Source organism: Pieris brassicae, chromosome 2, assembly GCF_905147105.1.
Source record: "Pieris brassicae chromosome 2, ilPieBrab1.1, whole genome shotgun sequence".
NCBI classification, from domain to species: Eukaryota; Metazoa; Arthropoda; class Insecta; order Lepidoptera; family Pieridae; genus Pieris; species Pieris brassicae.
The window spans coordinates 6,344,678-6,410,513 of record NC_059666.1 but is presented as its reverse complement, the minus strand read 5'-3'; the positions used below and the strand labels follow the sequence as shown (position 1 = coordinate 6,410,513).

General features: G+C 31.8%; 5 protein-coding genes across 7 annotated transcripts; 2 read left to right on the top strand and 3 right to left on the bottom strand.

Moving 5' to 3' along the window:
- The first annotated feature begins 22,953 nt into the window (after window positions 1-22,953).
- Window positions 22,954-26,003, top strand: LOC123720763 (BTB/POZ domain-containing protein KCTD9). The gene is made up of 6 exons (XM_045677520.1): window positions 22,954-23,682; window positions 24,167-24,363; window positions 24,652-24,787; window positions 25,161-25,235; window positions 25,419-25,537; window positions 25,817-26,003. The coding sequence occupies exons 1-6, from the start codon at window positions 23,130-23,132 to the stop codon at window positions 25,931-25,933; spliced, it is 1,197 nt and encodes a 398-aa protein (XP_045533476.1). The 5' UTR covers window positions 22,954-23,129; the 3' UTR covers window positions 25,934-26,003.
- A 1,858-nt stretch (window positions 26,004-27,861) lies between these two features.
- Window positions 27,862-40,705, top strand: LOC123720182 (methenyltetrahydrofolate synthase domain-containing protein). Its single transcript, XM_045676711.1, has 13 exons — window positions 27,862-28,071; window positions 29,999-30,212; window positions 33,022-33,182; window positions 33,719-33,805; window positions 33,956-34,044; window positions 34,362-34,436; window positions 35,115-35,230; window positions 35,997-36,114; window positions 36,504-36,671; window positions 37,514-37,603; window positions 38,043-38,090; window positions 38,581-38,763; window positions 39,237-40,705. The coding sequence occupies exons 1-13, from the start codon at window positions 28,032-28,034 to the stop codon at window positions 39,243-39,245; spliced, it is 1,398 nt and encodes a 465-aa protein (XP_045532667.1). The 5' UTR covers window positions 27,862-28,031; the 3' UTR covers window positions 39,246-40,705.
- A 1,394-nt stretch (window positions 40,706-42,099) lies between these two features.
- LOC123720646 lies at window positions 42,100-49,095 on the bottom strand. 2 transcript variants are annotated; one of them, XM_045677346.1, is made up of 12 exons: window positions 49,004-49,095; window positions 48,423-48,607; window positions 47,066-47,300; window positions 46,446-46,657; window positions 45,280-45,462; window positions 44,712-44,864; window positions 43,988-44,160; window positions 43,387-43,461; window positions 43,275-43,298; window positions 42,917-42,943; window positions 42,668-42,703; window positions 42,100-42,356 (listed from the first exon to the last, which is right to left on the bottom strand). In XM_045677346.1, exons 1-12 carry the CDS (start codon window positions 49,044-49,046, stop codon window positions 42,116-42,118), a joined length of 1,587 nt encoding a protein of 528 aa, XP_045533302.1. In that variant the 5' UTR covers window positions 49,047-49,095; the 3' UTR covers window positions 42,100-42,115. The 2 variants fall into 2 exon arrangements, with proteins under 2 accessions (XP_045533302.1, XP_045533303.1); XM_045677347.1 differs by lacking the exon at window positions 42,668-42,703.
- A 941-nt stretch (window positions 49,096-50,036) lies between these two features.
- On the bottom strand, window positions 50,037-56,631 carry LOC123720740. Of its 2 annotated transcripts, none has more exons than XM_045677474.1 (10): window positions 56,474-56,631; window positions 55,957-56,075; window positions 55,430-55,581; window positions 54,477-54,559; window positions 53,445-53,662; window positions 52,358-52,525; window positions 51,916-52,092; window positions 51,562-51,734; window positions 51,071-51,148; window positions 50,037-50,196 (listed from the first exon to the last, which is right to left on the bottom strand). In XM_045677474.1, the coding sequence occupies exons 1-10, from the start codon at window positions 56,514-56,516 to the stop codon at window positions 50,064-50,066; spliced, it is 1,344 nt and encodes a 447-aa protein (XP_045533430.1). In that variant the 5' UTR covers window positions 56,517-56,631; the 3' UTR covers window positions 50,037-50,063. The 2 variants fall into 2 exon arrangements, with proteins under 2 accessions (XP_045533430.1, XP_045533431.1); XM_045677475.1 differs by lacking the exon at window positions 56,474-56,631 and adding an exon at window positions 56,355-56,409.
- Window positions 56,632-57,195: 564 nt separating this feature from the next.
- On the bottom strand, window positions 57,196-63,129 carry LOC123720058. The gene is made up of 10 exons (XM_045676505.1): window positions 62,973-63,129; window positions 62,550-62,695; window positions 61,900-62,051; window positions 61,222-61,304; window positions 60,421-60,638; window positions 59,630-59,797; window positions 58,861-59,010; window positions 58,311-58,483; window positions 57,739-57,816; window positions 57,196-57,366 (listed from the first exon to the last, which is right to left on the bottom strand). The coding sequence occupies exons 1-10, from the start codon at window positions 63,010-63,012 to the stop codon at window positions 57,207-57,209; spliced, it is 1,368 nt and encodes a 455-aa protein (XP_045532461.1). The 5' UTR covers window positions 63,013-63,129; the 3' UTR covers window positions 57,196-57,206.
- Between the last annotated feature and the right edge of the window lie 2,707 nt (window positions 63,130-65,836).

The window sequence follows — 65,836 nt, the reverse complement described above, 5'->3', positions numbered from 1 at the left end:
TACTCTTTGATGACATGAAACAAATCAGTACTATTATGAATAGTACTAATATACTTCCCTATTACAATTAATTTTATTTACCTATAGTAGTATAAATTGTGCCAGCGTAGAACATAGAGTTCCAAAATGTCCAGGCCTTGTTGTTACCGTTTACATGCTTGAGGTACTCTTTAAAGTTTTCTTCATAAACCGCTAAGCTCTGCTCAACAATCGATAGAAGGTCATTGCTGTCCTGGAATACGATGAACATTTTAAAATTATATTAAATAAAAACAATTAGAATCTTTTAATTTATTCATCATATTTATACACTGAATATATTATATAATATATTCTCAATTTACAGACAGTATAATAAATATATAAAAAACACCTCGAACGCTGAGGAAAAAAACAATGTATCACAAACACAATGTACCCTTATGAACGTCAATAGAGAATACTAAGTGCAATTTTACATTTACTGCCAGTTCTCAAATCAACAGCGTAGAATAGACGAAAAGAACTAGCAATAAACTCTTCGCCTCTCTGCACTCACGGACCATTGCTTGAATGCCTTATATTTTGACATAAGAATGACGAGACGGTCTAATTAAAGTAGCCATTAGTCGATTAAAAATAATGATAAAGACTAGCCATTTTTGTTTTGATAGTGAAGGCCCATAAGTGTGGCATTGGACACATACAAAACATTGTTTAAAATGTTGAGAGTCGTAGGCATTGAAAAGATAAATAACTACGTTAAAAAATCTTAACTAAAATACCTGTAATAATGTTTGATTTTCCACTATTGTTTTCTGTATACTGAGAGCCAAATCCTTTCTTACTAATGTTATATTTTTGTTAAACTTCTCCTCTGAAGGACCTGCAAAGAAAAAATAAATTAAGCCAAAATAATCATTACACCTAAATTTCATTTTACTTAAAACGGTTAACGCTTTGTAGTTAAGCATGTGTGTCTTTCCTAAAATCGGGTTTTCAAACCCTAATTTAATACCAATGCAGTATTTCTTACAAAGTGAGTGTCTATAATATATAAAAAGAAATAAATAGGACTTGGAGCCAAAAATCTAGCTAGTAATCTAGTAGCGTGCAAAGAATAATGATGAATAATGAATTAACTGCAGAAATGTCAAACCAAGACCCAAATGTGGTGTTGAGCTAAATATCATAAGCCATATAAGTTATATGGTCATAATACTCGCATTATTATTTAAATGTACAATACTTATTAGATATATAGATGTGGTTTAGACGATGTGCTGCCTCTCCTTGTAGCAATGCAACTGAAGAGACGGTGTTCCATGTCCTGACTGTCTAATGTATGGAAACGACAGATATAACCCTAACAAGATATCAGAATAAAAGTAACATAGACGAACTTAAAATAAATAATGTTCAACGATAGGTAAGAGGTATATTTCCGGAATTGGCGGTATATGTTATACAAAAAGTTTTTAAAGAAATAGGTAGTAGTGTTTAATCATCCAGGTTACCAATACCACTTACGTAAGTCAAACATATACGTATGTTATAATAACTCTGACGACAACATAGTCGGGGAACTAGGTGGATAAAATTTAATAAAGATGTCGTTTTCGATTAGAGTTTAAATTTCAGTTGAAGGAAATAAAATTTAAAGTTTCTAAGTGTATAAGTACGAATGTGAAAATATTTCATTATAAATAGGTCTCATGTTAAAAGATCCAATCTTCACACACATGTTTGATCCATTAATAACGCGTAAAAAGTGAGCTAAAAGCTTCGAGAATGATTTAGATAACTCTAAGCGAGATTGAACGAACATGACTTCTCCATTTACGATATCCTCGCTACGCACTTAAAATCTGTATTTTATAATACATAAATAGAATATAAACTTTTTGAAAAGTAATTTTCAAGTTAATAATCGTTAAGTTTATTAGCAAATTATGGCGTAACTATATTTACTAATAAGTACTATAAATTAACAATCAAATGTGTAAAAAATCCAAGACAAAACGCAAACACCAGATCATGAGCATATGTAGGAACTTACTATAATGTTTGTGTAATCTTTTGTGTAAAAATATTATTATTATCATTACTTTCAGCTTTATTTTAGTTAAATGTTTTTGTATAGTTTACCTTTTTAAGCTGATAATATAAAATAAACTTAAACCTTGCAATAATAGTCACCTACGACGTGGTCGACGCTGGGCTATAGAACATACTTATTCTTAAATAAATAAACGTTTCCACGTTTAAAAGCGTCAGTAAATAACTATTTATAGAAGTATACTGAATGGAACTGGATCTAAATATAATATAGATCTAATAATAATAATATTTTAATAAAAGCTGAAATGGGCAACAACACGTACACTAATTGTGAAACTACGTATAAAACATCAGTAATAAAATCTTTTCCTTTACTAAACAAATAATATATAGATTTGTAAGTAGTTTTAAAACTAGAGACAAATTAAAAGTTATCAAGACAGAATCCTTCCGTAGCAGGAGCTACGTCGTAGCAAGTTGTGTCGTAGTCTGTTTAAAAGTTTTTTCTAAATATAGCAAAAATGGTCTGATGAAGTAAAAGTTATATAGTTATATAAACCCAAGTAGTTTAAGTAGTACTCTTCGTATATTATTTGTAACCCAGATGAAGGGCGTTCGATTCCTTGTAAAACAAAAGTAGTCTTGATTTGTTACACGACTTAAATTTACAGCCGCATAAATTAATCAGCCGCAAAATTTCCATAGGAATAGTAGGGGTTACAAAACTTAAACATTAAACATAAATAATTATATAAGATTGATGTCTTCGACACATAATAAATACAATGTATTTCTTAAATCTAATAATAATAATTTATTTACTTTGGTAAAGTTTCTAGTTAAAGTGCTTGTTTATTAATAAATAAAAACCAAAATTAAATGACGTAAAGTTAATAGAAAACATATCTTGCAATTATGTTCATTGTCATTAATTCTAAAGTTATATTTACTAGAACAAAATTTACATAATTATTTATATCCACCCAGCCCTAACAATTTTGTCATTTAGTAAACTGGAAATAATATTCTCAAAGGAAAAGAATTTAAACCGATCTTGCAAATATTCCCAGCAAAGCATGTCTGAATGATGAATTACTTTAAAGGCTGTAACTTTTCACTATGTCAGCTTTACACGGTTCGCATTTTGCCCATATTTTATCCCTTAAAAGCCTTCCGAAGCTGAGTATGCTATCAATTCCACATACGCTCGTGTTAACAGACGCATAAATAAATTATAATTAATTTATTGAGAGTAAAATTGGAGTGAAAAATATTTTTTTTCTAGAACACATTATTTCGAGATTATATTTGGATTACCCATATAATGAACGGCTAATTATTCTCTTTAATTATGTATTTTATCTAAAATTAAGTTAGAAGTACATTTTACTTTCAGATCTAATAAAAGGTACGTTTGTACTATTTTGAAAACATTTGGTAATAGAAACTATTCCCTTAATGTATTTGCTGAGTTTATTGTTCTACTGTACGTACAGTTTTAACCAAAAAGAGTTGTAACAGTAAGTATAAATAATATCTATGATTAATTTAACGCCTTCGTACTGTTAAGAAACAGTAAAAAGACATGGCTGATAATCTTGATTCCCGATGAAAAAATAGTTTTATTTGTAAACCAAGCAATTAAAAATATAATTAATATAGTCACTCAATTACCTACGTGGAATTTTAAATTAAATTGGATTGCGTCCAACGGGCTAAAAAAATAGGATACATTTTCGTAACGATTAAACAGGGCTTTCCTTAAGTTAACGTCAAAGGGTATGTTTGAATTATATTTTCAATTATGAGTTCCATAAACAACTTTACAACAAATTTATGTAATAAGTTCAAAACAACGGAAACAAAATATAAATCTAAATGTGAGCAATGGTGCCATAAATCCACGAATGTTAATTTTTTTTAAATATAAGGTTTGTATTATTGGCGATAATGTTTATTGTGATTTAGACTAAACTAGAGTATACATTTTTTGAGTCCTGGGAGCCGATCGTGGACTTAGTCAATGGTCAGTCTCAGTCTTAGTTAGAAGACCAGTCTTGAGATAAATGTAACATGATAGGAAGTGGTGGAAGATTCCCGTTAACGTAGGTCAAGACAGATTTTAGGTCTGAATTCCACACAGGACATCTCGACTTGACAAATAAGTCTCATTGTACTCATTTTTTTAGTTGAAGGAGTGCAATAAGGTGTTTAATCTTCAAACCAAACAGTACAAGTTTTGCTTATGTTGTACTTGGTTGTGTAAATCTGTCTAAGTGAATTTCTAAGTTTAAATTTAATACCACTATGTTGTTCTTTTAAAAAAATTTGTTCTGGTTAATATTTCTATAAAAATGAGTATTCTCCATATGAATTGTTTTTATGTATTTTTATTTAATGTATATTATTACAACTGCTGTTAAGAAATGAGAATGGCTATTTCCAAAGTCAAGGAAACAATGATATTTTTATTTTTAATTAACACATTTTTTCTATACATGATTGTGAAAAAAATACAGGTATGAGCCAATTTAATCCGTCTGTGTCTTTTTTATATTGATCAGTATCAACCTTATTTCTGTCTCAAATGATACTGGTTGTTTATGGCTTTTCGTATTTTAGTTAGCTTTTTTATGATTCCATCTGTCAGACCCTCAAAAACACACACAACATGACCAAATAAATAGAAAATTATATATTTTTTTATTAAAACAAACGATAACTAGACCCCGGAACATGATGAAGTACACTCAGATTTCTTAATCCAGTTTTAAAGATTATATTAATTTGACCAAAATGCCAAGTAAGTGAAATTATTTGACTTGAATTTTCAGAGGCTTTGAGAGGGATTTACAAAGGTTCTTTAAAAGTTGTCAGGGAATGAGGACTCAATTTGCTCCTAATCTTATTAATTTAAGTAAAAAAGTTTTAATTAAACTAAAGTGTGAAAATATATAATTATTGCTTTAAATACCATGTTAAATTTAAGTATCAAAGTCGCCTTCAAGTTGCCTTTGATCACAATTATTAATATTATAATGTTGGACGTGCTTGTGCTTGAACATTCCAATAAATTTCTATTCCTATTCGACTCAGACGTGACACTTATCTTCTTCAACTTCTATACTCAATTCTATTCAATCCCAAAACCCTTTCTTATCTAAAAAATCACTTAAAATTCTTAGGTCCTTATAAATATATGTTACGTTCTTCCAATAGATGTTTATTGGAAATTCGATCCCACAGCTCATCCTTCATTGGCAATTCATTTAGGATCTCCGCCATTAAGTTGTGGGATAGGCTGCCTGACTCCATACGATTGGCTACCTCTCTATCATTTTTTTAAACTCTTATATATATATACACTCTTAACCTTATCGTATCCTGATCAATCGTGACTTGTGTAATTCTTGTGTTTCCTTTTCTTTTGTATTGCATCGCTATTCGTTGTTCACGAATCTGTAACATTAGCTTTTAGTTTGTTAATAATATTTTCTTTTGTATAACTTTAGCCTTAATCTATTTAGGAAGAATAACATTTGGTTCTGCACTTCTTGCACTCATCATTTTTTCTTTTTTGAATTTTTATCTTACTACACCCTAGTAAGATGAGCCTGGATGAGATCGCTTATTAGCGAAAAAGCCGCCCGTTGCATCCCTTGTAATTTTTATGTATTGTGTTATTTTTGTTTCTTATATTTTTGCAACGAAGTATGAATAAATAAATAAAATATATTTATATTTAAAAGGTGGGTCACAATGGGTGATGATGGGTGTGTCACATGTTAATTCATTTTGTTAAATGACTTGTTTCAGCTTATAAAGAATATGACATTTGTTCCGGACGTAGAGCCCAAAAAAGCTACTCAATCAAGGAGATACTTGGCGTCATATTTACGTACATTATATTCATAGTGGTTAGAGCAATACCATTACTCTGTTATCTATGCCTGGGCATCTCATATATCATTTGCCAGAGTCTCTGTTGTTTCGTGTTTTGCTCCTGACTAATTTTCAAACTTTAAACTGCGTTCTACTGAAAATTGTAAAATAGTTATGTTTAAGTCGGAACAATATAATTTTAATACAAATGGCTTTTAATTTGTGACATTAAAAAGAAAACATGTATGAAAAAAATTATAATGCACCATGCGGTACTAACAGGCAATCTTATTTCACACCTTCGTGGGCAAATCACGACATTTTTATATTTTTTCAAGTATCTGTTTAGGTATAAAGAAATATTTTTTCATAGTAATGTATTATTATACATCTTAAAAGACGACTCATTTAAGATTGGACCAGTACTGTGATTTTATAGAATCAAATAATAAACACAGAACGGGTGTTAACCTAAAAATACGTCGCATTAGCCAAGTCATGTAACATAGCTTATTTTATTTAACTCGAAATATCGAGTTTATTTAGTTACTAAAAATATTTATTCAGACCGCATATTTGTTTTCGAATTAATTCATATGAAAGGCTGAATATTTTTTTTATTATTAGCTTGATGTGATATAAAATGTGTGTCGAAATATTGTGTAAATGTATTTGGGTAGTAAGTTGTTGTAGTTTGTTGTGGTGAAGTATAGTGAAGGTGACTTAATGGTGATACATACAAAACACAGACAGCACATTTCCCAGTTTCTGTTACGCTGTTATGTTTTCATCCCGAAAAAATAGTTTTCTCTTCACACTATAATACTCTATACATAATAAAATAAATATTACCTACGTATATGTAAATAATTTTTAATTAATTTAGTTCCTTTCGGTTTATTCGTTGCCGTTTTTATGTTTTCGAACGTTAATTATATATACCGTAAAATAATCTATAAAACTGAAGAGTTTGTTTTTGTATGGAACGTGGAGCAAACTGGTAAACAGCCACCTCCGCCTAGACACTCTCAATGCCTCGGAGACCGCGAGTGCGTTGCGAATTGTTGTCGTGTAATTAAATGCGCGTTAATCTCTGGAATTACTGGTTGGAATTACTTTTGTGGTGCAGTCCGTTCATTGTGGTATATAACATCACTCTAGGAATGAACTAGGCCAGGTATAATAGCAGGACACAGTTAATTAATAATAAAGCTGTTTTGTCCTGGATGTATGATACATTTTATAATTCTTTTTCGCAATTTCGAGGTGTTTAAAACGTGGTCTGTTAAGCAGAAAGTTTTAATAACTAGTTGAATTTCGAGTCACAGTACTGATGTTAAGAGGACGCAACATTGAAATAGCAATTTTAACTTTACTGAAATATTCTTGAAATGAATATGAACATGATTTATTAAAATACAATATTTTTGATAAATATTTTACGAGCACATGAAATTAATAGTAGAGAAATGGCTGGATACTCCTGAAGGCGCCTGTATACATAAATCACATTTAAATTTTGATTGAAATTGATGAAATCAATACAACGTAAATTGTACGAAATAACTTTTTTTTAAATCTATTTTATAATAACGTCTTATATTTGTTCACGTGGAAAGGCTATGGCTGTCTTCCTATTTGATAAAAGATTTGCCATGCAGTTAAAAATAAAAATAATAATGTGTTTATTCATTATAAACAATGCAAAGTAAGTTTGTGAAACCCTTTTAGGAAAAAAATACATATGTCAGAGTTCCCAGCTCTTCCATAAAAAACTTAATACTAAATTCCATAACATTTTTTATCAATTACAATTTTTTTATTCAACTGTTTACAACACGCATTTCCAATATTATTTTTTATCTTTTAGTGTGCATAATAATACTTTAAACATATTCTTCTGCTGGTTTGTGTTATTGTAGATTTTTAGATTATTTACTAGCATTTTTTTAAATAATGAAATAAAAGATTTGATTGACGCAAATAATAGCATTATTTGCGTTAGTAGGTCTATATTATAATTCGTACCTGGGTCGCTAGAACCCTTCGGATCCTTGAATTAGGTGGTCTCGGTGTATAATAATTTGTGTTAGAATAATAGCGCAAGTTGTATTCACAGCGAATTTTAACCATTGAAATAGAAACAATGTCATTGTCATAGTTTCGAGACACACAATACATATATACAATACGTGTTTTTCATTTTTTATATCACATTGGATTCTCTTTAACTCGAATGTCAAGGAAAATAAAAAATCTAGTTAGTAGTTTTCGACATAAAAATAACTTCGAGATACATATGATGTAACTGCTGAAATTTCGACTTCAGAGGCGCGAATTCTAAGTGTAATTTTCGAAGAGTCGAATTTGAATAACAATTCAACTTAATTTTTGTAATATAAATTTTTATGGATGTATTCATTCATTGCACTTGTACAAGACAAAAACAATAGACTTAACAACTACGACTTACAGTTTTCGTTTTTATGTTCGAGTTATAGAGTATAAATATGTATTATCAATACTACGTATGGAAATAACATTTTGTTCGTGTTTCAAAGTCTAAATAATTCAAGATTTTAGTGGTAGGTATTTAGGGGTTCAGCCGGAAGGCAATGGCTTTTTTCCTTCGACTTACTAAGGATGTCGACTTAACGAGGTTCGAGTAATCGAGATTCCACTCAAAATTATTATTAGGTATTCAACTTTTTCATAATGGGGAAATGCGTTACACATACCATCCCGCGGCACGACTGTTTTGTAATTAAATGTTATGAGGAACGTGCATACCCACTAAAACCCCACGGCACCATCAGCAATCGCACGAGGTAGGTCACAGTGACAGCCTAGCCTTGTCTTGATCAGCCGTTCAATCCACGCCCCTCAACGAAATTTATGTCTCATCGGATGAATCAGTTGCCGATTATTTTTCTTTTTACGATGCTTTTTATCATAGATTAGACATTAAAAATGATTTCATTACTCCCTGCTCAGGATTCGAAGATTGATGCACGTAATAATTAATGGGCATAATTTTTATGTATCATTTCCGTTGTCGTCTAATCAATATATTTTACGTTTACAAGATATTTGAGCCTTTATGATGGTTACATAATACGTTATTAACTGCTATTTTATGGGCCGCTTGTCACTTTATAGCTCATTACGTGAACCAATAGTAAGCCCCGTTAGTCTTGCAAACAAGGTTTAATAAAACTAACTATTAGAATATATTACAAGTCGTAATTCATCAACATTTTCAACAAAGGACAAGATAATAATAACATAAATAAATTATATATTTTTCAACCTAATATCAATTATCTTTATACATAAAAATTAAATTAAAAATTAATCACAAAATATGTCGCTATGCGCAAAACTCGAAAAATTGTCGCTAGTAATTTTGTGAAAAACATGAAAAAATAAATATAGTTTTATTAATTAGGTTTTTATTCCGTAGCTACTAAAAAGGAAGGTCTTAATAGTAAATAATATATTAAGGCGAAAAGAACATAGCAGCTAGTTTAGTGTATAATTATATGGCAATATGACATAAAGTTATAAGCACCCAGGGAAGGGAAATTTATAGGCGCGTACAGCAATGAGCAAACTGACAAGAATATGGCAAAATTATATCTAGCCATGCCATGTTATGTGTCGAATACTATCAAAAGCTGACTCGTCAGAACTTTAGCATTTTCCATATTTTTATACGGACTAATTCTGGACAATTCGTGCAGCGTACCGAAAAAAGAGAACAATTGGTCTGCAAAAAGAACAAGACTGACAACTGTCATTCACAAACGAGTGCTTGGCTACCTTGACAATATTGCAAGGAGAGAGCCGGATAGTCTCGACAAACTTGTAATGGTAGGGAGGAGTGATGGCAGAAGAAGTGGGGGTCGGGGAGACAAGCTCCAAAATAGAATAGTATGGAGGCATCGGTTAAGGCTTTTTAAGACAATCTCACCCTTCAGTAATATCAAGATTAAATGAAATTTTGTATGCAAAAACTTTAATGTGTTAAATTATATCACATAAAAAATAATATAAAATAAATGAAAGACAAAAATTGCTATTTTATGGACAATACTAATAATAGCTAACTTATATTTTACATACGGCATATTTTTCATTCCAGTGTCGCGACACAGTTTAAAAACAATCTTACAGTCACTGACTAAAATAGCTGAAATACGTAATCAGTTAGTCAAAGAATTATTTTAATTTCATAACATCATTAAAATAACACAATCTAATGTTTTTCTGTACAGCATTAGGATTATGACCACCAGCTATGTTCTACAATACAATTTAAAAAAAAAACAGTTATAATCTTTATGTCTAGGCGGAGAGGCCAACACTGCTCCGTACAATACTTTAATTTGAAATATTTTATCCGTTAACTGGAAAAAATTAATCAGTCTAGTCGGACGGATGCACTGAAACATATCTACTACTAGACATATATATCGTTATATATAGATTATTACATGTTATTTAAATACACTCCCGTAACCTTCCAATGGGCAGTGGAACAGAGGTATTTCTAAGTATTTTATTTATAATTAATTTGTTTATATTTTGATAATGTATCTATATAGTTAATGAGATTAACTATCTAAGTCACTCGTTAGTTTTCGGATCAAAAATTTATTAATACTATTTTCCTCTCGATGTTATTTAGCGTACGAGCCAATAATTGCGGGTCTCTACAATGTTCTCAATCAACGATTAACCAATCAGCTGATACTACCCTAGAGAATATAAAGTTGAGGCTGATAACATCGCAATCAACATCGTATTCCACACAAATCAATTGTTTTTCATATGTTACGACAATGATGGAATTCTTCCAAACGTTAATAAGAATTTTCAATTAATCTAATTATAGATTTAATTCGATACCTTTTCTCAATACGTCTAACAAGACTAAGACGGAGCACTTAGCTGCATACGTCTGAGCCATTGTCTGTCTTAATTAATTTCTATTGATTTATCTCTTGAACTCACTTGGATTTTATTTTTATACTTCAAATTGATGGCAGCATAAATTTTATATGAATCTAGAATCTGTTACGTTTAATATGAATAAGCTTTTAGTTTTAAACGTGAAAACATTTTCGTAAAAAATCCAATTGAAATTATTTTGAAAAGACTAAACAAGTAGTTGTATTTATTTCATAATAATATTTGGAAATAAAGAGCTGAGGACTAAATGGAATATTTTAACGTTTTATAACGTACATAAATACGTGTGGTTTCAGTACCTTCAAAGTAATTGCGATTCGTAGTTCCTGCCGTAATTCCTATACGAAACAATAATATATTTCGCTTTCACAATTTTTGAAGTTGGTTACGTAATAGTTACGTAACGCAATTGTCGTTGCAATTATAAAAATAACATATTTACTTCTATTAAAACTGTAAATATAATAGCAACCCAGAATCGCACGGCAATATTACTTATTTAAGGCTTTACAAATACTAAGTCTGAATAATATACCTTTTACAAAATCTAAAATCTATCTAAAGGTACTTATATCTTGTTGATAAGTATTATTATAAATTAAAATAAATGTATATAACTTATAATTAAGTAAACTGTTAAAATGTATTTTATTACTAACCCATAATAATGCAATTCATATTCGGGTTTTCATTCTGACACACATTCACACATCGCGCAATTTTGTAATCTTTGAACCTCAAATAAATTATTTAAACGTTTAAAGCAATAAAATTCGATTACAGATATTAATACAAGACATACAAGCACCTAAGGAGACCTTTTAAAAATAATCCTCTTTACACATTTTTTTAAAGAAGAATTAGTTTCTTTTTGTTGTAGTTAGTCTTTATTTAATATTAACATTTCACAAAATAGCGGATGTAGGGTAAAATGCGTAATATTCAGTTCATCTAAAAATAAGGATAGACAGATGTGACAAGTTTATAAATAAGTTTTTCGTACACGTTGCTTGTAATATTTCGTGAAATTGAAGAAAACTTTAGTTTGTACATAATAATATTGTACTAAGAGCAATGACTTAAGACCTTTTTAGACTTTTATTTTAAAAAAATAGGTTATGAAACAAAAATTTCAAACATTGGAGAACACATGTTAATCGTATTTTTTTTTTCTTGTTTATGGCTTAAGCCAACTGGGCACAAGGTACTTCGCCAGTGTCGTGTAGATGGAGAAGACACGAAGGAGATTGATCGGTAAAAATAATAATTAAGTTAATTTTGAATATGCACAAAAAAAAATAGTTGAAATTCGATTGTTATTTTTGAGACAGCACAGACAACACAAATATGAGTAAATTAATCGTCTTTATAAGAATTTAAAAAATAGATATATTATTACTTTTTTGTAGACAAGTGCCAATTACTTTGTTCATTTACATAATTCAATTAGACGATTCATATGCTGTTGAGTTTTAACGTAGGTTATATAAAAAAAGCCATCAGTGGATAAGTGTCACAAAAAAAATAAGATGTTGAGTTATTTTTACGGCACACAAGTATTTAGTTTGTATTTTAGTTATCAAATTTTGTCAACTTTTAATAGTCGTTTAAACAATAGGCGTAACATTATTTAACATTAGTAGTAGTTACTAGTACTAAAATTAATATGGTCATTTTTAATAAGAATACTAGATTTAAGAATAAACTTAAAGATTTAATATATTTTATAAACAGATTATCGGCTTTCGATAAAATCTTCAAAGAATGTGACTTTTCAGGTATGCGACTTGTGATTTACGCGTCCAGCAATTTCTCTCACAGAAATAAACTGAATTTAGGCGCCCGTTAAATTTAGAACTTGACCAAATGTCGGATATAAAGGTTATATTATACTGATGTCAATCGAGTAACAATTAACCTGGTGAAACAATATTCTAATCGAAACTGTTATTAGGAGTGTATTTATGTTTTTATAACGTTATAATTCTAGTTCACTATTTCTCATGTTTCGCCTGATCAAGCAGTATTAACGGCTAATATAATTTCAGAATAACTTTCCGGCATAAGACTAGTATATATACTTTCTTCAAGGCGAATATTTTAACTATTTGCATCTGAGGACATTTTTCAAAACCGAGTACAAATCTATTAATATAGTCAGGGACATGTGACTCAAAGCTCATAAACATTTCAATGCCATGACTCACTATTAAAATATTATAAACTATTGGGCTTTTAGCTGAATTACATAAATAACAAATCTTACTAATAAACCTTAGTTTTATATTTTGAAGAAGTCGGTTTTATTTAAACGTGAACTAATATTTTCGAAACACCTTTTGCCTGAACAACAAAGGTAAATATTTTAACATTAATATTATCTTTTGAGCACAGTTTAAACCCATATGATGTTTGAAATCAAGAAGTGATTCGTTATAGTTGAAATAGTTTTAGGCTTGTTGAATACCTCAAAATTATAAAGAAATGTGGTCACAATATCTTGGATCACTCTTACTACACGATTACTTAGCTTCCTTCAACCATAACTTTATTTAAAGAGAAGGGTTGGCGAAACCAAAATTAATTTTTAATCTTTTAATTTTATTGATCGTACCTTCAACTATTTTAGAAAAAGGTTCTATATATAACGGAATTAAGATTTTGTTTTAGTTATTACTGGGTTAAATGATATAAATCATATTTAGTCGAATGTTATAGTGCTCACAAAACGTTGTTTTCAAGATCAGATAACATTAGAGGCATGAAATTGATCCAACTTATTATGTTTGTATAATGGAATATAAAAAATACATACACAGTTTCCGAGTATCATGAGGCGTTGGATGTTTTCAAGGAAAAGTATTTGTAGAAGATAAGGTCAACGTCACGACATTATTACGTTATGTTTATTATTGAGTGTTGCTGTTTTATTTTTAATATTTTATTAGTGAATTAAAAATGTTCAATTACGATACAAAATTTAGTTGCAATTCGCTGAAGATCCTTGTATTTCTCGTATAATTTAACATAAATAAAATTTATTATATTATTATTTAATAAGATTTAAAATTTTATTTTAGTTTTTATTAATTAGATAATTAAATAAATTATTTATTTGAAAGTGATACATATGATGGATGATTTAAACAACGGCGTAATTAGCCATATTAAACTAGCATGCAAATACGACCATAAACCACAGAACATAAAAACACAGAAATGTTGGCATCTGACTTAAAGAATTGAAAATGACACCTACATTAACGGCGTATATTTAAAAAGTCGCTATCACATATTTTCAAGAAGAAATTTTCAACCCTTCCTGGGTCATTAGAAATAAGATTAGGTTTTTGCTCTATTGGGTGACAGTAAAATTCGCTCAACTATAATTAGCCAGACATCTTATATAATTAGTGGAGGTGAAACTAAAGTCCACGTCTCTCATTGTCACTTGACTTTGATGTTAAAATATGAAGGACAAGGGCTTTCCTTTAGTTTAAATTTACGAAGTTATGCTTTACTATCAATGCTTATTGAGAATGTCCAGTATATTTTCGTATAAATAATTTGTACTTTATCATAATAAATTTAATGGATACACTTTTATCCACTTTGAGACCTATGGCACATATGCAATTACATAATGTTGATGTTAATTGTTTTTTTGTTTATAGGAAAACATGAAAAATATGTATTTCCATTATTTCAAAACTTAGCTTAACTTCAGCTTAATTAGCCATGAGCTTATAAATAATATAAGATGGGCACCTTTCTATCTTTTATTATTTTAATTTTCTTTATAGGCAAAAAGTATACAGCACAAAGTTTTGTATACACGATTATAATTCCAAGATTTGCATATTTCCTGACTGATTCATTCTCCGTACAACTAAGTCTTGTCAGCGCACAAGGATCTATGATAGTCATTGAACTGCACAAAAATAATTTTCCATTAATTTGACAAATCAGACAGTGACAGTTATATAATTATTATACTTTATGACTTTAGCAATGTGAATCAAATTTGCATATCACATTTTATGTTGACCAAAACCAAAATAATAAAACACTTTATTACTTTCTGAAGAAGCAGTCTATTGAATGTCCTCCTATATCCGTTTATTTATTTTTAAAATATCATATGGCAACATTGTAATAGACTCTATAACATTTATTATCTGAAAAATTTTAGCACACTCTGACCACAATTTCCTAAAAGCACGTAACGTCGAATTATGTGATTAAATTTACATTCATATCAGTTGATGAGCTATTTTTAAAAATAAATTATATATTTTGATGCAATAAAAGGTAATAGGCATAACAATACTTACAAAAATAGCTCAACATTTCGCCCTTGTGAAAATCCCGGGTCCATCATTCATTTGAAATAAAAATGCAATAAACGCGGCCATTTTAGGCAGTGGATGTTTGATGTTGTCGGTTTTCGTCCCACAAAATTAGCTTTTACTCACAAATGACCGTAGACCGCAAAATATTGATTATATAATTATATTTTATTTTTAATATCTATACATAATACACTACATATAATAGTGATTGCAAAGTAGTAGCTTCATAAGTTTAATGAATTTAAGTTAAAACAATATTTTTTAGCACGTTTGATTCGTAATTTTTTTAGTTATTATGTGATATGCTGACTAGAAGCGCTCTTTTGTACATTTTTTTTTATAAAGTAATGTTTATTAGATATGTTTCGTGTAAAATACACCACCATAACTTCGATATTTCGCGATTCACTATATAAAAACACTTTATTACTACAATATAAGTGCTAAATGAAAGTTCGTAAAGTTTTGACAGGTTTTTTCTTTAAAAGGTACCTGTTCTAATTCTATTAAAGCAAAACAATGCGAAAAGTATTTGTGTATAATAGTTTAATATTTATGATGAAATGTTTATTGAATCATTGGAACAGTAAAATATTTGTTTCTTGGCTCCAAAAAGTTGATCGACTTCTAATATGAAACCTTATTCGATGTTTTTTTAATAATCCGTTATTAAACGCAAACATTATTGGTCGGACATATCAACAAAAATAAGTGTCCCTTAACCAAACAAGAGTTGGAACGTATAAATACTGAAATTTTCATTGTATAAATTCATTAATATTCAGTGCATTAATCAACGCGGTATCAGATAAAACATTTATTACTTCCAATTTCCTACGAGCATAACTGTTTTTTACGACTTTGTGGGTTTGTTCATCTGTGAATTACGTTAGGTGAATAATATTGGGGTTTTATTATATAAACTTCAATAGTTTTATTGACATATAACAATGCATATGCTAATGCGTTATATATAATATCAAAGATGAAAAGAACGAATGAATGTATGGCTTACCCAGAGACTTTCAGGGGAACCCGTTTCTAACTAACTTGTACCGATAACAAATGTAATAAAATTAATTTCGTTACGAATAAATGCCATTTTAAGCAAATTATTATTTTCTCAACAGCTCTTTAATAATATGTAGACCAGTGATTTGTCCCAACTTTAATCGGCTCGACATTTATTTTTGTACAAAATTTTGGACATTGGTAGATTGGAAACTAATATTTTTTTAAATCAGTCAAGTTCTTTTTGACTTTATTTTATACAACTATACAAAAATCTTTCCTGTTTACAGTAATAGTAAGGTGTATAGATAACAACAAAATTATTATAATGAACATGTCATATTGCAATATTGTAAAAAAATTTGGGTACTTAACGATACGATCCAAATAATTATAAAACTAAAATAGAGAACAATGTTGTGAAATTATAATTCTGTCACAAGTGCAGTTTGTCATTGTCCACTTATGTTGGGATTAACCTAATTTCCATAATTAATCTAAAAGATTAAACTGCACCGCTGGTAATTTACACCAATTTAATTGCTTGCGTTAACAATTAATTTTAATTAAACATATAGATATATTATAATTGTAATCATTGATTAATATTATTGATTATTTACTTTTTCTGGTTCCTTTGAGTTAAATTAGTTTCTGCATATGGATAATGCATAGTCCTTGAGTTATTATGATATTATGTTATTAATTATAGCTGATTTAATAGATATAGGTCCAGCATAACTACTCTAGGAGGCTTATATGTGTCGTGTAATAACGAAAATGAATAATATAACTAGAGAAGGGTAAATACATAAACAGTTGTTTCAAGTCTAAATTAGCTAATTTTTACGTTCATTTTGTTGTGTTGTGTTTCATTTACGAATCGAAAGACAATTAATTCTGAATTATAAACAAACAAATATATATACTGGTAATAAAAAGCAAACGTGAAGTGCGAATTAGCAATGGTTGTGAGTTGACATTCACTTCATGTTTGTCGTATTTGTCGTAACTAGCTAGTTAATAACTAAATAACTTTCTAGTTATTGTTAATTTCAGTTTTTGTTTACATCGTTTTAAAGTATTATTACCAATAAATAACATAATATATTAGTTATTTATTGGTATTTTATATAAACACACATTTAAGCTAGTTCAGTATTTAAAATATTAAATTAAATTGTATCAACTACTATCAATGTCCAATTTATTTATTTTTTTGGTACAAAAACTACATTAATTTTTTTCTTGTTTCTTACGCTTATCTCATAACGAACTTAATAAAATTTTCATATATTTATTTTTATGACATCTTTATATATATATATATAGTATGGTAGATCTATGTTTACATATATATAAACATAGATCGTTTGTCACGCTAAAACTCGGGAATGAAACGTGAGAGACTGGACTGATTTCACTAATTATGTTTCTTGACATATGTATTTGTGAAATATCAGCGAAGGTTTACCCGGGAAACATAAATAATAAGTATAGAAAATTACAAAAACTACAACTGAATTTTACAATAAAAAATATGATCTCTTTTGTCATTTTAGAAAAAAAATCACTTTTTTTGTTGTTATATATTTTTAGATGTCTTCAGAAATTTATGTTTCTTAGTTGTAGTATAGGGTCTGATTGGTTTGTTTTAAAAATTTTGTATTAAGTTTGACACAAATATATGTAAGTGATACGAAGTTCTCTTGTTTATCTTAACAAGATTAATTAAAGTAGCATCTATTGATCATAAAAATAAGCACTAAGTAAATCGTTTGAATTAATTAAAGCATTTTTAAAACCGCTTATGTTTTCATCTCATAAAATAATTTTCTCTACGCAAAGTTTAAACGTGTGACACCCAGGGATAAAGTAGGACAAATTAGCCGTTGGAAGACACTGAATTTCTCGTAACAGCTTCACTTAAGTATCAAACTTTTCTTCCAAGTTGGCAGTTCCAAAATGGTACAGGAATAAAACATAATAAATTATTTCATAAATAACAAGCTTCACAAAATGATTTTTGTTTTATTAAAGCTTGTAGTGTGGTTTCCTCTTATAGAGCAAAAGATCATAGACTTATGGAACATGATATCTTACGTACGTCAGCTTAAAGTGAGACAAGATAAAATAAACAAATGAAAAACTAAGTTTCATATCTGAAGTAAATACATATGTAAACTTTCTTCATCTATCGAAATTCTAGACAAATTTATATTTATTATATACTAAATAAAATAATTAATTAACTGAAAAATGTATTATCTAAATTATAACAGGTAATATACTCACTTTCCAATGCCTGAAACATCAAGGCACCAAGAATACTATAGACCAATAGACACAATGTCAAAAAAAAATGCGTAAACCACTTTTTCGACCACAACTTCAACTTATTGTAAAACCAAAACGCCGTCTTCTCACCAGCACTTAAACCACTTTTCGCGGAGTTCATCGTAAAGTCTTTGAACCCTTCGAACTGTTTGAACATGAACTCTGACGCTTTATTATGATACATATGGACAAAAGGATTAAAGTAAGGATTGGCTTCAGACATGTGGGATGTTGGGGATTGGGGCATCTTACCGTAATACTGCGTTTGACCCCAGTGGATTGAAGATGGGGTATTAGGAACTCTTGAGGTAGGGGTTGGCATGGTGAGGGTTATCTTTGGACGGGAAGGCTTAGGTGGAGGAGGAGGTGGATTATTTGGTGGGACATCGAGGGAATCCATTTAGATAACGCTATTATACACGCGTGTCCGACTTGGATGGACACTGTTGTATAAATAAACGGGAGCGCTTCCCGTCGATAAGGTTGAAAATTTTGGGAATGCCTACGCGCGGGAATACATTGGCACAGTATCATTGAGAATTCGAAGTAGGCATAATTACGCAGTTTTTTAAAGTTTCCAAATTATTTGTTATAAAACTTGAAAGTAAGTTTTGTTCTTTTATCTTTGAACGTCTACTGTCGTCTTATTTTAATAAAAACATTTAACGCTTACATGAGAATGTTATTAGAACATTTATATAATCTAACTAAACTGCTTACGATAAGCTACTATTTCCGATCACGCAAAGCATTTCCTTATATACAATGGATGTTAATCGTACCCTAAATACTTAATTAAACATTTATTTAAAAATAGAACATTGAAATCATTTTTTTGAATATATTATTAATTCAATTGCGTTATTTTTATCATATTGCGTTAGTTTAGAAATTCGCCTTTTTTTCACTTATAGACTGTATTTATCGTGAAAATGTTGATAACTTAAGCCAATTCAACTCCCTTTAATTGTACAATAAGTCTCTATTTTAATAGTTGAGATCAGTCATGTCTGATACTCCCACTCCATCAATTTATCTTCTAAAATGATGTCGCTTCCAAAGAAAATCTCGGTGATGTGGAGTTTTAGTGATAATCCATGCGTCATGTGGCGCTTGCGCTGAATCAACATCTTAATTTAAAAATATTAAAATCACTTCAGACGTTAAGATTTCATACATTAGGCATGTATGTAGGTATGACAACTTCTGGGGAAAGCGAAACTTAGTTATTGTATGAAATAAAAAATATGTATATGTATCGCGTGCACAGTAATGTATAAAATATAAATAAAAAAGAAAAGAGCGTAGAACTATCTTTTCAGAGATAGAAGAACGTAGTTCTTTGATTCGACTCTAATAAAAAGCAACATAATCGATAAAAGTGGCAGGAGAGAGGAAAAGTTCACTTTCGCGCTTAAAAATTATACTTTATTAAATAATTGACATATATCGAATTGATATGTTGAATAACAAAACATATCTAAAAAAATTGGAATCGCTAAAAATCTTATTTTATTTTTATTTACCACATTTATATAACTTTCCTTACGTTTAATATTTAAATAAGTTGGAGTATACATTAAGCGTTCTAAGAAAATACTTTTCTTAAGTTTACCTGTCGTTAACATCCCAGGTGTATGTATTAAACTAACACGTAAACTATTCTATTTTAGCACTTACTGGATTTATGAAGTGAATAAAAATAGAGTTTAAGTAGGTGTCTGGTATTTATTTTGCAACTAGAGGAGTAGACTTACGACCTTTCAATTTTACTTAAGACTGTGTTTATAAATATATTACTGATTTATAGAACGCAAGTATCAAATAGCTGATGGCATCCGTGATAGTTTCAGTGCTCCTTCAAGGACAGGACACAGTAAACGGATGTAACGGGATCAGTCGATGTTTTTAAGACTAACGAAAATAAATTACCCTACCCGTCTTCTAACGACAGCCCCATCTGATAACAATTGCGCAACCACACAATATCGATAGAAGTAAATGTCACGTATGATAAAACATGTCAAAACGCTTTAATGCTTGTAAAAGCTCTTAGCTAGACCCTGTTTGCTAAACTACTAGTGAAACAATGTGAATATTTTAATTTTTTAAGCTGTTGAAATCTGTGTTATCTTTATATATATATATCTGTATAATTATCTTACTGACACTTCTGGAAATTTCCGTCAAAAAGCTACGGCCAACCTCCATTACCTGACCCTCCTTTTATGGTAATAAAAATAACTTAAATCATTATTTAAAACAGTCTATTATTTAAAGAATTAGTAACAATAATTTCTTAAAAGCCAAAGTTAGTAGTAAGTAGGTCTTCGCCTATAGGGAGTCGATGAATCCTGGGCTGAAACGAAAACAATAATTAATTCCCCACTAAGTAGCACACAAACTTCTAGTTAAACACATTAAACAAATCGACTGCATGACCAGCTGAATTACAGAGACAGGTTAACATTTAACATACTTCTTGTGCTCATTAAATAGTGTGAAGTGTCAGACACGTATAAAGTTTACGCTAAGATCAGAAGATTCTTTTATGACGGCCATCTGTGATTGATGCGATTTATCGATGCAATTTACACCTCGCTTATATACGAAAGATTTTGAGCATCTAATAAATAAATTTGACATACTTTACTTTAAGTACTTTCTATTGGTCTTTGAAGTCGATTTTTTTGTGGTTTGAGTAGTGTAATTATTGTTAATATATACTGGCGTAATAACCTGTGAGAACCTCTCTTACCAACGCAATTAGCTTCCCTTCTTAGTCGGAGTGCCATGTTGTGGCTTTCTGGCATTAGGCAAATAACCTGCCCACAACCGAGACAATACCACTATAGGCAGAAAACCCGCATGAAGTGATGCAAAAGGTTTACCTTATACTCGCGTTTCGTGCGGTGACAGAGATTCCCGGAGCCTTTCAAAAATGTTAGGGAGCTTATTTGAAGACTAAGAAGCCTGCCTTGGTCTTTCTTACTGAGTTCAGATATCCTTCCTGGCTGATACTTCCTGGGGTACCAATTGAGTCGGGCGACACTGCGTCGAACGCAAACGCCGAACACCTGTCGTTGCCTCGCTTTGCGGGCTGTCGACGCGTGTACCACTACAGATGAGCAGATTGGAAAAGTATAAGGACCTTGAGAATATTTTAAAGCCTAGGCAGCGACGTCAGCGATGCGAATACTAGCGAAGCATATAACTCAGCCTCCAGAGAAGGGGATCTTTTTAGACTAACTCTTCGCGTCCAACTCGAGTTATCAGTTACCATGTTATACTTGGATGCCGTATTGTGTGCCGCAAAGTTTTATCTTACATGATATGAGATTGATGACGAGATTTTTTATCTTCCTGAGTTGGCTCCGATCCTAACGCGCATTTTCCGTTAGGTACACTCTTGGCACTCTCGGACAGTGATCCTTAAATGAGGCGCCATTTTTGCTTTGCTCCTTGTTCTCTAAAATAATCGAAACCATTTACATTAACGGCCAGCACCTAGGGTATGTAGAGGGCCACTAGCTGACGACGACAATACGACGGTGGCTGCTTAGTGTGATCTTCTCGTTTACATAGGCAGAGGCAATTGAGTCCAAGGGAGGAAGAGGAGATCATTACCAGGAAAAACTTACGTCTTAAGACTAAGAAGTGCTAAGCATAGCAAGACGATAATTCACCGTATATCGTTTTCTATAGCAGTTTTTGCCGCGCGCCACCACTATGTGGAACTAGCTGCCCACTGAATTATTTCCGAACAAATTCAATTTAGGGTCCTACAAGAAAAGAGCGCACCAAACTTTAAAAGGCCGGCTATGCACTCGCGAGCCCTTTGGCATTGAGAGTGTCCATGGGTGGCAGGATCCCCGTTTGCCCTATTTTGTTTGCTTCCGTTCCCGTTTGTTCTATAAAAAATTAGCATAAATCAATAACAAAATTTGACACTGAATTTTGGACTACCAGGTTCTTTCCAGAAAGAAAATTAGACATTTTCCTGTTTGGTGATCTTCCCATTAATTATGAAATAACTCTGGCAAGTGTATATTTACGCCATCTACTCAGGTTCTACAAAACTAAGTTAAAAAATTATTTAATATTAGCTATCGTGCTACCTATTGACAAAACATATTATTAAAAATACAATTATTGGCAGGTGTTCAGCAAGAATAAATTATAAAACTATTTCAATGTTAATTTCTTCTTCCGGAATACTTAAGCCTGTCTGCTTAAATTCTAGAGTAGAGCCCCCTAGTCCAATCTGAGCTGTAAAGGCCCTTAAGGCCAATAGCGAAATTCCTTTTTAAAAAAAAAACTAAAGCTGTCAGCTGTCTGTGTCTTTTGTGAAGGATTAAGGAATACTTACTATACAGTATTACAGTCATTAAAAAGAAATAATTACTTTTTAAATACCTTTGATATTATAAATATGATTTGATTTTCTAATTTCTATAGATTGAATTGAAAATGCCAACTGGTCATATTTCCCTTTAATATCAAGTCTATAAAGTATTCATTCAGTGCGTGAAAATGACAAACCGTATTTTTGTGTACAAAAAATTCTCAGAAAATGGATTTGTTATGGCCTTAGAAAACTCTATGGATGTCTTCAAAAATAAAATTTCATGTCAGTTTCAAATACCGGTGGAAAACCTAAAGTTATACTTATCTAATGGCTGTGAAATTGTTGACCTACATGTTCTTAAAGACGAGGAAAAGATTTATTTAGAATACGACGAGAATTATCATAAAGCTATGCATTCCTTACCTGAAACCGAAACCGATCTACACGAAAACCGATCTGTGTCTGACTGGATTCGACTGAATGTCGGTGGAAAACATTTCATGACTTCAAGATCTACACTGTTAGCAAAAGAACCTTTATCTATGTTAGCAAGAATGTTTGCTGATGTTAATAATGTGTATTTAATGAATCCCAGTGCTAAAGATAATACTGGTGCCTACCTTATTGACCGAAGTCCAGAATATTTTGAACCCATTCTAAATTATCTTCGTCACGGCCAAGTTATTCTTGACACAAATGTAAATCCCAAAGGTGTTCTTGAAGAGGCAATTTTCTATGGTGATTATTTTTCTTGAGGTATAATTTTTGCGTATAGTTTTTTGTTTGCATGTTTTATTCTTATATTTATAGTTTGTTGTAGTAGTTTTAAATAAAACTATGATGGCATACTTACAGAGGCTTTGTTGCTAATTCAATATTGCAATTGGTTAAAAATTATATTACTATATTATATATTATATTACTATTTTATTTATTGTAATATAACATTCAACAATGAAGTATAAAAAATTTTATTTCTCAAAATTGTTGATTTTTTATAAAACATAATGTTAATTTTATTTAACCTTTACAGAGAAGCAGTAAAGTAAGTTATGGTATTTTTTACACTGGTTTTCTTAAAAAGAATATTGTTTATTATTTATTATTTTATGTTTGTTATTGTTTATTATTTCAAGATATCTCATGTATATTTATACATTCACATAAAAAAATTATAACACAATAAATTAAATGATTTTATGTAAAATCATAATTATTTCAGGCTTGGATTCCATGATTCCACACTTAAATAAATTAATGGAGGAAATGAAGAGTCGCCATGACAACCATTCACTCACCAGAATGGATGTGGTCCGACTGATCATTACTACACCTACAACATCAGAACTTAGATTCCAAGGTGTCAATCTTGCTGGTGCTGATCTAAGTAGACTGGATTTGAGATACATTAACTTTAAGGTATTTTTTATATTTATAAATAATATGGATTAGTAGAATAATGTTAATTTAAAATTACCCTATTAATATACTTTAGAAATTAATATTTTATTTATCCATTATTATTATTTAAATCAATTCACAATATTTGTTTTACTTTGATCAAAGAAATTTGTATATAACTTAACTTATATTTCAACTTTAAAATTTTCCTTTAAAATAAATTAATTAAAATGTATGTATGTACTTTTATAATAAGCAATACATAAAATACTGCCCGGCGAAATGGAATGAATTGTTCTGTTTTAGTATGCCTGCTTATCTAAATGCAATTTAAGTGGAGCTAACTTATCCAACTGCTGTTTAGAGAGAGCAGATTTATCACATGCGAATTTGGAGGGTGCTCATTTATTAGGAGTAAAAGCACTTTGTGCTAATATGGAAGGTGTGTGTGTAATCTTACTATTTTTTCCATGAAATTTTATACACTGGCATGACTTAAGTTGTCCTGTCCTATTAAATATTTTTACTACTTAAAACTAATAGATAAATGTTGCTACTTCAAATTTAAATTAATGAAAGTTTAAATCCAATATCCCTGTGGTGCCCTGCTAATTTGCTATTGAGTATTGTTCATGCTTAAGGTTCCAGGTAACATGGATGATGGATGAGTTACAGAAATCCATTGCCCTCATATAAAATTTGATAATTATGAATGAAATAATTATGAGATTTATTGGGGTATTATCTGATCATACTATGACGCTTCCCTCTAGGCAATTTTCATGGAACTCTTAACAATCTTTATTATATTTTAGGAGCAATTTTAAGAGGTTGCAATATGGAAGATCCCGCTGGCTCTAGGGCTGTCATGGAAGGGGTCAATTTGAAAGGTACATCTTCAACAATATTGTATGTGGAAAATATATATTGCGTACATTTTAATTTAAAAGTAAAATTATTTACATTATCATTACAATACGAAACTAAAAGTTACATACACATTATGTAATGATAATCATGTATAATATAAAAATAATATTTGCTATATTAGATAATTTATTTATTTATTTTAGGTGCAAACTTGGAAGGTAGCAACATGGCGGGTGTTAATTTACGTGTGGCAACTCTGAAAAATGCCAACCTCCAGAATTGTGATCTAAGGACTGCAGTTTTGGCGGGAGCTGATTTAGAGGTATTACTTCAACTATCTTGTTGGTGATAATTTTAATGATTTTTTATAAATATTATAATAATATCATTATAATAACTGCGTCTCGTTTTGTTTATATTGTTAGGCATATGTATATTTTTTTAGAAATTTAAAAAAATAGTTTTAAAGGCTAGTTGTGTATCGAAGCCAGATTTGAGTTTCATTTTATACTACAAAGTATTAAACAGCAAATATAAACGTAAATATACTCTTAAAGATTCGAGAAATTTTTATTTAAAATTATAATTTCATATTTTTCAGTCTTGCGATCTCTCTGGCAGTGACTTACACGAAGCTAACCTGCGCGGTGCCAACCTGAAAGACGCAGCGTTTGAACTAATGCTGACACCTTTACACATGTCACAAACTATACGATAATAGATTATATTTAACATAAACATTTTCACATTCATTGAAATTTTTATAGTGTTAAAAAAGCTTATTTCTACATGTGTTTCATTGTTATCTAATTTATTTATTAAATTAGATCCCAGCCTGAATAAAACTTAACATAACAGTATTTATCTTATGAAATAAACATAAGAAAAATTATGTTTTTTTCATTGATTCTAAAATTTGCAATATTATTGTGAAGTAATATTATAGTGTTGTGGTTTTAAAGAAGTTAAAGATATAACGTAACTTCTAAATATTAAAGTTTTATATAGATGGGCAAATTTATTTAAAATATTAATAAATATTTATTTATTGTATATATTGCATTTGTTAGTTACTATAGTAATGGGCTTTTGCTTCAGGAAGATTTAAATACCTAGAACAATTAGCGAATATTTAAGTAGACCATATTATGTTTACTTAATTATTCACATATAGTTAAATATTCATCATATGAATGACTATTGGTAATAAAATCTTAGAATTTGTGATATATTATACAGTGTTATTTAAAATAAAGATAAAATACATATATGACATTTTCATTTGTTGTCGATTACAACTTTAATATTCCAATGGATTTGGGTATTGTATTTTTAGAGTGCGTAAGTTTTTATAAGAGTCAGTTTAGCCTGACACTTAAGTTCGTTTCATTATATATATAGTTTAGTTTAGCTAAGATTATGCAAGTTCCACATTTCGGATCAATGAAATCCTTGGGTTTTCGTGATAGCATTAAAACAAACAGTCATAGTCGGGCGTACCCAAAGTAACGTGGCGGCTACCATATTATTAGTTAACTGTACGTCTTTTTTGTACATCCCAACTCTCAACCCAAGTAGTCGCGATGTTAAATGATTTATTTCAATATATTATTTTGTCCTGACATTATTAATATTTAATGGACAAAAAACAAATACCTATTAAACTGGTTAGTGTGTTATAAATGGTTCATGAATCAATTATAATAAACCCTATTGATACAGATACATATTAAATATGAAACTACGTTTCCAAAATTCATCCCCCGCGACAGCGTTAGTCACGTTTAATGGGATAAGATAAGAAAATATAATCATTTGAACATAACATCTTCCTGTAGTAAGGAAAGAAGAAAGTTAGCTTTATTCAATTAATAGATATTTGATAATGTCTAAAATGATTAACACTTTTATGATATAGACTAAGGAGTCTTTATTACGTCTCTACCTATCATGAAACAATAATGATCAATATTAAGTATGTATATGAAAATTTATGATTTTTTGAAGTGTAAGCATTTCCTCTTTCACTGTTGCCGTACCCCCGCACGTGGATACATACATTTGTGACGTTGCTGGCTGCTGCGGTTAAGTATTACTGTCGCTATTTAAAACACCGCTATTGGCAACCTCGCCCAGGCGTTGTTGCATAGTAAGCGTTTTTAGAGCGTCATCTCGCGGCGATTTTCGTATGGAACATTTGGAATTTATAAATTTAAATTTAATTTAATTTGAATTTAAATTTTATGTATGTTGCAATTATACATATTATGTCAATTTACTTTAATTATTTTTACTTCGACTGACTGATGGCTTCAACTACGTCTTCTACCACGAGCATCCACTTTATGATTACCATCTAACTCTCTATATATTTATACAGAATTAAGTTCTTTGTCCAGTAATAAAGCGATATTATTGATGAAAATATGCTTTTTTACCTTATCCCACCACTACTTATATTTTTTTTAAATTAAAACAAAAATAATCCGAACCACAGATACATATCATGCATTATTTAACCATCTACTTGATCTGTGAGACCATGTTAAAATGAATTTAAAAAAAAACATATATATTTAAGAATTGTCTATGATTGCGATTACTGATTTCTATTCGTTTTAATATTTTCTTCCGATTTCTCTTTCTGTTGACAGCTGTCAAGTCAATTGCATTTGTTTTTTATTCGCATTCTATTTTCGTGTGTGACGGTTCTGCAGTCAGTCCGGCAAATAAAATATTTATTTCATTAAAACTTTTCGTTTTACGAAATTGTTAGGTTTTATTCCTTCGCAATTGATCCAGTATTTATATAAAACATGCAGAACGGTGAAGAAACAGTGGCAGCTACGGAAACAGGTAATTTTTGCAATTTCCTTTTTAACCATTTAAATCGGTACAAAATAATGCGTTTGTCTTTTCTATTTTTGCTAGTTTACTTATATCCCCTGCTTAAAATTATTGGTTGTTTCACTTTGTCTTATTTGGAAAGAAGCATGTTTTTTTAAGTACCCCCTTCTATTTCTAAATATTAATTGCATCGTAATCACGGCTCAGTTTTTATAAATTATATTTATTGCGGTAGTAACTAGTAATTTCACTTGCTTTTATTTCGTTTCGTGCATTGATTTAGTGCGATTTGGGTGGTTTCCTCGCAATTACAGTAGCTTAATTAGAGTGTGAACATGACTCAGATATTTCTGTCTATACTTCTAGAGGGTATACATACAAAGTGATAAAAACCTGCCTTTTTTCTATTCCTTATTAATTTTAAATGTTAGAGATATATATAAAAATTATACCAGTGATCATGAAATAAAACCATGTGTTTTTTATACTACCCTATACTAAAATTTTAATACCTATACTAAATTAAAGTTAACTTTACATAGCTTACTATTAATTGAAATTATACATTTAATTAATATTCTAATAGATTTCTTACTAGTTGAGATTGAATTTGAAGTATACCTTACCCTAATGACTTAGACAATCCACTTGCAATCAAACAATCATATATTAATTATCTAAAATGAAAATTTTATCATAATAATTAAGAGTTACATAAATATGAACTTTGAATATCCCTAAGTTTATTATGAATATGGGTACAAATATTTTCATAAAAAAAATGTTCACTTACAAATTATTCACAACAGAAAATTAGAAATGGTAAACAGTGTGTATCTTAGTATGTTAAGGTTAAAAATCAGACAATGACATCACTGATGCTTTAAATAGTTAGATTATGTCATACCTTAGTAAGAGTAGCAATTTGAAAGCTTTATTATAAAAAGTGTTTTAAAGTAAACTGCAACTTAAGAACATTTAAAAGAATGTTTTAATTCCCTAGTATAATTAAGCTTTAATTAATATTTAATTCAAAGTGAAATAATCGAGTTTGAAATACATGTTGTTTACTCAATATTTTGTAGTAACAGGTGTTCAGTTACATTGTTGTGTCCTTGTGAGTAAAACTGGGTTCAGTGTCACTAGTCTTCATGTAATAATGTTAGTTTGAATACTTGTAGATTTGGAATCTTCTAGAAGATTTCATTCTATCCTCATTTATCTATAAACAATATCTACCATATTTTTTTACCTCAACCTTAGCGTAATAAGTTGATAACTGAATAATTAATGTGATTATGAAATTTTTAAAAAGTTCTTTAGCCTTATTAACTGTTCCATCATGTATTGGATGAGTTATTCATGATTTTGATTTAGCTCTTGTATTAAAATTAAAAAAAAAACAAATTTTTTACAATCAAAAAGAAACTAACTGCTTTTTATATTAATGTAGTACATAACAGTATGTATTAAATAACAACTTTTGTTACATTCAATTATAGATTCTCTATCTATGAATTTTATGTCTAGAATACTTTGTAAGGTTATGGTTATGCTTGACTAAGTTTCAGAAGGTTGAACATTTTATAGTGAAAGTACATAATTGTGTGTTTTCACCGTTTCAAATTGGTGCAGTATTATCAAGTGTGTAACATGCAAAAGTGTTATAATTGCCTTAAGTTTGTAGTTAAGAAAATAATAACATGTTTTATACATCTTTAATTTTGTTTTTTTAACTACCCCCCTTTTAAATTTTATTTCTTAATATGAAATCACATTTTTCATAGATAGTTCCATAATAATATACTGGTTATCTTGCTTCGAAAATCTAAATTATTTTATCTAAGAATCAAATAAGTAGGTTTAGAATTTGACTATGCTAAAACCTTTACTCAAAGTCAGTCTTATATCAAAATATGTATGATATTTTCCTTAGTCAAGCCTGAAGAAGTAACGAAGCAATCTTACCGCGTCAAAGTATGGAGACACTTGGAGAACAATGGTCTGGCCATGTTCCCCAGGCCAGTATACAACCGCATACCAAATTTTAAGGGTGCTCAAGAGGCGGCAGTCAAGCTGGCAGAGCTGGACGTGTTCAAAAATGCAAATACTGTTAAAGTCAACCCTGATAAGCCACAGGAGCCCGTAAGGTGAGTCTTTTTTCGACGTGTATTATGTTTGTTTTGTTTGTTGACATCAATTATTATTACGAAAAACGTCGACGTAAGAGAAATAGTAAAAAGGATGACACAATTATCTAGCTTTCATATACATATTTAGCAGTTACACCATGAGAAAAGACCAACCAGACCTTAAATGTAGATATTGCTATGTTAGAAACAAATAAAATATATAAAATGCAAATGCTATTTGAGATAATATTAAGGGAATATTTTAAATTAGGCAATTCATTTCTGTGCACCTTAATATCATACATACTATTTATTCGTTCGGGCGATGTAAGCGTACCTACTTTATAATAAATACGCGATATTTATATTAAGCCTAATTGGTGTTTAAGAAAAAGTTGTCGCATAACTTTCGTTGATCGCAAATGACCACGTCAAGCGTCTGTTTTGTGTCCCAATTTTCGTCTATTTTCTAACTACAATTCGGTCAAACGTTTTCGTAACTAGCTGTGTGTTTAGGTGTTTCTATGTAGACTTATCAAAATAGCCAATGTCCGTTATTTTAGTTCATGAATTAAAATTCCATCAGAATTTCGAAGAATATGTTTAACAAGTTCGCTACTAGCAAATATATTATTTACCTCGCGTTTAGGGCGTTAATGGTACTAACAATTTCCTAAAAAAAACACTGAGCATAGGATGCTTTTGGTTCAATGCCAACCAAAATCTTGTAAATATAACATGCTTAACCTAGAACGGATAATATAAAACCGTTCTTCCTTTTTTCAACTTTTTCATAACATTCATTAAAATTCACGAATTATACAAAAAAAATATTTTTAGCGACACAATATTAGACATAATGACGTTTTGACGTGGCTGTACTGATTAATCGGTCAGCATAAGTAGGTTTATATTTACAAACCTTAGTTTTAATTATATGGACACGTTAAAGTCATGATTTGAAATAAACATAGGTAACTATATTTTTTCATAAATTCAAAATAACGTTTAGGTCTTGCGGAGCCGTTGACCCATTCAGTTCACAGCTAGAGTTATTTAGGGCGATCGTTCTATAAATACTTTAATACTGTCTATTCTTCAGTCAACAGTCGTGAAATTGTTGAAAAAACTATTCGATAAAAACTTAATGATTTTAATAGTCGCGTTTTGCGCTTATATTATCAAAAATATTGGACAGATAATCTGCTTTTGAGAGTTCGCGTTTAAGAGTATTTGGTCTTCAAACTGTAACGGTCTCGTTATAACTCAAACTCAAAATAACTTTATTCATATAGGTAACCAGTACAATTATGAACGTCAGAAAAGTAGTTAACTTTACATTTACTACCAGTTCGCAAGTCAAGGGCGTAGAGCATGCAAGAAGAATTTGCGCGGAGAGCGCCACTCTTTTTCATCTTCTCCATTCTCTTCTGATCTGATCTTTTTCATAGAAATGGTTTTGTCACGTTTATTTTAAAAGTAACATGGTACATAAAATTCAGTAGCTGAGGATCATCAAACTATAGAGTTATAAATGTTGATGTTAGTAACAATAGCCTACAAATTACAAAATATATTTATTAATGATTTAAAAGACAGTATCAAAATATTGCATTCAACATAATCAAAATGTCATTGCTCTCTTATCATTATAAATTAACGATTAGGTATTCGATGATTATTTTAAAGTTTTAAACCGTTCACACAGTGATTGTTAGATGGTCGAACAGCATTTAAATATACTCGTAAGCACATTGTGTGGTCCATGCCTATGCGTTACGGGACTACACTCGGTCTCCATTTTGATCTAGTTTGTAACCTATATTTAAATTCTATATACTTGATAAGTCTACAGCCCAATGGCCCCCCTACGGCCTCGTTTGACAAAATGATAACTAGTATAATTCGACTAACAGATCCTATACAAACTGGGCGGCTCGGAATTTTTTTATCAATACATCAATATTTATCCAATGACATTAATTTATCGTTAATTTGTAAATATTATTTCTAGCTGTCGTTAATGATAACCCAGCTTGAGTAATACCTAAACATAAGATAACTTTGTTTTGATTTAATTAGTTGCATTATTACATAATTTGTATTTGTTCTGAACCTAAATTGCTCTTTAATGTTACTTTTTATTATTAATATTGTGTCAAAATAAATTCGTATTTGTAAAACGTAGTAGAATTCAAGTGTTTAATACTTTTTGAAAGCCTATTTGAGTATTGATTGTCTATACGTTAATTTTGACATTTCTTACAATGGCTATTTTTGCGCTAGGTTTAAAAACTTTAAAATACACGGGACGCTCGACCTTTCTATATTGATTGCATTTATAACGCAATCTAATTTACATATTATGCTGTCGATATGATTACTCAATCAGTATCTACCTTGCAGTAACGTGGGTGCACTCAATGCATAAAACCGGATTTGACATAAAAAAATATTTGCCTACGATTTGTGACGTCATAGGTTTTTTATCTAGCCCCTGAAATAATTTAGTAATCATAAGTGATGACGTAACAGTTGCTGACCATCGACCAGAAATGGTTTATATGTGCGTACGTTTGTAAAATATTAAAACTGGACAATTTGCAAAACCGGATGAAAAAATAACTTATATGGTCTTGCTATTTAGAGAAACTAATCGATTATCGAGTGTCGATTTGTTCTGGATCCGTAGGTTTTTTAATAGAAGAATGTAACTAAGATATTTTTAATCTTGATTTAATACTTTTATTAGTGTTATCTAAGTCTCTTAATAACCAGAATATAATTTTGTCGTACATACATAATTCAATCAATAATAATTTTACAGAGTGCTATGCCTGGAGCAGCAAAAAAATCTCTACGTTCCGGTTCCTCGCCTGCAAAATGGTTTTATGAACCGTCTAGTATTGCCCGAGGGAGAGACTGGACCAGCGGCTATCAAAAAGGCAGTCTCCCGAAACGGAATGGAGACGTACGGAAAACCATTGAGTGAGTAATCTGCACTGTCTAATCGTCTTAGTTGTTATTATAAGTGGTAGAAGAATTATATTCCTAAAATAGATTGATAAAAGAAGAAGAAAAAAGAGTATATGATGGTGTCAGTTTGACTAAGAAGGAAGAAAAAACTTATTTTCAAATTTATTACTATCAGTTTAGAACTGTCATTGTTGCTTCAACTGTTCACTGTCAAGCTTCTCAATCAATCATCAAATTTGGTGCCAAATTTAAATTTTAAATAAACTAAACGTAACTTCATTTCATAGTTTTTGCAATATTTTTGTGAAGTACTATGGAGTAGCGTCCCACTCCAATTGCGCATGAGTGTTTTTGTGAACCCCCGAACAAAAGATTTATACCTAAACCTATATACGATGAAAATCACGTAGAGTAGTTTCTGAGTTTATCTGTAATAGACAGATGACGAAGGACTTTTTTTAATATAAAAATAAGTGTTACTAGAAGAATATGAAGATATAGAAGTTGTTTTTTTTTAAAGATTATTTAAAGTTTCTCTGTTGTTCCAGCCATTGAAGAATCCGTTTCGCTGGATCTCGTCGTAATGGGATCAGTCGCCGTCTCCAAAGAGGGATACCGCATTGGCAAAGGACGAGGTTTGTAGACAAGAATACTAAAAATGATAATATTGATTTTTAAGCTATATTATTTAATGCCCGAACTCCATTAAAAATTAACATAAAGAAAAAGTCAAGACTATTTGATAGACGGGCGTTTATTAATAATATATTAATCAATATTTTCAGGATACGGTGATCTGGAATTCGGTCTAATAATGCACATGAAGGCTATCAAACCCAATACTCTTGTGGTCACCACTGTGCATGATTGTCAAGTGAGTAAATTTGTAATATACACAAAAATCACACTGTTGCTATTTGTATGTGTTTTAGGATAAACACATAATTTTTAACATTTAGATGAAAATGAAAAAATAATAATTTAGTCATGCAAATTTATCGTTATCCTAAATTAAGACATATCAGACGTCATTTATGATGTTGTTTCAAATAAAACATAACCATATGTTTGTTCAGTTTGAAGTAGCACTTAACAACTGTTTTTTTTCATATGAGATTTTGTTTAATACATGCTGAGCAAGGTAAGCTAACTAATATATATCTAGCTACTAATATATTATCTTATTTACAGGTGTTTGACACACTACCGCAGGAACTGTTTGGACCACATGACGTCCCAATAGACATCATTGTCACACCCACACAGGTAACATTTTCTTTACCTTTCTTACATACCATAATATATAAATTCTTAAAGGTAATTCTTTCAAATCCCATCACTCCTGTATATTTAAAGGATAACTTCCATTTTCTTATTAAAATATTCATGCATCCCTTCTTACCTCTCTTAAAGGTAATTCTTGTCCCTTTGGTTAGAACTATTTTTAGTTCCTTCTTCACCGTCACTGACATTTGATTGTGGATTGCTCTGGCTATAGTGCTGGTCTCGAGAATAAACTTACCAATAGATCTTTGTTATTTTTAAAGAAATAAATGAAATTCTGTAATAGCCTACCCCCCGGACGTAGGCAAATCCGGGCCGTGGAATATATTTTTACCAGTTGCATATATTGAGTAGTTTAGTGTTAGTGTAATTACTGTATTGTAGTTTTATTTATGTTTGGGTGGTCTAGAAGACACTGCTTTTAGCAGTAGGATCAACCCTATACATCATTTGTCTTCATTTATTTTATTTTTCTCATGTTTTGTGTTATTGTGTTGTAATGCAGTGTGATTATTATTATTACCCATTTGCAACATGACGGTCATGATTTTCATCAATCTTTAGATATATAATACAAAGTGTTGTTTAGTATTAAAATAATGATTATTTCACCAAATACCAACTTTAGATATACTTTAATAATGTCTATTTGTCATACAGGTGATAGAGACACAGCGTCTCAGCCAGCGTCCAGTGGGCATTCTTTGGCACCTGCTCTCAAACAGACGCATTCAACAGATGCCTGTGCTTGCGCAGCTTCGTGAAATTGAGATGCTGTAAGTGAAGGCTGAAAAAATAATTATAATTAATATATTGTGTAAATTGCTCACATCTACTACTGTTTGTCTTATAGTGAGGGTAGATCAACGATATAAGTTAATTGTTGGTAAAGTTATTCTAATTTAATTTTAATTCATTATGCCCTGTAATTTAAATACTAGTATAATGGTTTATAAACTATATTATATATGATACTTAGTAATACTAGCAAACATTTTCTGAATTCCTTTTAAATAATTTTAGCATCATTGGATTAATACTAATAGATATTACATATGAAACATCTGAAGTTTCACGACTTGGCTGTACTTGTATTAAATATTATATTTAAGTTTTCAGTCAAAGAACACATTACTGAAAATGTAGCCAATACAAAAAATAATTCGAATATAATTATTATTTATTGCACTTATAAATAGTTTTTTTTTCCAAGAAAAGCGTATGTGTGGGATTCGCGAGATGTTGGGCCCCCACTCGCCTATGAATATTTAGGAATAGGAAAGAAATTATATATTGTATTAGGAAAATTCTTAACAAAATATGTCTATAAAATAGGCCCCGCACCACAAAAGTCGGGGATATTAAGATATGTATGATAAAAAAATAAACAAATTCCTATTCATAAGTTTTTGTGGTTTTATCAGCTGTTGTGTGTTAATACTTTTTAAATGCCGAGCCACTCTCATATTTTTTTATGTAATATACAATTAACTGTAGGAATATAACGTAATATATGTTGGTAAGGTTTTTTTTATTTTCTAGAGCGGGCCGTGATTGTACGTTGAAGGAAGTGGACACGGATATTGAAGACCGTGGCGGATCTCGTGCACGTAGACAGAGACGTCGTACTCGCTCACACAAGAGCCAGAGTGAGGGAGAGGTTAGATACTTTCAAACAAACTTATTATAACATATTAATTTGTAAATTTTTATTACAGTATTTACTCTCAGAAGCAAATTATAAATAAAAGTCCAATTAGGACTTTTATTGGAATACATGTTTTCAATAGTTTCGTTGTCCAATAATAATTTTAATTCAAAAGTTTAAACAGTTTTTAGGCATATTTTCTGGTTATAGTTGTCTTTATATATCGTACTTTGCAGGTTATAAAAATATACGATTTTTAAAAGCCATAAAATAAAAAAAAATATTTTTGGATAAAATAATGCACTCAAATATTTTTAATTATGTTGTCGTCGTACAATAGTGAGTAGATCTAACATTTTAAAAGGACCATCAGCAAATTAATGTATGAAAATTGTTTTCAGGGTAACACAACAGAAGGTGAAGAGAAGCCCAAGAATCGTCGTACACCGCGCAGGCGCAACAGTCAGAGGTCTGCCAAGGAGAATAAGGAAAACAAGGAAGGAGATGACGTTAAGGATAAGCCCAGGCGTCCGCGAAGACCGAGACCGGTCATTGATTTCTCTGTTAAAGTAAGTTAACACGGTTAAATAAATAAAGAATAAAAAGCCTTTTAATTCTGTTTATATGGTTAAAGTAAATACGCCTAAAGTAATATTATATTTAGTCCCTATCTATACTTTGTATTTATGGGCAAACGGTTATTTATTTACAACATGTCCTTCGACAAAGGCCACCTCTAAATTGTACCAATCTCTAGCGATTCGAATCCACATTGGACCTTGTCAATATTGTCCTCTTATGTGCTTGTCTTTCTTTCGTTTCACACTTAATGGTTACCAATGCTTGTTCGGTATGTGGTGTTTGTGTCATTCATTTTTTTTAATAACCCTTTCCATACTGTTTTGCCAAATTTTTATTGTATTTTCCAGTTGTTCTGTCAATGCAGGTACAAAATCATGGAAAAATACACATATTGTAAAATTTTCACTTTTCCTTCATAGGCATGTTCTCATCTTTTATTATCTCACTCAGTCACCACACCACCTCACGTTTCCAAGTGTTGACTGTTCTTCTCTCGTATATCTTTATGCATGGACTCGTCGGAGCATATAAGTTGCCCTAAATAAATATATTCGTTTACGTGATCTATTTTTTCGTCGTAAACTTATTTAGCTTTATTTTTGTGCAGTATTTGACACACGAATATAATAACCTAATAAAAAAAAAGTACCGATATCACCGACGCGGTGGAAAAAAAGGAGAATTATGTTCTCGTTCACCACAGTTTTGTGTATATTTTATTTTTCTTCTTCTTGAAAGTCTTAGTTACTCTTGTGTCTGTGGCTGTTTTGACATCTATCAATAATATGTCCGTCTTTTTAAACGTATAATTATTTTTTATTTATTACAGATCTCGAATATTAGCCCGTCAACTCGAGTGCGTGACTTGAAGCAAGCACTCATAGAACGCGGTGTTAAACCACAGATGATGACTTGGAAAGTAAGTTCAAAATTTTTTTTAGATTGATTTGATTTTTGATGTTCTAGGTTTGTTCTATGAAAAAAAATCAGTTAAACAGACCTTTATGTCGACACCATCATCATGATTATTATCTTATTATTACATACATTTATATAAAATTTTATTATTACGCAATTTGTAAATTGTTTGAACTAACGGATCCCACTGACGTCAACGCCTTTACATTCCGTCCCATAAAAAAAACGAACACAATATTTATATAATTTATTTACAACATACAAAGGTGTCATAAGTGTTCTTATACAATCAAGAATAATTTTATACAGTAAGCAAAAAAATCATCTTGCTCTCAGTATACTAATCTCGCCCCACCCCCTTTTTTTTTGAAAAACTTTGAATTATGTCCGAAGTATAATTTCATTTTTTTAATGATACAGTAATGATCTCCTCTTTTCAGGGATTCCGCGGGTTCTGTTACCTACACTTCTACAAAACACCCCAAAAGGTCAGTATAAATGTAGTGACTATTACTAATGTTTTTTTTGGTACTTTGTACGCAATAATCAGATTAAAAAAAAAACATTTTTGCAGTATCATTGATAGTTTTACACCCTTTTCTGTTAGCCCTAAATATAGTTTGTAAATGAAACAATAACTTCATTATTAAGAAAAACACTTTTTGAATGGATTGAAGCTATGTATTATTATTAAAAACTTATAATTATTTACATAATTCTAAATTTTAATTTTTTTCATTTGGTCACGGTAACTACGCGCGCTTAAAAGCACGTGAAACGTCGGAAAAAATTTAAAATTTAGAATTATGTAAATAATTATAAGTTTTTAATAATAATACATAGCTTCAATCCGTTTAGAAAGTGTTTTTCTTAATGTGTAAAAGCTATGTTAACAAAAGACAACTTAATTATTATTTATAATTTATATATAGGTTAAATAAAATATAATATATACTTTATAATCTTTATATGCTTCAGGGTGAAGGCGACAACATTCAACCGCCAAACATGGAGAGCATAATCAGTGCGTTGTCCCAAATGTGTGTGGCTGGTACGGGAGACGAGACCAGCGAGAAGCCTCGTTTACTGAGCGTCGAACCTGCGCCTCCCAGGAATATTGTGCGGCCCGTCACTCCCGCCGTTGAACAGCCGCCGTTAGAGGTAACGTATACGTTTTAGGTTATTTAATAAATAAATAAAATAAATTTAATTTGAGTACATTTATAATACTACATTACCGATCGATGTACTTTTATTTTTTTGGGTGACCCTAAACTATAAAGTGTTAAAATAAAGGCGTACATATTTAATAATATTACTTACTTTTTCGGATTAATCAATAAATCAATGGCGCTACAACCTTTTTAGGTCTTGGCCTCATATTTTTGTATCTGTTTCATGATCATTTGTTAAACTAATAGGCAAGTAGGTGATCAGCCTTCTTTGCCTACCTTTCGACTTTTTAGGTTTCCTCACAATGTTTTCCTTCACCGTTCGAGGTAATGTTAAATGCGCACATATAAAGAAAATCCATTGGCGCACGTTGAAGCCACTAGGCCAACACTGCTCTAGTTTTTCTGTACCTTAAAGTCTGTGATAATGCTAAATTTTTCCTTTCAATATGTTGATTACAGGTACACTAATCTTCTACCATGTGTCGCACGAACGTTGCTCGCTTCAGCACGGAGCATTCCGATATTAATTTTAGTCTTAAGGTTTATTTATCTGCCGGCCGTTTAGCGATTTTTATGCTAATTATAGAATTATATTAATGCTAAGACCAAATAATTGCTAAAGCCAAATTTTAGTTTTGTAGAAACGGTAATAATTACCTCACATTTTTTTTACATTTCTATTAGTTCGAAATAAAATTTTATCTTAATGATATTAGACGATGGATATGTTTCTGTATGTTTTTTCACTCGAGAATATCTCTTGATCTACCTCCACATATCTCTATATTTTATTATAACTTTCTTACCTATCCACTTGCCACTTATTTGCTTTTCATCCATCGATTATAATAACAGTTATAATCAAATTTTATTAATATTCTTTTATAATTGGTTCCAAGGAAGCGAAAGTTCGATTTTAAGTTATTTCGAACGGGCTCGAAGTATTTTTTGTTGTTATTGCCATAACGGCCGGCCTATTTGTTAGAGAGAGATAGAGTATATATTTACAAATTTATTAATATATTCGTTTTTGATTCTCTAGTCCTAGAATTTAATATTTACTCTTGTTTTCAATACTTTTAAGGATTCTTCCGCGTATAGAAGTTATTCTAGGGTAAAATGTGCACCATTGGGCCCAGGACGTATACGTGATTCGTGTACGTGCGTATACGTCCTGTATGGGGACTATTCTAACAATGTTTGATAATCTCCATATTCCGGTGCTTAAACGGGAGTCCAAATTTCAATTAAACGGATTTGATTAGATTTAAGTATATTTTTGCATAATTTGGACTCCCGTTTTGGTTTAGTGCCAACTCGATTAAGGTATATTAGTACCGATTGTCCTATGTCTTGTGATTCTCAACGATTAGGCATATCTGTTGATATAGACTTTTTCAGTATTAGAATTATGGATTTAGGATTCCAAAGATACGGAGAGATTCCGTTTTGTTTAAAAGCCAAATAAGTGTTTTAGTTTATGAAATTTTAAGTGAAGCCAATTAGCCTTTTATTTGAACGAAGTAAAATGTTATTAATAAACGAAATCTCTTTGTATTAGGCATCTTTTATTTTTAGTGGACGCGTTTCTCAGATCCTATTGGTCTCTTATAGTGAAAAATTTAATTATTTTAAGTCTGTTTTATATCGATGTATTTTTCGAAATTATACGTTTTTTTGCAGCATAATAGTAGTAGCGTGGATGAAGCCGAATGTATAATCCATAATAAAGTTATTTTCGCAGATAAATTTCAGTTATAATTGTGATTTGTCACATTTCGTCTTCATTCACGCGTTTAAGCATTTTTAACTGGTTTGTTAAGCAAATAACTGCCTCGACGTTCAACTGCGCACATAATATTAAGTAACACATGGGTAGCGAGCATGGTTCTTGTTTTATATTTTTTTAATAAACTTTATTTAACAACTTTTTGTTTTTTTTATTAAGCTCTACTATGGAAATAAATGTTGTGATGTATTGCGTAGTGGTTAAAATACGAATTAAAGTCTATTTTTCTAGTTGAATGCTGTTTTATTCACAAATACCAACACGACACCCGAAAAGAGCAAATACTATTCCATGTTACTAACAGAGGTATATTTGTGCTTTAGAAACAATTGACAAAACAACTTACCGGAATCAAGTAGCTCCAATAACTCTAACATATGTTATGGTTGACCCAGTGATAAAAAACTGAATTGAAATGAGCAATTAGGATTCACAAAATACTAGAAAAATTACATTCAATGTATTACTATTAAGCCAATAAAGGCTTGTCCAGTTTGGATGGTATACTACCATTTAGTATTATTATTATACTTGCATCTCGATGGGAAATGGTGACTAAACGGAAAGTAATAGTGTCAGGTGTACAAGGCTTTATTATAAAAGTTTGATTGCGAATAGTATTTTTAAACTTTATCAAATGCGAACGCTGCCACCAAGCACTAACTTTGTTATATCGAGCGCGTATACACGTGGAGTTAAGTTTCCCGACGCCACATATAGCTAAATATGTACAGCCATTCCATTTCCGTATTCATGTCATTGTCATGATGATTTGATTACGCCTCATACCCGTCTATATTAGTAGGGAGATGATATGTAGCCGTATATCATGGAATCTGCAGCCCAGCGACCGCAGTTTACTGGATGTAGGTACACGTGCCTCACGTGCGTGTCAGCGTTTATTACCCCTTGGAACACCATTTTTTATATTTGAATTCTATAATGCTACCATCGGACTGTTTAGCCGTAATATTAATAGTAATTTTATTTTATTAGTTTTAAACATTTGTTTTTCAAAACCTCCGACTAGCCGTAATGCGCGTCCATGAATGCCAAACAACAATACAAATTGCGGAGTTATGGTATTAGGTATATCTAGGAAATAAAACTTTGAATTTACCTACAAGATAAATTCAAGATATCATCAGTCGACAGGTTTTTTTATATAATAGGGGGGCAAACGAGCCTGCGGGACACCCAAAAAGGGCAGTCATCGCAGGCCATAGACACCCATTTTTAGTGGTAGCGTTGCTGGCCTTTGAGAGAGGAGTACGCTCGATTTTTTAACAGTTGGAGGTCCTATCTCAGAGAAGGACCCCCACCGGGTTTCGATTCCACAGTTCGCTAGTTCGCTAAAGAAAATGCCTTGTGAAACGGACTATGTAAGATTTTCAGCCATCAAGGTGATGTTGGTGAAATTTAGAATGAATACGGCTTGTACCGTGCTGAAACGAGGCAGGAGGGATCACCCCAAACAATTCTTCAGAACACTCACTACGGTACACGTTAAAGTACAGGTATTAAAAAAATTCGTCAAAGGAACAGCTTTTTATTCATCAGGTTCATTTACATTCTCATCACGACTGGACTCGTAAGACACTTTAACCACTTTCCTTTCTTCCCTCTTCGTTTTACCTGACCGCTTCTTGTTTTTCCTCTTCTTCGATTTACTTCGTTTTTTGTCTTTCACTGCCTCTTTTTTCTCGGGTTTTTGAGTAGTCATCGGTTCTTCGTCAGAATCAGTGGAGTCCTCTGAATCAGCTTTAACCAGCTTTGGTTTATTCGAAACGCTATAAATAATTATTAGTTTCTTAAAAACCATTTAGATTTGTTGGCCTTTCTCATTAAATAGAAATTGTTTCTTTACTTGATTGTTTACGCTACTGTGGCAGGTTATGGAGGTAAAGTAATTAATCTTAAAGTAAAATCCCTATGCCTATGATATATTCATATTCTAATATACTATTGGAAAAAATGGGAAATAAGCTATATTAGTATCAGCTTTTACGAAAGGTAAATAAGAATTTTTAACATATTTCTATCAACTATGTGCCTAACATACATATTATAAAAATATCGTTCAGTGTCATTTATGGCTCACCTTTCTTCCCTCAAGGCTAGTCTATCTTCTTCGTCGCTAAATAAAAAAAAATATTACACAATATGTCTTTTATATTTCACATTACATGTAAGTAAATTAATAAAACGATACAAACACAATGCGACTAGAATTAAATCTCTTTTCGTATTGTTTACAGATATTAATGAACCATAAAATTGACGCGAAAACATTAAAACAAGCATAAATTGTTAATAACACAGTAAAAAATTATAAGAATATAAAACCAACCTGTCGTCATCGTCTCTATCATTATTGCTGCAATAGAATAATCATTGAAGTAACAAAATATCGAATAATATTTGTAATTACAATATAGACTACGGATTAAAACGATCACTAAATTATGTGGGAATCAAGAGGACGTGCAAAAAACTACGTACGTGTAATATTAATTACTTTAGAACTCGCTCGTACGGTATAAGAAAATATAAATTGAAAGGAAATTGGCATGCCTATTGCCTTAGACCTAACAATTGTATGCACGACGCAAACGGCTGCCAACCTTGCCTATTAAGAAAAATCTGTGGCCGACCTCTAGGGGTCTGTAGCTTCACTGGTTATTTTTATTAATTAGATTAATACAAACCTTTCTGCTCTATCGTCATTGTCTCTGAAAAATGGATTTATATGAGTGTTAAATTTTTGTTAACATTAAGAAGCACACATTGGTAAAAAATATGTGAAATAAAACAACGTACTCATCCACATTACTCCAGTCAACGGAAAATTCCTCATGCGTAATGCCTGTTCGGAATACACGTCTACAGTTCTCTCTGAAAATGATACACACAATTTAGATCATACATGATGTATGATTCATATTTATTTGTATCTTATATCTTTATATGTGTATATTGTGTTCTTGATTTAGTTTCAACACACACATACATATGGACCCGATATTTCTTTATATGCAAGCACTGGTACTCTAAAACTTCTTAAAGATGAATGGATAACAAAAGGTATTCTGGTAATTTTATAAGAGTTACTTAATTATTATATTATTAGTCCAAATTTGGCCATACATAAGCTGTTAATAAATGAATAAATGTTGAGATTTTATACCACGCGTTCTCTTCTACTTGGACCTCTGTAAATTAGAAATGCAGTGCTTAAATGAAAATATGGGAAATTAAAAGCAAATTAAACATTTTTTTTTTATTTAAGCAAACGAAGGCAATCAAGTACACATCCCACCTTAGACAGAAATTCCTCGATGACTCGTGACATGACAACGGATGACACGTAATGTACCTAACGTATAATACATTAGAATCTACGGTGATTAATTATCCTTACTCAATATCCTTATTGATAGAACACGAGATGAACTGGCGATTCCTAAACACGCTGGTGTAGAGGAAGGGTCCGTGGCAGTTGTGAGTCTTGGGGTCAATCTTGCAGGCCGAAATCACGCCTACCACTCGATCTTTGCCTTGATATTTTACTAACAGTGGTCCACCGTGATCGTTCTGAAATTACCGACAAACGTATGACTGATTTTATTTATTACATTTAATTTATTAATTTAGTACAGATTAAATATAGTACGAGATTCTGATTTATTTATTTCGTAATAGTACAGCTATCAAAAATTATACATAATAACAATCAGACTAAATATATAGCCAAAGATTGAATACATAATATTTACGTACAAAAAGGTTCAAACATTTACAAAAGGAAAAGAAGCCAATAAAAATGATTTAATACATTTAACTAAAAAATACCTATTTGGCTGTGTTGTGCGGTGGTGTAAAAGTGAGGGTGTGTACGTGAAGGTGTGTATGTGGGGTGTGCTCATGATGCTAATTAAGAAATCAGAGCTGAAATTTAATTTAGTAATAAATAAAATTATTAAAATGTGATAGCCAATCGAGTGCCTACACGGAAACACAATATAGATGATATCGAGCGCTTATACAATGTGCTTTTTTTCCTGTTTTTAGTCAGGTATGGCCTTGTTGGCGCGGCTGTTAATAAATAAATAAATTATTAACTAAGCACCACATATTGGTATTACCTCACAAAATCCACCCTGTTTATACGCGCGTCTGGCTGTGTAGTCGTCAGGATCACGGAGATGTCTCCCCAAGTCTACATGGATAGATTCTTCGTCCTTGCTATCCTCCAGTTGCCGTCTTACTTCTACGTCGGTGCAGTTTGCATATTTCTTCTGATAAGTGTGTAAAATATTTGTTTTTAGTAGCGGTCTTCCAATTGACCCAGTGTCTAGAATACTCAAGAATGAGAACAATAATATGATAATAGTTTTGGACGTACATAGCAAAAAGTATGTCATTACAATTACAATTATAATCTTTAGTTACGAGTACAATAGTAAAATTATGAGAAAGCAGTTCAAAGGATTAAATGATATATACAATTATTTGTTTACAATTGTTTTTTTTTTAAATTTAACCGCGAATGTTCACTTGGTTGGCAAGACTTGTTTCTAATGCAATGCTGAGACGTTCAGGGCAGATATAACATATATATGATAATGTCTGTGATGTATACAAACCAAAGAGTTTTAATCGCATTTGTAATAAATGTGTATTCTGAGTAAAAAAAAATTATAAAATTCTTACATCACAAATTTCACTGAGACGCTTCATGACATCCTTAGTGCAGATCATATACTGTGTGATGATACTCCGGAAACGCTGCGCCCATTTCTTAGCACATTGTTCGTTATCCATCACGCAAACTTTAGCATCTTGTAGATACTTTGAATTTTCTGGTATATGGACACTTTCACTTCGGTAGACACCCTGGATTCATTGATAGTAGATACTTTAGACCTATCTATCCTTAGTGAAGGTGTAGCGATGAAAGACAAAAGAACACGGCTGTGATGTGTGACAGATCGGAGGATTCCCATCGCGTCTTCACAGATTTAGAGTTAAGCAAAATAAGCAGCATTTTGCTCCTTTGTCTTTGCAACAATACATCTGAAGACATAGTATTATATGTCCTGACTATCCAATGGTATGGCTACGATAGATGAATACATAAGAGACAAACTTTAAACAAATGATTTTTAACAAAAGCTCGTTTAAAAAATTTACTGTAAATATAATACAATAATTTGTTAACAGAATTGAGTAGTACTTAATCATACGTACAAAAATTGTGTTTGTAACATATATCATATATGTTACATATATCACAAATGCTATTTTGCTAATAATAATATCTATATAAGTTACGTAATACCTCCGACGACAATATATTCAGCCAAAGATAACACACATAAAAATGTATGTTACACGGTTGTAAGGTCTATAAAAAACTGTAATACAAAGATTAAATGGCAAATAAACATACAAGACAATGATACAATTTCACCCATATATTATATTTATATATACTTGGATGAATTTTTTGTTTATTTTTGTAACCAGAAAATGAAGCAATTTTAAACAGTGTATCTAAATAAAAAAGGTCACTCAAAATGCCGGCCACGCTACATTTGGCAGACAACAACCTACGATGCTAATAATACGAAATCACTCATTTTTTCCGTACCCAACTGACAACGCAGGCTAAAGCGAAAGTTTAACCTACTTATTAAGTTAATAAGAATTATTTAGATTACATTTTAAGTTACCTAGTTAGTATATATATATTTTGAAGTCTCACTTACACGTCTAGACAACATTAAAAACCCGGGACAAAATTATGACGGTGTAAGTTCTCGCACGTGTAAACTGTGTGCAATATAAACCTATATAAGTTTAATACAAATAAAAACCTCTCTAAACTGGTTCCCACTCCCCCATCCAGCGATAAACCCTTTGGTTCCAGCTTTCTCCAGCTCCCGGCTGACGTTGTTATAGCACACCAGGTCAGTTGCAAATTCACATCCAGTCTCCAAAACACCAAGTTTGAACGGCTTATCCACTTTTACAATTGCTATGTCATTGGCCGACCATTTAATGCTATCTTGGAAGTCAAATTTGTAGTCTAGAAAGATAGGTTTGAATATTTGAATGTAAACACGATCTAATATTGTTTGAAGCGTCTACTTGTTGATATTGGTTTTTAAGAAATATCTGCACCAAATGAATAAAAATGATGTTATATTCAAACGTAGGGTTCTTTACCGAGTAAAGGATAAGGAAATAACAATAATCACGCATTCTTAACGAAAAATCTGAACAAAAATTCACTTCTTCGATTGTTTGTGTATTACGGTTTTACGTAACGATTAGATTACGTTACGTATAACCGTAATTAATACACATTAATAAAACATAGACTACTGAACCTATTTCCTTCTCCTGTATTAAGTGAAACTAATAAATGCTTTTAATATCAGATTTAGTATTAAAAATACGTTTTCAATTTTTCTGTACCACAGCGTCCACTTACTCTTTGGTATACACTTCCAAACGACCCTGCGTCGACGTTTACAAACACACTCATCTGATTTATAGTCAAAGCTGTCAACGAACTTGGTCGTGCCAGAGACTATGTAGAAGTGGTCAGCGTCTTCCACACAAGCTGCAGAAGTGAGGACGTAGAGAGGATGGACGATTACTCCTCCGCAGAGCCAGCCACGGTATTTGTGGGCCTTTGCAGACTCTTTAGTTAGTTGTAGGTATACCTGTTTATTATAAAGAGTATATAGCTAAATATACTTCTGAAGGTTACAGAGGTACTGAGGGTATTTGAACCGCCATTGCGGTTATTATATATAATCATAACCTGGAAGTGATTTGTTCGATTCTGTACGGAACAAATTTTTTTTCGAGGTACGAAAGATTTCTTTCTTAATCCCGAATATATATTACCAATTTTCCTGAATAGACAATAATTGTAATACCTATAATACTTTTAATGTCTTACAATCGCCCCGACAAAAATATTGTATTTTTTTTTAAATCCACACTTTATTACTTGTACATCTGTACAAGTAATAACGATTGCTATTTAAGTACTACGTTACTTGGTTTAAGTTTACCAATATTACATTATATATTATGTATATATAGATAACCCATTAATAAAATGTATATGTTAACGTTAGCGTATAATAAATTCTATTTCTACATTTATAGCATCATTTAACGACGGAATATATGTACCGGCAAACATCTTGAACAAATGTCCTTGCCTGCGCAAAAGCGATTTTTATGTATCACTGGGAGGAGGGGCGGCGGAAGAGTGACGTGTCGATCGCGTGATTGGTAAATCAGTTGACGTTAGTGTGTTTGTGTGTGTACGATGCGCAAACTTTCCCCCACTCCCTTGTTTAATGCTTAAGAAGTTTGCCGGTATCTGTACCTCTAATTATTATAACTAGTCTGGCCATAAATACTGCTACATAAAAACTTTTCTTTTTTCCAATGTTTTAATTATTTGGAATTTGGAACACGCATATTATTTTAAAAACTTCTTTCGATTTTGCGTCATTTCACATATTTATCGTGTTCATTATCAAATTACAACATGGGATCAAGTATTAAAAAAAATAGGATTGCAGTGATCGCCTTGCACAGTGGGTCGGTCATATTATATTAAATAGTGATATTTTAAATAGCTTTTATCACTTATAATAAATATTTTTATGAATTATGGTAGAATTAACTAATATTGTCCGTGCAACGCCAGGTATCACAAGTGGCGCCGATAAAAATATCGTACGCTGAAGATTCGGAATTACCTTGCATGGCAGCGAGATGAAAAGTATTTACTTTACCTTAAAATTATAAATTATCACGCTTACCATGTATGGCCGCTTTCCTATAGCAACTCTTTTGCTGTATAAAATCCTTCTAGTGTCCACAAGCGTCGTGTTTTCAAACTCCCACCCTTCATCAGCTATTTCGTCTTTCGTAATATTTTGTGAATGTTTCGTATTTGTATCATTTTGTTTCTGTGTTGCCTTCGTCGGATTCGATACAGCTATCCCTATAGTTGATTAACTATTTAATATTCACATATCACCTAGTTTTGTGAATTTAGAAAAACTTTTATTCAACACACATAAAGGAAAACTCAATATTAAAACCGGAATCACGATTGTTATTAAAGTATTACGTTACTCAGCTTAAGTTTACCAATATTACATATAATATAAAATGTATATATACGTTAGCGTATTACAAATGATTGTCAAATTCTATTTCATCGTTAAATGTTGCTATAAATGTAAGCAACATTTAACTATGAAATATGAATGAAATATATGAAATATACGTAATTATTTACGCCTAGAGGCTTTTTGTTTGTAGTTTTCGATTTAATCTTATACCTAAATAAAAGCTAGGTTTAAAATTTCTAAAATATATGATAAATGTTTCTTACCAAAACAAAAACAAACACATAACGCCAACACGACAGTCGTCATCTCAAGCCTAAAACCAATTTCAAAAGGCAATATTTATTTAATATTTTTAATAACATGCTCAATTAATAAAATTTAATTACAAAATTGATTATTTCTTAAGCAAGGGAATGATTTTTAATTTTTACATTTTACGCTTCAAGACCATGTTATATTTATATATAGGTAGTATATTTCGTTCTGTTTGGTCATGATTTTCTAAAAATATGTACAAGGGAAGGGAACGCATTATGAAAAAGTGAAAAACTTTACTTTTGTATGTAGTAGCGGATTTAAAAAATTTTGCCGCCATGTCTCTACCATTGTCATGTCCTAGATTATTTTTAGAATCAAACAATTTCGTTGCACCTAAATAATTTTTGGGTTTGATCACAAAATTATCCACAAGCCATCCAGTTCGCAGCCTCCCTAACAGTAAATGGGGGAAGAGGGAAGAAGGAAATCCATTTTCTGTAATATTGCTCTTTTCATTCCTACAAAGTGTAAGCTGCTCTGCGGTTGGGCAATGTTTGTTCTACTGTTTGGGCTACTTCTTTCTGAAAAACATCAGGAAACAATCGTGCAGAATGCTTTTTGATTTCTATGAGGTACCAGAAATAAACTGTTGCCAAATTAGCCGCCCTGGGCTCCAGCCTTTTAAACCTGATCATGAACCTGTACCGGCAAATGCGCCACTGGTTTTTGTTATATGTTCTCTCATATGTAATATTATTTTCATGTTTTTTCTATATTTATTCTCGAAAATCTATATTACAAGAATTTCTTATCAAACTTAACTTTCTTTATTTCTGTTCTCGGTGCAGTATGCAGATGAAGGTGCAAAAAATTTTAATTCAGTATAATAAGTTTTTTAACTATGTAGCAGTTTATGAAGTTGTTTAATGAATTATTTTCTACAACTCGACCGTATCATACAAGTTACGTTTAGACACAAATATTTTTAGTCTTTATGATTAAATATTGATTATTGTCATATAAATAAAAATAATATAATAATTCACAAATAATATTTATTATAATTCAAGATAATGTTTTATTAGCGTGTCTAAGATCGTCAGCTCTCATGATGAAGCCACTTCCGGCAAAGACCCTATCGTCTGCTGCGTCGAGAGACGTCCCAGGAGTTGATGGTGGGAGCTCATTCTTTGCTGGTCTGTGAAAAAATTTCATCGCGAAATCAATAACTTTACAAAGGCCGCTCCCTTTTCAATCCTAACGCAGGATATATATATATAATGTAGTATATGAAGCTGTGAGTATATTATGTTATTAACACTTTCGCAAACTAACCGACTACGTGACGTTTTTTTTATAAATTAATGAAAAGTCATTGAATAGGTTTTGAATAACTATATTTTTTTTATAAATTTTCGCATCTAAATGATATAATATCAATCGAACTTCTTGACCATACAAATAGTTAATTAATTAATTTAAGACTTATGCATTTGTGTGGTCAGGCTTCTTTAATAAATCAATGGCGCTACAACCTTTTTAGGTCTGGGCCTCAGATTTCTGTATCTATTTCATGATCATTTGTATATCGAATAGGCAAGTACGTGATCAGCCTTCTGTGCCTGACGCACGCCGTCGACTTTTTGGGTCTAAGGCAAGTCGGTTTCCTCACGATGTTTTCCTTCAACGTTTGAGCTAATGTCAAATGCGCACATAGAAAGAAAATCCATTGGTGCATAGCCGGGCATCGAACCTACGACCTCAGGGACGAGAGCCGCACGCTGAAGCCACTAGGCCAACACTGCTCAAGTCAAGGTCAGGCTTCTTATGTCAATTAAAATTCAAGACTTAGCGCTAAGTATGACCAAAGATAATGTATGACTCACTTTTGTCAAAAAAGTAATACGGCAAACGGAAGTTGCGACTATTAAACATCCTGGTTTCCTCACGATAGTTTTACGGTACGAGCAATTTGTGATCATAGAAAGAAATCCATTGGTGGACATCCTGGGTTCGAACGCAAGGCAAGTATTGAAAATCATATGCTAGTGTTAGTATTTAAATTCAGTTACCCATCGGGATGATTCTTCCAAGATAACACTTTTTCTACGTGTGTGACACCGGAACGGAATTGTCGTCGACATTTTGGTCTAGGATTAAAGACATCGTTTAATGTGTGGGAATTTTATTTGTTAAAATATTTTTTAGTTTATCAATTTAGCTTTCTCTTGACACACAATTTGTGTTAAATTAAATGCTGTGCCGTCACTGTGTTTTAACACACAATACATATAGGGTGGAAGGTCGATTTTGTATGACCGGAAATTTTTCGAGAAGAAATACCGTATAATAATTAGTTATTACTATATTCGTAAAATAAAATTGTATATTTTGTCACAAGCCTGCAGAAATTGGGACACTTTAGTAGCCTATTTCATTGCTTCAGGAATCAAGCCTAGATACACCGGGTTATATTCTCTCTGAAACTCTAATTTTGTAACGACCCTATAAATAATAAAAACATCTTTTGCAAAGGCTATGTCACATAGAAAAAAATACTTACTCCACATCTTTGTAAATAGCACAAGAAATAAATTGACGGTTTTTGAAGACACTAGTGTATAGGAATGGCCCGTAGCATTTATTGGTTCTTTCTTTAACGAGACACGCTGAAATGACCCCAATTACCATCGAGTTTACGCCTTCGCCGTATATGAGTGGTCCGCCGTGATCGTTCTAAAAAATATACATTTTGCCGATGGATGAAATTTTTATAATATTTTTTTTAATAAAAATATTCGTTTGGCGATGGGAATATAAAAAACACAAAAACTTAAACATTACTTTTGTATTGTTTCGAAGACAGATTTTAGTGAAATGGTATCATAAGGAAAACAGCAGATAAATACTTTTGTACCTCACAAAAACCTCCGTCAGCCTGGGAGACGTATCTCCGTGTACCATTTGTGTCATTGTGATACGCGGAATGCATCACCAGGTTTGTTGGTACCTTCTCTGACCTCATCACCTTTATTTCCCGCCTCATATCCTCGTCATCCGAGTAATGTATGTCCTGACAGTCTACGTATTTTTCCTGTACATAAAGCCAAATATTCATTATAAAATTAATAACGATATCGATAGCCATCTTAATGTTTTTAATGCCACTTCCCTGCTGATTGGAATAATGACTTGGAATTTTGGTATTGCACTAAAACCCAGCATTAAAGTAGGAATCGCTATGGCTGTCGCTATTGTGAGATGCAGTGTATCGACGCAACTTGACATTCGCGCTAAGATACTTATATGAATACATTTTATTTTTTAATTATAGATTAATAGGAAACCCTTTTTCATACATTACAAATCTCCGACATTGTCTGTCCGATATCCTTAGTACATATCATATAGTTGTCTATGATGTTGTGATAGCGCGCCCCCCAGCGCCGCTTGCATCGATTCTTAGGAATTATCTCCACGTGAGCTTCTAGCAGGTTCTGTTGATTCTCCTTTCTACGACTAACCCACTGAAAAATACATAGAGAAACATTCTCTTTTCTACATTTTTTGGACAATGTTATTGAAAACGAAGCCCGTGCTGAATCTGGACGCACGACAGTGCGCCCGCCAAGTCCAGCAAAAAATCGGCACAGCGAATTCCTTTTCTCGAACCAATTCTGGCAATTGGCGACCCCCTATAACATCATTGTGACTACTAACTAAACAATCAAATTTAATATAACACGATAAATACATAGTGTTTCCATGCGATGGCCAAAACAATCTACTTAAAAAAAAACACAAAATATTTATATGAAGATGTTGTTAGGTTAGCTAAAAACTTAAGAAACAGCCCCCCAATAAATTAACCGACTTGGCATTACATGGATCTCTGTCTCGCGAGACTAGGTTTTTTACAAGTTATATTTTTATGGCCTGTACCATATATTATAAATCTTTCTATAAGAGGAAAAGTGGTGACACACGGTGGACCCAAGTTTTTTTTACATTTTCTATTTTTATAGTCCAGTAACAGATACAAAACTTTTGTCTGAGTTGTATCTATATTGTTATTTTAAGAAGCAAAATATTAATTTTGTAAATAAAAGCTGTACATAACGAGGGGTTGAAAATGTTAAACGAAAGACAAAACTAAGAGGCAATACAGAAAAATCTACCCACTATATAAATAATTGTTACGATTCGTCAAATGGAATCGTGACTATGTTAAGACTAAATGGGTCGGATAATTTGTATGTCATAGACAAGCAGTTGATCAGCCTTCTGTCATGTCATCGATTTCTCAACCTAAGCGAGTGTTAAATGTACACATAGGCAGTACGTGACCGGGGCTCGAACGACCTCAGAGATGAGAGTCGCACGCTGAAGCCATTATACCTTGTTTTTTGTAAATTATAAGATATAAAAAATTTATGTACGTGTTACCTCATTATATCTAGATGTTGTACCCCAACCGGCAATAGTGACAACAGTGCCGGGATTTTCGAGCGTTTGACTTTGGTTATTATAACAAATGGGTTTCGGCACAAAATCGCAACCTCTTATACGTCTGTTGAAGTCAAATCCATCTTCTATTTTGACCACAGCTATGTCATTGTTCATCCATCTGATGTTATCGTTTTCGTGACCATCGAATATATAATCTAGAATAATTATTTATAAACGGGTGTAAGGTTTGGAACCTCTCCAATGCGATAAGGAACATTAGTGCGGTAAAGCCAATATTATTTACCCAGAAATCTAATCACATTTGTCATGTGCGGCAACTTTTTTTTTATAGAACACATGGCAAGCGGGCAGGAGGCTGGCCTGATGTTAAGTGATACTGCCGCCCATGGACACTCTCAATGCCAGAGAGCTCGCAAATGCGTTGCCGGCCTTTTAAGAATTGGTACGCTCTTTTCTTGAACCCTAAGTCGAATTGGTTCTACTACTACTACTACGAATACCACCGAGCCATGTAGGAAACAGAACATGAGTTTACATTTATTTATGTGTATCGAAGCTCGAAAACATCGCGAGTAATCTAACCTGCACACTAACAGAATTTTCTAATACTGATTTAAAAACATACATTAAACAAATTACAAGATAACATTTTATACGAAAGGGCATACCAATTTGTATTGTCATGGAAAAAAATATTACCATATTTAATGAAAACATGGCTATGAATCTGTAGCGACACCTACAATCATTGTCTATAAATCATTCCAACAACGTCATACCCTGAACCTACAAAGTTATTCCGACCGCTAAGTATATACAACTTCTCGACTTAGACAGTCAGGCCTTCGGGTCAGTGATAAGACTGGTCGAGGATCCTCCCTTTATGATAAAGGAACCGTTCACCATCAATCCTCCACAAATCCAACACATTTTTGCTTGCAATATCATCAAGAAAATATAAGTTGCCATCTCGTTCTAATCGTTTGTTAAAGAAATGGAAGCACATACTTTTGGGAACACACTTCCAAATTGCCTTCTTCGCGCCATTTTTGATACACGGATTGTTGTAACGATCGTCTTCATCAGAATATCTAGATGTACAAAACTATCGGATTAACTATCATTTATATGCCGCTAGTAGCATATATGGTAATGGAACAATACATATTATTAGTCTAGGAACCGATAAATAAATGAATATATGTAATAATATAGGTTCCAGAAACTAACACAAACACAGCGCACGCTAATAACAATTCAATCAGAATAAGAAGAAGAAGTAATAAGAATCAAAACATCAGCCAATACTCTCAAATACTTACTATATATATAATACGCAGAAAATAAAATAAAAACTTGTTATGTAAGAGCTGGCAACTCTTCCACAGGTATTTTTTACTTAAAAGGATTTCCAAATCTTACACAATTTAATGCATTGTTTATCATGATTATACATATTTTTATTTATTGTATATAGTAGGGGAGTAGCGTTAGCATAACCATATTTATGTCATGAATAAAGTTTTTTTATAGAAATGGGGACAAACGGCCAGGAGGACCAAATTATGTTAAGTGATACATGGAAACTCTCAATGTCAGACTCGCGCGTTGCCGCCATTTTGAGAATTAGTACGCACTTTTCTTGAAGGATTCTAAGTCAAATTGATTCTAAAATACTTCGTGTGCAGCTAATTCGACATAGAGGTGGTACGTGGCAAATACTACCTTAAGAAACGCTCAAGTGTGGAACAACGGACGTCGAGGTGATACGGGAATTTCGTATTCTGCATTTTTATTATTACTTTAAAAAAAATCTAAGAAACTACGCAGAAATACTAATTGAACAACATAAAACAGCTGAACTATAGCGACATAAATCATATAATATATTAAATATATCCAAATTGTGTTTTTTTTCAATAATATTCTATTTGTATTTTAATATTTTGGCCATGTCTTACTTATATGTCCCAGAAACGATGTAAAAATGTTCAGCATCCTCGATGCAAGCAGCAGAAGTGAGAATGTACTCCTCGTGTACAATAACTCCACCACACAACCATGTTCTGTAATTTGGCTTTTTCTGATTGGTTCTAGGCAGTTTCAAATACACCTAATAATGTGAAATTATGAAATTAAAGAGGCTTTATGCACGCATATTCCTAATTTGAATTTCAAAATTTCGGCATAATTTGCAGTTTAAGCGCAGCTCGGGATAGTTTTATAATTGTATTTTATCCAAAAAAAATGAAGAAATCGTATAGTAATAATTAAATTTCAGACTTATTTAATGACATAATATACAAAATATCAAATACAACAATATTAATAGCAGAATTGTTTGTTGAATAACATTCGTTTTGCATAGTACTTGTACATTAAAAAATCGTTATGAATTTATGATAATAATTTCAGGACGTAAACTAGCCCAACTAGCTCAACTCGAATTTTATTATTGTTTTATTTACTTGGCGAGAATAATACATACCATGTAGGGTCTTCCATCTGTTACTTCTTCGCCATTTATAATTCTTCTAGTTTCGGATAGATTTAGTAACTTGCTCACTTCCGGTGGAAGGTGAGTGGCGACATCTATAGCCTGCACATCTGAAGAAAAAATACAGTTAAAATATAGCTTGAAAATCAACAATTAAATAATATTTTTGTCCTTAAAGGAATGCAGTTGTAACGGATTAAAACAACACAAGCTTATCGTTTGTATTTCTATACTTGTTGCACATTTATATATATATATGCAACAAGTATAGTATTTCAATATATATATATATATATATTGAATATATATATTGAATATATATATTGAAAGTACCGACATCGTGGCTAAAGCGATTGGGTCCGAATGATAGCCGAAGTTGTTAGGCATACCTGTCTGCTTGTTTGTGTTAGAACACAATAAATGGAACATACAGAAACGTGTATATCCTTTATTATAGAGAGTTATGACCTTATAAAATATAGGGACGAAAGCTTCTTAAAAAACTTACGTAATATGAAAAAAATACAAAAAATATATGTATAATACTTCATAACTGTTTACAAAATATGGAAGGGAATCACAATATTAATTTTTTATTTCCCAATTTTACGCTTTGACTGTCGAAGTATTCACAAAAATAATTATAATTAAAATTCCGTCACTCTATAGTTTATTACTTAAGAATACGGCTAGAGGTTTAGCCATTAAAATTTGAAAAGGAGCCTACGTTGTACGAGTATATTTTGCCGACTTCAAAATACCAAAGGCTAACAATAACGTATTTAAAAAAAAGCTAGTATTCTGAATTTTCAACATGTAATGTTTTATAATTGTCTATGGGTTTACCGCAATACCAAATAAAAAATTGGATGGCATTGACACCTGACATTAACAGTTACAATGTTCACTCTAAACGTCTATTATATACTAAGACTGGTTAAACTAGTCCTCGTATTCATGTTTTGACTTTGGAAACATATGCCAACTCAAAATAAAAGCATGCTTTGCTTATGTTTTGTCTATAAATTAGTTTCCGTTTACAACTAAATCTCAAATCTTAAAAATTATCTAAATCTATCTTATCTAATCTATAGCGTAGGGAAAGAGGCATTTGTGTCACTTTAGCAGTCATACATAAGTCAACCAATTAACAATCAATTTATACCAAAATTAATCTTGTTGTACAAGTGTGAGGAGAAAGATCGCATAGTTAAAATAATACTTCAAAAACCTTAGTCAAATTATATTGTAATATTCTTTACATTTTCTTTGCTATCTGAAGTTCTTAGAATAACACCGCCATGTTGAATAATTTTATCAAACGGCGTTGGATTGGATTTTTCTGTGCCGTTAACATGATCTTTGTTGCGTCTCAGTTTTGCAATTTCGTTCCTGGCAGGACTGAAAAAAAGAAAAAAAATATCTGTGGTATTGTAGTTAATATACATGGCGATTATTTATTCATATAGAAAACAAATAATACAGATATATCTCTATACAATAAAGTAAAAAGAAGTAAATTTTTTTTTATTAATATTTAGGGTCTATAACTAACTTAACTAGGACCCATTTTATCCATTATAGTAGCCATGTGAGCAGATTTTGGTAATAGACTCAAGTATATTATATCTACATATATCTTTTTCTAATTTGAAAAAAGAATTTCGAAAAGATTTTGTATACCATGTTACTTAAAAGAGTAATAGTCAACAATGTACCCCTACACGTCTCCATGTCTGAATAACATCGCTAGTTAAAAAGTAATAAAAATACCCATCTGGATGATCAACCCAACTGATATCCTCTTCAATATGAGTCTCACTGGCCCGGAAGAGCTTAGAACAGTCTCCTCTAAAAATAAAACAATAATTGTGCATAATACAAATCACTGTCACTGTCAAATGACCATATTCGTCCTGTCAAAGGACGGGATTTATTTTTGAATTTACGTTGACCGTTTTTTTATTTATATTTAATCTTTTCCATTACAATAACAGTGTTTTCGCACACCACAGATACTAAAAAGTAACAATTGCATGCCAACAAGCCTGAAATTGATTATTAAATTTATGCATATTATTTCTTATGATTTTTTAAATTATATTTCTTATGAATTATCTCAAAACCTAGTATTCAAAAATTATTTCATACTAATGAATAATGACACATTATCCATTAGTAACATAGGTCATATTTATTTCGTAATATTAAAATATCGCTGTACGTACCTTTTTTTTAAATATTAGTTCACCTTAATTGTCATAGACACTGCAATTTTTTTATTACGTACATAAATGATAGAATACAATGGTTGGAACTTTTGTTCTTAAAATAATTTCACGTACTTGACATCCTTATAAATAGCACAGTTGATTAGAATCCGGTTCTTAAAGACACTGGTGTACAGGAATGGTCCATGACATCTATTTGTCCTCTCTTTAACAAGACACGCTGAGATCACGCCTATTACCACAGCATTGGGCCCTGTACCATGGACCAAGGGTCCGCCATGATCGTTCTAAAAACGTGCGATAAATGAATACTGCAGCATTATTATGAGGGAATAGGAATGCCGAATATGGGAAGGAAACATTTTGACAATTAATAAATTCATACATATTATTGTCTCATGCCGCTTACGAGCTTTACTATTGTTTTGCGAGTGTTTTCTCTTGTATTGTCTTGGCTTTGCCACACTGTTTTCCCGTCTACATCAGCGAGCAATTCTCAAGACTAAGCCTGAAGAAGTAAACAAGACGAAAGAAGACAAGTCAAATATAACTGAAAATAAAGCGTGCTCGTATGGCGTAGGTATCAATATTGTAAGGAAACCGGCATTTCTTCTTTCTTAGGTCAATCAAGTTAAATTAAGTTTAAATTTTCAAAATAACCTACTTCACAGAAACCACCACTGCCTGCCTTCTGTCGTCTCCCAGACTCGTGTATAGCGTTATGGACAAATGTCTCGTTTGGGTTCGCTCGTCTTGCGTCTCCGGAATCAAATTCACCTGAATACATTATGTCAGTGCACTCTGTGTATTTCTCCTGTAAGAGTTTTTTAAGCTGTAACTAATATTCTAAAGCGGAAAGATTTTGTGTGATGACCTTTAAAAAGTATTTCACCATTAACTACTATCACCTAATTACTATGTAACATAGGCTTTATTTATTTGCTTAGGGCAAACGGAATACCTATTCAAACATAAACACAAAACATAGTTAACAATTATTATCTAATAATACAAAAAATGAAATAAACTAATTTGTGTGTGTCTAAAGGTAAACGATACATTAATCAGTTACGTAAATATGTAGTTTGTATTATATTTTATTTCCAAAATATAAATGATCAGCCCTGTGAAGCCGGGACATGCCGTGGCGAATAAAAAAATCTATGATAAAATTATAATAGACTGAATTCATTAATTACAGTCATAAATGTGTAATCTAATAAAAAAAAGTTTCAGTTACAACCAGAACAAGAACCTGTGCGATCAATAAAAGCTTTTAGCCAAAACATTTTATCTAAGTGCATTGCGGGTCAGGCTTTTTAGTAATTAAGTAGTAAACGTATCAAATGGCTTATTATTAAGTCAGAGTTTCTAGTTAAATTTAGGGCCCTAGAAACTACTAAGGCTACGAAATAAAACCCATAGAGTTATACCTGACATGCCTCACTGAGCTCTGGTATCGTGTCCTTAGTGCATATCATGTAATTGTCTATGATACTGTGATAGCGTGCCCCCCAGCGATGCTTGCATCTCGATTTAGGTATTATTATTACGTTGGTTTCTAATAAATCTTGTGTGACTCCACTCCTCTTATTCACCCACTAGAATAGGAATGTAATATTTTTATATGATAGGGCGGCAAAGGAGCCTAAGAAACAGGTATATACGGACAGCTCCGGAAGCTTATAATCACAAATGTTAGTGGGTACGTTTCTGGCCTATTAAGATTTAAAAAAATGGATGTCTTAATCTCTCGTAGCTTTACCGTATGTACTTTACAAATAGTAGTGTAGTTCTGTTCTATGGGTGACATTCAGAGTCAACACTTTGAACTAAGTATGACTCCCGTATTGGATTTGACATACGTAACTCATACAAGTCGACTAAAATTCTTAACCTATATGTAGTATTAAGAAAGTATTTGAATAATTTAACAATTCTTATAAATATACACGATCTATTTTGTTTTAATACTTGAATGAAGACTTAATATGTAACCATTTAACTTTCATTAATAACGAAAGTTAATAGAAGAAACCGAAAGTTTTTTTTATTATGATTACAAAAAAACTCTTATAAAAAACAACACATGAGCATAGTGAAAACATTTAACTAGTTTTATTGTTTGTTTATTTTGCTTAAAGTTTATTGCATTACTTTGAGCTACAAATTTAAGAAACTTATTTTAATTCCAATTAGTACGATTATTAATAACGAAACTCACATCATTATACTTAGCAGTACTGCCCCAGCCAGCAATAGAAGCGACAGTTCCTGGTTCTTCTAATCTATTGGTCATGTTATTGTAGCAAATCGGTTTTGGCACAAAATCGCAACCACGTATCCGGCGATCAAAGTCAAAATCATCCTCCACTTTGACAATTGCGATGTCGTTATTCATCCATCGGATGTTATCATTTTCGTGGCCGTCGAATACGTAATCTAAACGTTTTTTATGAAAGCCAAAGATCATTTAACACCCATATAACGCATACAAGAATATAATGTATTTATAAATTTGGCGGTATATGTCGCATTGGAAATTGAACAGTTCAAGCAAAGAGAGCAGATATAAAAAAATATAGCGAGCGATCTTTTGTTATTTTTTAAAATCACAAGACAAGTCCATTGGCCGAAATCTTCGTTACTACAATATCTATACTAAATTTATAGAACCCGCGCTTTCAGTTTCCCGCTTAAACCTTTTGATGTTTACGTTTTCGGTGTTAGTAAAAGTCAGTGTTGCAAGATAAGTTAAAATAAATAACCTTTACAAATTAAATAATTTTGTAAGGGTTGGAATGTTTAATTAGAATATGCATTTTTTTATTATAAGATTTTATACTGATGGGGCGGATATTGTTTAATCAATTATTAAGCCCTTCCGTGTATTCTGGATAATATTCCTATATTTGTAAGTTAATAACCCCCGAAAATTACAAGTGCACTGGGAACTGAAGACCCCCAAAACATCATTACCGCTAACACAGATATAACGATTTTTTTGAAAACATATTTGACTTACTTCGCGGTACACACTTCCAGATGGCTTTTTTAGCGCCATTCTTTATACACGGGTTACTGTGACGATCGTCTTCTTCACTGTATCTACAATATTAAATAACAGCTTTAACTTATATTGTTTTATTGAATATGGATTGCCAAGTCATCATACTCAACCGATATTAATTCAAATAGCCGGTACGGAAACGAATATTTAGTGTTATTATAAATATAAATGAATTAAATATTAAATATGACAATATGTTTTTTCTGCAACCATCCCTATGTCTAAATATTGGTACCATACAAAAACAATTCAGAAATAATCATTTTTAGTTGTGTTAATTATTATTTTTGGTCTATTATTAATTCATTGTTGTAGTTAGTTAAATAAAAATCATTTTGTAAGTAATAAAACTTTCTAGGTTGATGAAGTGCTTTGTTTTTTTAAATATTTACTGCTTCTGATCCCAAAGAATATAATAAGTACGCACGAAGGACCTAGTACGAATCTAAGAGTATGCGAAAACTGAGAATAACAACCTTCTAAATTAAGTTGGTAGATTGGTTGGTATTCTAAATCTAGTTTAAAGAAGTGTCAAGAGATCGTTATTTAAATTTTTGCACGTGCAAATGTACCATTTAATGCTTTAGTATTTTAATGCGGTGAACGTGTCTAATTACTAAAAGCCTGGCTCACCTATAAGTCCCAGAGACAACATAGAAATGTTTAGCATCCTCTATACAAGCAGCAGAAGTCAAAATATACTCTTCATGTATAATAACGCCACCACATAACCATCGCCTGTAGTCCTTATATCTTGGATTATTTTGTGGAAGTCTTAGGTATACCTAAAATGAAAGAAAGGCTTTAAAGGAAATAAAATTATGAACTTCTGCCTTCATTATTGTGTTATTACACATACTGTTCTTTAAATACCGCAGCGCTAATGTCACAAGATCATTGTCGCTGTATTCAAATGTATTTCATTACATTTATAATCAATCAAATAAAGCACAGGAGGCTGGAACTTTCTCGTTTCGGAGGTCAAGAGACTTTTTGGATCGTATAGGAGTGGGTGCGTGAGTAGTTTTAAAAAAATTAAAGTCTTACGACATTATTTAGATGCGGACTTGTATAGTATAGATACGTTGTAGTCATACATAATATTCACAGCTATTTAAATTGGTTTAATTTTTCTAAATTATTTTTATCTAAGCCTAATGCAGGTTTAGATAAATAATTAAATTATATATATATAAAAAAAACCTTTGGCACAGTAGCTACTAGTCAAAGATTACCGAAGTCCTAAGTCTAGTCCGCGAGAAACAAATGTTATACCTACGCACCATGTATGGCCTATTATTCCGAACATCATCCCCATTGATAATCCTCCTAGTTCCGTTTATAAGCCGCCGCAAATCGGTGATGTTTGATTTCAATATATTTTCAACATGATCCGGTATTTTTGTCGCTACATTTAATGTCTCTGAAACTGAAACACTTTTATTTAAAAAGGTTCGTGTTTAATATGGTAAATTGATTAAAATTTTGAATAATCAAATTATCTATAGGACAAATTAAAAATTCCTATAATTAACGAGCATGTATTGTAAATGTCTTTTCAGTAGATGAAGCGTGGTATATCAGGACCGTAGCTGGTGGAGATTTGCGGCTCGGCCTTGCCTTGGAAAATATAAATAAATAAAATACTAGTTATAAAAAGTGGCCCAAATCAATGTATTATGTATTTAAAAATTAGATATACTAACCAAAAATATTCGTAACAAACAAGCAAAAGAAAATAAACATTTTATCGAATCATGTTTTTGAATAATTACTATTAAGTTCCGTTACGTCAACGACAATTTCACGCTTTTTGAAATACTTAATTGAATTAACTAAATCAACGTTTTCACCGATCACGTATACCTACATTAAATCTACAGTTTAAATGTACCTACTGAAGAGAAAACGAGAGAATCCATGGGATCTTTACAATATTTATCGAATTCGAGGCAATTCGAATAAATAAAAAGCAGTACCTTAATTAAAAATTAGTTTCGTCTCTACTATCTGTCAACAATTATGTTAGTTATATTTAATGTTATTAGAAAATAATTGGGCAAACTCAAATATTATTTACTTTAGACCTAAACACATTTAAAAGTGGATTATAGCAAAGCCAATTTAGTATTGGTAAAATTATAAATAAATACGTATGAAAGATCAAACGCGCCAAAATAAATGTCACAAATCAATTTGCTATTTGTTTTTTATCTATCTTTTAATATATCACTCAGGCGGCGGGAGGGATCTTGCACTATCACTTGATTTTGCACTATGTCACTAACTGACAAGAATCAATCTGTCAAACGAAAAGCACTCACATTTAAATATGAAATGTTCGATATCACCAAGTACCAACAGAATTCTTGCAGAAGTTACAGTAGTTGCTCTCCACTATGCCTAACCGATTCAGGTGGGCCCCGGCCCACCGTCCCGACGGTGAAGTCACCAAAACGAAGTCTGTTTATAGTCGTAATAAAGTCCCGACTGGCCATTTTCAGTTTGTTATACCATGGTGCTACAGGTAGGTTTGCTTGTACATTTCCATACCATTTACCCTTCTGTTCTTGGTCTTTCCAAAATTCGACCTATAAACATGGTTGTCAATAAATTGATAACAGTCGATCAAAGGTACTTTTACTATGGAGCTAACATCCAACATGTTGGTTCCATCACATGCAATTTTATCTACTATCTGATTTCCTGTTATGCCCCTATGTGATTGAATCCACATGAAACAGACATGTATACCCTTTTGAGCATAACTAAATAACAGTTTTTTAATGTTATACTAAGCATATATAAGTACAAAGGCTATTATTTACAAGTTCAGCCTGTTGGTCCTGACTTTCAACAAAAACTTTGAAGTCCGTATCTGTACAATGCTCCGGATAAGGTCTCAGATAACCTCGCTTAAAAACGGAATAAAGTCAACCTCACCGCCTTTTTTTTACTTCAGGAAATGCTTTTACGTATATCCCGGAATATATCCGGTATTTTACACCAGCATGACTCCTCTAACGCACAAACGGGGGCGTCGCTGCCCCGGTCGTCGTTTCCTTACTGGGGGAGCATCTGAATCATTTTTACGCTGACGCTCCGCATTCTCTTTCTGACTCATGACGACCTCACAAAAAGCCTTGAAGGCATTCCAAGCACCGTCATTGTCAGCTTCCACCATTCTTTGAATAATTAGTGGAAGCGACAGATTGCCATGAATGCTATCAGCAAGCACGGAGCGAAAGTAGTCCCAAGCCGGACACTCCTCAACTGTATGCCTCACCGTATCATATAAACAGTCACAATGATGACAAGCGGATGTCGCCTCTCTTCCAACGATTCGATGCAGGTAACTTCCGAAGCATCCATGACCAGAGAGAACCTGCACGAGCCGATAGGAAAGCGATCCCCACCGTCGGTCCACCCAGTGTTTCAAAAAGGGACGAATAAGATCAACGGTTTGTAATCCAAACCGACATTCACTTAACTCATCCCTCCATTCTTGCAAAATTAAGCGACGATACTCCTTCCAGACCTTGACTACCTCCAGAGGTGCTCCGCCCATATCGGACACCCATAAAGAGCCTTCGCACGTACTACACCAGTATAAAGAAGCCTACAGCCCCCGCCTGGCCAACCGATATTTGGCATTATACGACCCAAAGCCATTGCAGTTGGCTCAAGCTTGGGTGCCAGGGCTGCAAAATGAGCTTTGAAAGTCCAACAGGCATCAAGAATCAACCCGAGGTAGTTTAAAGTCGACTTCACTGCCATATGAAAGCCATCCACAATTATTTCAGCGCCTGTAGGCGGAGGTCTCCTAGCAAAACAAATGACTTCAGATTTTTGCCACTCGAAGACCAAGTCGTCTTATACGAGTCACTACTTGTTCTACTCCAGCAGTAGCGCGAGACAATTATTCGCTCAAACAGTTTGCCCACCTCAGGAAGTAAAACGATAGGTCAATAGGCCGAAGGTGAATCTACCGGTTTTCCGAACTTAAGAACTTAACTAGAAGAAGCAATTGACCGACTTTACAGCTATTAGGGAATATGCCGTTCATCAAAAGATCAGAAAAGAGATCTCGAAATCTGTTACATAAACCATTATTACGAGATTGCGCCCAAATCGTTCCATGCAATCCAGCAGGACCTCCTGGTCCGCGCGGGAGTGTAGAAGTAGGAGCGCCTCACCGCCGCCTACTTCAGGTCCAGATTCCTTCGTACCTCTTACGAACAATTTTGAATCGTTTCGAGGTCTGGGTCCTCCGGTTCATTCATTTTAATAATTAACAAAATGTACAATTATTTACACTGACTAAAATAAGTTTTGGTAATATTTACACAGAATATTTTAACAAAAAAAAACAATAAAAATAATTAAATCGACCGCCACGTTTGGAGTTCCCGCCAAAAGTCAACCAATTTGCTATATAACTAACATAAGATGTAAGTTATAACTTTTTTGCTATTTATGAACTAGGGAGTTTGTGTGTGCTATTACAATTAGTGCCAATCACAGACTAGGAAAATATAAAACAATTAACAAACTATAAAACAATATACAA

Excerpts from the sequence above, each read along its gene's own strand:
- LOC123720646 (XM_045677346.1), bottom strand. The coding sequence starts at position 49,046 with ATGACGACTGTCGTGTTGGCGTTATGTGTTTGTTTTTGTTTTG. Across the intron at positions 42,704-42,916 it reads GATAGAGACGATGACGACAG|CGACGAAGAAGATAGACTAG; the intron begins GTTGGTTTTATA and ends TTTTTTATTTAG. Across the intron at positions 42,357-42,667 it reads CTAGCCTTGAGGGAAGAAAG|CGTTTCGAATAAACCAAAGC; the intron begins GTGAGCCATAAA and ends AATTATTTATAG.
- LOC123720740 (XM_045677474.1), bottom strand. The coding sequence starts at position 56,516 with ATGAAGTATTATACATATATTTTTTGTATTTTTTTCATATTAC. Across the intron at positions 52,526-53,444 it reads CAACATCTAGATATAATGAG|TGGGTTAGTCGTAGAAAGGA; the intron begins GTAACACGTACA and ends TGTATTTTTCAG. Across the intron at positions 52,093-52,357 it reads CAATGTCGGAGATTTGTAAT|GAAAAATACGTAGACTGTCA; the intron begins GTATGAAAAAGG and ends CTTTATGTACAG.
- LOC123720763 (XM_045677520.1), top strand. The coding sequence starts at position 23,130 with ATGACAAACCGTATTTTTGTGTACAAAAAATTCTCAGAAAATGGATTT. Across the intron at positions 24,364-24,651 it reads TGAGATACATTAACTTTAAG|TATGCCTGCTTATCTAAATG; the intron begins GTATTTTTTATA and ends GTTCTGTTTTAG. Across the intron at positions 24,788-25,160 it reads ACTTTGTGCTAATATGGAAG|GAGCAATTTTAAGAGGTTGC; the intron begins GTGTGTGTGTAA and ends ATTATATTTTAG.
- LOC123720058 (XM_045676505.1), bottom strand. The coding sequence starts at position 63,012 with ATGTTTATTTTCTTTTGCTTGTTTGTTACGAATATTTTTG. Across the intron at positions 62,052-62,549 it reads GGAATAATAGGCCATACATG|GTATACCTAAGACTTCCACA; the intron begins GTGCGTAGGTAT and ends CTTTCATTTTAG. Across the intron at positions 57,817-58,310 it reads GCTATTTATAAGGATGTCAA|AGGAGACTGTTCTAAGCTCT; the intron begins GTACGTGAAATT and ends TTTTATTTTTAG.
- LOC123720182 (XM_045676711.1), top strand. The coding sequence starts at position 28,032 with ATGCAGAACGGTGAAGAAACAGTGGCAGCTACGGAAACAG. Across the intron at positions 28,072-29,998 it reads AGTGGCAGCTACGGAAACAG|TCAAGCCTGAAGAAGTAACG; the intron begins GTAATTTTTGCA and ends TATTTTCCTTAG. Across the intron at positions 30,213-33,021 it reads AAGCCACAGGAGCCCGTAAG|AGTGCTATGCCTGGAGCAGC; the intron begins GTGAGTCTTTTT and ends ATAATTTTACAG.